The sequence below is a fragment of the Schistocerca americana genome, chromosome 1, assembly GCF_021461395.2.
Source record: "Schistocerca americana isolate TAMUIC-IGC-003095 chromosome 1, iqSchAmer2.1, whole genome shotgun sequence".
Lineage (NCBI taxonomy): Eukaryota > Metazoa > Arthropoda > Insecta > Orthoptera > Acrididae > Schistocerca > Schistocerca americana.
In genome coordinates this window covers 996,933,267-997,005,355 of record NC_060119.1, presented here as the reverse complement: position 1 = coordinate 997,005,355, position 72,089 = coordinate 996,933,267, and positions in this window count along the sequence as shown.

Genomic DNA, 72,089 nt, shown 5'->3' with positions numbered 1-72,089 from the left:
GCAGCGGAACGTGTGGACTTTACTTGCCCTGTAGGCGGCGGTAGCATCCCGACGCTCAGCTGCAGACGGCATGACGACTTTTCGCCGTTCGCGTAAATCGTGGAAATAATTCACATCTCGCGGACGGCAACACCTCGCTCTCTACTCCTCTGGGAGTCAGTACAAGACTAGTCAACATAACGTCCAACACGAGGCCTCTTGTGGTCGCCACTGGCTTCAGGACGTGAACGTTGCGTGTTGGCTGCGCCAGAAAACCAACAAAAGAAGACCCGAATGATCCTGCTGAATCCCATTTATAGACGCGAACCCAACAACAATACCGCACAGTGTCGTGATTGACAGTATTTTCTATTATCACCCGAAATTCGTATTCCTACTATTAAGAACAAGTTCCAAAGGAACTACACAGATACATTAGCCTGTCTTTAGCTGCCTGGTCGTAATCGTCAATTGCCTTCCAGTGAATGTATTCTGCCACTCATACAAACGAATCTGTTTCGGTCACATAAAAGAAAAAAAGCGCTACAGTAGCTTACGAATAACTTTACCTAATTTTAGTCTTCTCATCTATAGAACAGATAGAAAACAGTAATTAAAATATTAGCACTTACGAATTAACTTCGGTGGCTAAAATAAATGTTACGTGCTGTCGAAACTTTAATACTGAACGTTGTGATCCACAAATACGTTACGATATCAATATATTTGTTTGTGTGTAATGTAATTCTACTGAAACAGTCCATGTATCTACCGTGAGGCCGCAATATGTGGAGTCTATGGCACCAGTGTCACCTGTAAACAATGCAGTACTTGTGCTGTGTGTCGTTACAAGAGTTCATGCTTCAGAATGATTCAGACAACGCTAACGTAAGATAAGAGACTCCGTATATCCACTATAACGGAGCAGGGAATGTGAGGTGGACGGCGCAGGCGAGCCAAAATGATGTCTCGTTCTAGTCTGGAACAAGTTCTCGAGACTGGAGCAGTTTACATTCGTCACAAAAGTGACCACGGGAGGAAAACAATAGATATGTAGGATCGATAGTTGCGTACAACAACAAGCAAATTGAACACAAACGGTACGACATGTGCACTATGAGCTGAGATGCCAGAAGACCTCTCAAGGCCCATCCTCCAAATCAGGGTCCCAGAGGGCCTCGTGCCGCATGGACACGAAACCACTCTTTGTGGATTAGGCAGCAGTGGACCAAGGTTCTTTCCTGATGACACCGTATCTGTCTCCACACTGACAATACTGACATTCGTGTGTGGAGGCAACGAGGACAATCTTTACATCCTAACTGTATCCTAGACGGCCAACCTTATCAAGACGGTTCACTTATGTTTAGAGATGGAATCATGCATGGCCACAAGCCAACCCTTGTGGCAATAATGGGAGGATCACTGGTGTGAAGTATCGGGACGAGGTCCTTGCACGCATTGTGGCTCCATTTGGTGAACATATTGAAGCGGTGTTTACGCTGACAACAATGCACGCCCTCAGCGTCACAATCTTGTGAACACCTTCCTACTGGAACATATAAACAGTCCGTTTTAGTGACCTCCGTATTCTCCACATCGTATCTGCCCTGAAAATGCGTGGACCACACTAAAATGAGCGGTCTGCAATCCTCCTGTGTCATCAGAGACCTTACAGGGCATCATAGAGGCCACTGTGAAGAAATGGGACAATATGGTAAGCATTATGCCTAACCCCATATCAAAGTATCTCCAAATAACAAGAGAGTCAGTTGGTTCATAAATAATTTGTTACACAAGATTGCAGTGGGAAGAAACTATAGTGTTTGCAGTGGCATCTTTTGCAAGGTTTGGGATTGGTTTCTTTGTTTTTATCACTTGGAAATATGTTACTGTTCTTTATTTCTGTTTTCTTGTTACCTTACCTGACAGAGCAAACACTTTAGATTCTTATTATGTCCAGTATTGACAATAAAGCAACAACCAACAATCATTTTAATCATTGTAGTTATTCGCTAAAGAAATTGCACTACTGGCCATTAAAATTGCTACACCAAGAAGAAAGGCAGATGATAGACGGGTATTCATTGGACAATTATATTATACTAGAACTGACATGTGATTACATTTTCACGCAATTTGGGTGCATAGACCTTGAGAAATCAGTACCCAGAACAATCACCTCTGGCCGTAATAACGGCCTTGATACGCCTGGGCATTGAGTCAAACAGAGCTTGGATGGCGTTTACAGGTACAGCTGCCCGTGCAGCTTCAACACGATTCCACAGTTCATCAACAGTAGTGACTGCCGTATTGTGACGAGCCACTTGCTCGGCCACCATTGGCCAGACGATTTCAATTGGTGAGAGATCTGGAGAAAGGGCTGGCCAGTGCTGCAGTCGAACATTTTCTGTATCCAGAAAGGCCCGTACAGGACCTGTAACACGCGGTCGTGCATTATCCTGCTGAAATGTAGGGTTTCCTGGGGATCGAATGAATGGTAGAGCCACGGGTCGTAACACATCTGAAATGTAACGTCCACTGTTCGAAGTGCCTTCAATGCGAACAAGATGTGACCGAGACGTGTAACCAATGGCACCCCGTACAATCACGTCAGGTGATACGCCAGTATCGCGATGACGAATAGACGGTTCCAATGTACGTTCACCGCGATGTCGCCAAACACAGATGCGATCGTCATGATGCTGTAAACAGAACCTGGATTCATTCGAAAAAATGACGTTTTGCCTTTCGTGCACCCGAGGTTCGTCGTTGAGCACACCATCGCAGGCGCTCCTGTCTGTGATGCAGCGTCAAGGGTAACCGCAGCCATGGTCTCCGAGCTGATAGTCGATTCTGCTGCAAACGTCGTCGAACTGTTCGTGCAGATGGTTGTTGTCTTGCAAATGTCCCCATCTGTTGACTCAGGGATCGAGACGTGGCTGCACGATCCGCTACAGCCATACGGATAAGATGCCTGTCATCTCTACTGCTAGTGATACGAGGCCGTTGCGATCCAGTACGGCGTTCCGTATTACCCTCCTGAACCCACCGATTCCGTATTCTGCTAACAGTCATTGGATCTCGACCAACGCGGGCAGCAATGTCGCGATACGATAAACCGCAATCACGATAGGCTACAATCCGACCTTTATCAAAGTCGGAAACGTGATGGTACGCATTTCTCCTCCTTACACGAGGCATCACAACAACGTTTCACCAGGCAACGCCGGTCAACTGCTGTTAGTGTATGAGAAATCGGTGGGAAACTTTCCTCATGTCAGCACGTTGTAGGTGTCGCCACCGGCGCCCACCTTGTTTGAATGCTCTGAAAAGCTAATCATTTGCCTATCACAGCATCTTTTTCCTGTCGGTTAAATTTAGTGTCTGTAGCACGTCATCTTCGTGGTGTAGCAATTTTAATGGCCAGTAGTGTATAATTTCGTAGGCTTCCACGGCCAGTGTCAGTTTGAATAAAATCATTTTCGGTATTAGGCCACGAGGGAAACACTACCCCAGGGTACAATCTACCGATTCACTAAAGCCCACCAGTCACCTGCCAGAGTAACACAGGCAACAACCTACCACACAGCCACCGCTCGACAGCCTCCTTTACTTCGATTGCTCCAATGGGATCCCAGAAATTGAAGTCGGAAGCCACCTGACAACCGAATTAAGTCAGTACACAGGAGAACACCATCAACAGCATCCAGTAATTAGTCGCGCCGAAGACGACTGCTGCAAAGTCGGTCGGAATGTCCTCATTTATTTGTTTGTATTTTGTAATGACAAGGTCTAACACTCAGAATGATTTTACTCAAATTATCATAACTCAGCTACATTTACTGTACCTATACCTTGACAAATTCAATTAAAACCACTTTGACTCACTTGGGCGCCGCAATACAGTCAGTTTTCAGTAATAGATCACTACTGTGGCCTGAAGTCTTTACTTCGTTACGGCATTGCAATTTGTTACGTAGTTAATAAGAGGCTGTAAATCGTTTCGTTTTATGTCTATAGAACCGGAAATTTAATTCATAACATGCGTAAAGGAAGTTCATAACTAGGTAATTTTGAATCAGTAAGAAAATTTGTACTTGAGTCCATCGTTAGATAAGTGACTTATATACAAATCGTGGTAATGTCATTAGTTTCCACGAATATTGCACTGATAAGCCAAAACATTATGACCACCGCCTACCGCGAGATTAGATGTCACCTGGTGCCGTTGCGGACACGTGACGGGGTTTCTAAAGTTTGTAAGTGCAGCAGAGACTGATGAGGATCACACTAGCGAAGATTTTTTTTTTTTTTTTTGTCATCAGTCTACTGACTGGTTTGATGCGGCCCGCCACAAATTCCTTTCCTGTGCTAACCTCTTCATCTCAGAGTAGCACTTGCAACCTACGTCCTCAATCATTTGCTTGACGTATTCCAATCTCTGTCTTCCTCTACAATTTTGCCCTCTACAGGTCCCTCTAGGACCATGGAAGTCATTTCCTCATGTCTTAGCAGATGTCCTATCATCCTGTCCCTCCTCCTTATCAGTGTTTTCCACATATTCCTTTCCTCTCCGATTCTGCGGAGAACCTCCTCATACCTTACCTTATCAGTCCACCTAATTTTCAACATTCGTCTGTAGCACCACATCTCAAATGCTTCGATTCTCTTCTGTTCCGGTTTTCCCACAGTCCATGTTTCACTACCATACATTGCTGTACTCCAGACGTACATCCTCAGAAATTTCTTCCTCAAATTAAGGCCGGCATTTGATATTAGTAGACTTCTCTTGACCAGAAATGCCTTTTTTGCCATAGCGAGTCTGCTTTTGATGTCCTCCTTGCTCCGTCCGTCATTGGTTATTTTACTGCCTAGGTAGCAGAATTCCTTAACTTCATTGACTTCGTGACCATCAATCCTGATGTTAAGTTTCTCGCTGTTCTCATTTCTACTACTTCTCATTACATTCGTCATTCTCCGATTTAGCGAAGATATGGACTGCAAATTGGGATACCCACTGAGATAAGCGACTTTGTCAAAGGTCTGATTATTATTACACAAAGCCTGTAAACGAGTATCTAGAAAATGGCGAAGCTGGTTGAATGTTCACGTGCTGCTTTCGTGAGAATCTACGGAAAGAGGTAGGACAGTGAAACTACCGCTAGGCGCTAAATGGTTGGACGACTCTTCACAGAACGTGGGGTTCAGAGGCTTGTCAGCTGCATACTGCCCCTACGTATTCACATGTCGACACAACGACATTGACAGTTACGGTTGCAGTTGGCACGGGTCAATCGGGATTCGACCGTCGATCAATGAAACATGCCGGCTCTTGGCGTGAATCACATTTTTGCTACACTAGGTCGACTAGGTCGATGGTCGTCTCGATAGACGCCGTCGTCGAGGTGAATGGCGGCTCGAAACGTGCAGCGCGTCGAGGTCGTAGGCTCTTGGGAGCAGTATTATAGTATGGGAGACAGCCGCCTGCGATTTCATGAGACCTGCGATAGTAATCGAAGGCACAATGACAGCTGCGAATCGCCTGCATCCCTTCATGATTGATGTCTTCCCCGACGGCGATGTCATCTTTGGTAGTATAATCATCGGTGAGTCGGAACCAGAACCATGCTACAGAGGTTTCAGGAGCATTGTAGTGAACTGACATTGATGTCTCGGTGACCAAATTCGCCTGATGTAAATCCTATGTAGGTCGCTATAGGACACCATCATTAGGTACCCAGGTCAGCGGACCGTTACTTACGCGAATTACATGACCTGGGCATAGACATTTAATGCCACATGCCTCCACAAACCTAGCAACAAGGTGTCGGGTCCGTGATACGCAGAATCCGTCATGTATTTCGGTCCAAAGACGGACAGGCAAACTATTAAGCAGGTGGTCATAAATCTTTGGCTCATCAGTGTATATACTCTTTTAGTGTTCTTCTGGACAACTCCTTTTATTCCATGGATGAATTTCAGTTTTACAACTGGTAGCCTGTTTTCTTTTTTTTTTCTTTAAAAAACAACCTTGTTTTATATATAGTTGCATGAGTGGAACTAAAAAATGTGTTCATTTATGTTACCATTAATCATGAATACACATCCTGTAAACTGACTCGTTCCATATAACTTCGATAGTAAAAAATTTTCTAATGATACATAGAACATATAGCCAATTGAGAACGTTTTCATTAGCCGTGAGAAAATGTAGTTATAATCTCATTGCAGTAGAACAGTTTTCTACTGCACTCGTATTGATTTTCATTAATTAATAATGTTACATCTATTTCGTGATACTGGATTTCGTAGAAAGTATTTCGGCGTTTTAGTGCTCTCACTCGACATTAAGGGCCTTTTTCCGCTTTCCTCGTGCGATCCAAATATATTCTAATGAAAGGCTTTTCTACATCCACTTTTCCGCGACGCCCTTGTTATCCACATCCATGTGATGCCAACATCTGCAAACTGCAAATCAGCATCGTCGGCAACGATCTCGTCTCAGTAGAAAGTACACAGACCCGCACCGGACAATTTAAAAGAATTAAATAGTGTTTCTTATGATTTCAAAAGGTCAGTAAACTAACTATATATTTCTTCAAAATTTGATACCCAGATCGAACACTTCTGATCACTCAATCTTTTATTAAAACATACTTGCATGATGATTTTTTTTTTTTTTATTTTCTCATGCGAAATTCAAACGAAAACGCTGCTGGATGGAATCATCGATCAGTCTGGGAAGGACAAATAAATGTAGGGTCACTTTGATGGTGATCGTAGAATTAAGTAGGGATCTAGAGAACTATTAGGAAACAGTAACCGCTTGGGTGCGACTAGGTACATATCGGTGCGTTTGAGAAACAGTTGGGCACTAGCAAGGACGATTCATAAGCTAGCAGGTAAGTGATGTGATGCCATTAAGTATGTTGGGCCTCCTAAATGCAGGCTAAGTGGCCCTTCGTTTTGAGCAATGCTGTTTAAGATAGTAAACAGGGAACGCACTGTTTAAGATCTGTACAACATTCAGAAGCGTAGATGGTCGACGTATACAATAGGAGAAAAATGACTGGCTGCACGATTTTCTTTAGTTTCCAGTACTTCCGTCAAAGCAATGGCCCATGTCTCCGGAGAAGATGAAACAAATTAGTTCTTCTTTGATTCGAAGGCAATATGTGCTACGTACTTGTGTTTTCAACAAAGTAGGGTGTAAGTCATAGCAACGCCTGAGTATGTGTTACAGATGTATATACAGGGCTGTCAGAAACATTCTTAAAAGCTTGCAAGGATATTGCAGCGCAGGCTGTGCTGAGAAAGAATTGTTACGAAAAAAATTCGATACCCCGCGGCGTTTCAGAGTTGATCAGCATTGAAGTCAGCCAAACGGGAGACGTTGCGCGCGCAGATTCAAGCGACCTGCCAGACTTAGTTGTTCTTGAAGAGTAGATTATAGCGCACTATGATTGCTCCAACTTTGGCTCAGATTCGATCCTTACTAGCGTCCCATATCCAACATTTTTAACGCTTTCTTTTTCAGTTTTAGGAACCGAACACGTTTGGCGACATCTTTGGAGGGCCGTTCAATTTGCGCGCGGATGAGCCTGATTGGCTAGCTCCTCTGTTGATTAACGGAAACGGCGGAGCGTATTTAATTTTTTTTCTTAACGATTATTTCTCAGCACAACCCCTGAAACACCCTTACAAGTTTCTCAGACTGTTCCTAACCAACATGCATGCATGTTATTTGTATCACTACAACTTCGTTTGTACATTATGACACTCAGAGTTGAAAGTAAAGCGAGGACACTTCTGAGTGAAACATACCTTTACTGAACTTCAGAAGTAACTTACGTGAACCTGCACCTTAATCACAATGAACTATTCAGGCAGTCTACGCACCTGCGGTTAACGTTTTGACAGACGTTGTGCATCGGTCGATGTAATGTCCCTACATAATGTAATATTATTGTAATATTCCGGCTGCGAGTACCAGCGATGATGCGCTACAGTAATTGAGACGACAATGCTCTTTGCTGTGAAAAAAGAGCATCTATGCTTTTTGTAATTGTCTGAGATAAGGAATGCCGATTGGACATTGTGTTTTTTTGGGGTCAGATAAGTTTTCGTATAGACGTAATTTAAAGTGAAGAGGAGATACAACTCGTAATCGCTACTATCAAAAAATTTACTTAGTGAAAAAGAAGGTAAATAACATTTACGAACTTTTATTCGATGTTGGATCCCCGGACCTTCATAAAACGATTAGTGTGTTTAGCAATCGAGTGCAGAGTGATGTCTTTGTAAATTAAGAATAATGGGCGAATCTGCTACCATCACAGTCCGAACGACGCGAAATATTTCGCCGTCAGCTTGTGTGTTAAAGACGCTACCCAAGCGACCAGTTTGTTAGTAAGAAGATATCTTATTGCCATTCTTGTCCGACCTTCTCATTCTGAAAGTGTTTCCAGAAAACATTAGCGGCAACTCGTAGTACTTTAGCTGCTATGAGAGACGGAGTTTTCATCGCGAGTTGTAGCAGTTTGCTCCGACTTTGCCTGGCGTTCTCTGAGAACCTGAGAAACTGAAACCTGTGACCGACAACTCATCCTGTACCTAACCAGTTCTCTCCTTACAGCAAAAATGGTTCAAATGGCTCTGAGCACTATGGGACTTAACATCTGAGGTCATGAGTCCCCTAGAACTTAGAACTACTTAAACCTAACTAACCTAAGAACATCACACACATCCATGCCCGAGGCAGGATTTCAACCTGCGACCGTAGCGGTCGCGCGGTTCCAGACTGAAGCGCCTAGAACCACTCGGCCTTAGTAGCCGGCTCCTTACAGCAGCCACGAAGGAAACATATTTTACCTATAGTCAAAATTTTTTACAGATTTTTGTATTATACCGGTAAAATATTTTAAAATCTATGCATCTAGGCAAAACATCAAAGGAGAATACCTGTACCTGTCTTATCTGTATCAAACTTAAAGGTTAAGTTAATTAATTTTTCTTTACGACGTAGCAGATCATTATGGAGTGACGGCCAATTGACAGGACTGCTAGCAAACTTATTGAATTTGTGAGGATTTTGCATCATATCCATGTATGTATGCTATTGGTAAGAAGTGCACTATAACGTGTGTTTCTGTGTTGCATACCCTGTCCTTGTTCGAGACCACAACGGGGAGAAAGATGCTGTGCGTACGGTTCATCTCAACAGATCACCCGAAGGTCCAGGCCGTAGGCAAGCAACAGCACGTTTACCCGTCTGGTATCTAATATTGTCTTTTCTGTGGAGTCTTCCTACTTCTATTACTTATTGACGTAAGTTTAAAAAAATTCATGTGTAGATTTGTACTAATTTTATGTATGTATTCTGAAACTACGTGGGTCGTGCGAAGATTTTTTTTTTGTTTACTGATTTATCGTTAGGTCACGCGAACAGTCAAGAATGGAACGGGAGCAGAATACAATGGATAATATTCAGTCAGTTGTGGAGGTCCCTTCCACTGACATTTCAGTACCTGGAATGACCACAGCTAGGACTGAGAGGTTTAAGATTAAAGATCTTTTACTTAGTATATCCCAACCGGGGCATACGTTTACTGCAAATCAACGATCGATGTCCGCTAAAGTGCAATCTGTAGCACAAGAATCAATGTCAGCACAAGACGATATTTCCACTATAGTTCATACTGTCTCAGTAGAACAGGCAAGACTCTCTGCTAAACAAGACGGTCTCGTTAAGCAGCAGAAGGCACTAGTAACTGAACTAGCAAATATCAGGCTAACTATGCAAGATATTATTGGTATGGTTGAGACATTGCCGACCAAACAGGATTTTGACGATTTGAAAGGCGAAGTGGGTCATTTAAGCATTCAACAGAGCGATCTTGCTACGAAAATGGCAAATCTTAAGCTGTCCCAGGAAAGTTCATGAGGAAATCTCTAAAATCCAAATCGAGGGAAAAGATGTTACCGCAACCGTAGATTCTGGTGTGTCCAAATTGGAACTTGTTAAATCAGATTGTGTCGTATTTGTAGAAGAGAGGGTGACACAATGTGTTAATGAACAGCTGCAACAAACTGTGCAAAATGTTCAACTGGCTAAAGTACCGGATTCCACAAGGATACTGATTGATTGTGATGTGTTAACCCAACGATTTGGGGAAGAGTTCTCGAAGTGGAAAAACAATATAACCAAATCGATTGAAGAATGTCCCAAGTCAATAAAGGAAATAAGAGCGAGTGGCTCTGACACACATGTTACATTTTCCGACGAACGGAAGCAAAATATGATGAATTTGGCGTCAGTGTTGAGTAGCCCGACGCCTTCAACAAAAAGTGCACATGTGGTGTCTGACCCTATTTATGGCAATATACCACCCAACGATGTATACGCCCAAATGTTGATGGATGAGAAGCTCCTAAAGCACCGGCAGTTCCAAGCCTTCCGTCCGAAGAAGAAACCTGTTAACCCTTTCGTTTTCATTCGCAGTTTCAGAGGTGTTTTACCCCGTGCATGGACTGATGCGCGAAAGATTTCTTTTGTCGCTAGCTACGTTATGGTGCACGGATATTATGGAAACCTGTAGCACATACTAGGATTCTGAGCGAGCATTCTTGAGTAGGTATTGGTCTAAGGGAATTCGAGAACGACTGAAAAAAGAGATTTATAATCCAGAACTTGCGTCGGTACATTGAGAAGTACTTGAATGAAAGTAGGCATTGGGAGACTCTAGTCCCACAGGTTGATATTTTGAAGATTGTTAATGCAATGTTACCGGTCGAGATACGTGAAAAACTCATGTATGCTCCCGAAGACAATGTCGAAGACTTCTTCTCTGTCGTCGACACCATCGACCTATTAAACGAAAGAAATCATGGAAATGGGTCGTCGACTAGTGTAAACAAGAACTTCGCATATCACCAAAGATCGAGCGGCAACAATAATACTAGGGCGCAGCAGAGCTCAGGCTTCCAAGCTCAGCAAAACAAACAGCTGAACGACGGCCAAAGATTGAATGCCAATGCAGTGCAGTTCCAACCTTGCTGGGCGAAAAATAAACCTAATGAGGAAGATTCAACCCGATGCTAACCACGAATCAAAATAACCACAACCAAAATAGTCAGAATAATTAGCAATTCCACGGAAATAATCCGAACTGGCAACCACAAAATATTAACCAGGAATCTCCGAATATAGATGACTGGAGACATCGTCGTGAACGACGACGACGACAGCTGCGATGATCATGATACTTATTTGTATATTTTTCGACCTAATCGGTTCTTATATTAGAAGTTCTCGTTTGCGGCATATTTTCCTGTTGAAAACATCAGTCATGAGGAAATGCAAAGAGAACAGATCTCCTCGCATCATTTACGTCATTATAACTCCAACAGAAATGTCTGTTCGTCAACGAAAAAACAACAGATAATTGGATGTACCATATTCTGGACCCAGGAACAGGAAGACGCAAACTATGTGGCTATAAGTAATCTTTTAGCAGCTGTGATCACTGGCAAGTCTTCCGTGCAAGCAACCTTGCATTGGTTAGGAAATGTTCCAAGTACTATTGCAAATGGAGAACCCCACGGCGATGAACAGAAGACATGGAGAATACTTAGACACCTCCATTAAGAGATTGTACCTATCCTGTACAATATCAAACGTATTTTTTGTCCACACCTTTTATTTCTTACACAATTTGGCAGTGATCCCTAGAACTCGGGCTCCTCGTAGGCCTTTTATTGAAGGTCCAAGGAAATCGATAGCGGAATAAATGGAAGTATTTAGGTGGAGTTCCGTACTGCCTGCATTTGTCTTAATAATGTCTTTTTTTAACGTTGCATGTGGGCTTAATTAAATAAAATGAAATTATTTTTAGTAGCTGTAAGTCCGATTACGCTGTTTCTCGTAAACGGTTGGCCCTGACTAGTATTATTACGCAATCTGACTGCAACAAACAATGAAAGAAAATTTTCGTAAACACAGTTAATTAATTAAGTCCCCAGCAACTATAAAACCTACTAAACCAAAGCACAAGTATAACTGTTCTGTATGTGGGAGTGTGACTCAACGTACACATCTGGCACGGTTCTTCTCCAACAAGACAAGAATTTTTAAATACCAATTATACTGACGTGATAAAAGAAAATGTTCGTCAGGATAGAAGTCAGGAGCGGAGGGCGTTGTAAAATGAAAATTAATTGAGTGCAATGGACCCAGTTTATTCTTGTAATGATGGTACAGTGGTGCCTACGTAGGGCTGAGCAGCCCCAAGAGGGGTTGCCGTCTGCTCATCAGAGAGGCAGAGACTAGAGGAGCGACTACTCGGGGCCGAGGTCAGAAGCTAAGAGAGCGCGGAGCTGTTTCCAAGCCGCCCTCGCCGCTCCCGGCCGCGTCCCCACGTGATCACACGATTAGTCTCTGATTGGAGGATTGATTCCGCCAACGCGCCTTGCTAGTAGCGTGCCCCCGTCAGCGCAACCAACCCGTGGGACTTGAGTCTGACCGAGGAGCACGTGGCAGGAATGTGCCGACCATGGTCTTCCGGCCAGCACCTTCCACCACAGTATGCCCAAGCCGGCTACGGCCGAACATTATGCATTGAAAATTTATTTAAATAAAATTTTGTCGGCAATGATCCCTCTTGGGGGTCTCCTCCCTGCACATCCTTTCCCCTTCCGAAGAAGGCTCTCTGGATGAAAATGAATGAGCTTATTCTAATCGATTATTCCATTTAAAAAAATATATGATCATGAAGGGTCCCATAACATAGTGATATTAATATGTGCAAATGTTACAAAGTGGCCTGAAGGGCCTGAAGGAAGGCTCTTGAATAACAAACTTGTGAAGTTGGTGCGACGGCAGTGGGGCGGCGCCATGCTGTGAATGTGTGTCGGCGGTATCAGTGGTGGTGGGTACCCAGGCGATGATGAGGGGCGCCGGAGCACAGCACACTGAAACACTCCACCCTCGTGGGGGTGAGAGAATGCTCCCAGGCCTAACAGTCACAAGGGGGTTTTTCCCCGTAATATTACTTTGAGTTCTTAAATCTAGGATTACAATGGGAATTGCCCAAGTGGGTGAATGAGAACATTACAAAATGACAAAAATTTAAAGAGAAAACAAAATAACTTACATGAGGGTTAAAACTCGACAGTTAAATTGTGATTCCATAGACTTTACATAGAAATACAAATCCATTGCAAAATTAGTTCATTGACCCGACACCTAGACTACAACTTAATTCTAAGGGGGGGGGGGGGGGGGGGGGGTCATGCCTGATCGCATGCACCAAGGTTGGCAGGTAGTTTCAGGTGTGATATTCACCTTCAGGTTGTGGGGGTGGTACTACTTCTCGGAAGGAAGTGAAACATTTGCAAAACCCTCTTTTACAGAGTATCCAGGATACTATAATCAGAATTATTACAGTGATGATTACCGAACCAGCGCTGGGTAATACAACGGTGGTTAATCGCTTGGTTTGGTGCCAATCAGCAATATGTGAGGCCACTCGGTCAAGAGCAACTTGGTTGTGTTCCTGGGTAAGGAGATGATTGATCGATTGGAGTAGATCTGAATCATTGGTATTCGGTAAATTCTTCAGCTTCTCATGGTGATGGATTTTAAAAGAGAGTTCAGGAAGGTATAAGGTAAATGTGGGAATGGTGACATGAAAGGTGGAGTGCAATTGAGCTGATATCCTCATAGAAGCAGCGTATACGTCACATCTTGAACTATTATACACTAGGCCACTATTATTCAGTGTTATCCGGTACGATTCAGTCTCTGACATTGAACGGTGGCACACCAGGGTGGCGGTGACAGTCTGTGGAACAGCGAACAGAAAACTGTTGCCAACAGGTTGAATTATTGGTTGACGAAGTGAGACTAGAACACGAGGACATGGAGGGGTAGTAGTTTCAGCTAAAAACAGTGACATCTCGCACTCAGTAGTGTTAGTGTGTAAAATTAGCGTGGAGCATAAGTAATGTGTTGTATGGAAGCAACTGGATAATTCAGCGCGAGTGAGAGTGGCGTGAGTTTGTCGATCCCGACTAACTACTAAAAATTCTTGAGTCTGCCAAACAACATGGTGACGAAGGGTAGCCCAAGAGACTGGAAAAGTGTATATTTGATAGCACTAGTATTCGCAATTTGCGCACAGGATTGGCAACCTCATTCGCATCCGAATACCGTCCGAATTACGGGTAAGTCGGACCTCCAACGCAGCATAGTAAAAAGGGGAGGTTGCTTTCCCGCACGGCATAAAGCATTTGTTTAGGGGCCAAAATTTGCGACGACACATTGTCTAGGATGTCAAGAAGGGCTCTGAGGGTAACATATGTGGACTGAGCTTTCCTTGCAGTCCGAGTTGAATGGCCGAGTGTAACATGTGCACGTGTAACTGGGCTGTGTGTATATTAAATAAAAGAATCTGCGTGGTCTTCATAATGTCTAATGTGATAGTCAGATTACGTAATCCCGAGCGAAGATGAGTTAAAGGATTGTTCAAGTGCACCACAGTGTCGTGTTAGTCTGTCGGCTACAACTTGTATTTGTCTAGTTGTGGCTAACAGGTTATTCTCAAGATGTGTCAGGCGCACCTGTTGATGTACCAACACTTCGTGGCTAACTTGTGTGTCCGAAAGCGCTTGCTGTGTGTCCAAATCCCAGCGTTTTGCGTCCCTTTCGTCAGGAGTCCCAAAGACAGATTTTAATAACGTACCTCCAACGGGCAACCAGGCTCGTTTGAAACGAGGCAGTGGTACTGCATCCCTAATACTGTTCAATTGACTTCGAAGGGTTGAAATAATTCTAGTCACTTCCCACAAAGATCGGAGAAACTCATGTTCCTTCGTCTGCGTCAAGAAGGTTTCATATTTTGACAATTGCTGAGCTGTATCATATAAAGCACGGTCTTCCTCTTCTAATAATGTTAGGTTGACATCAGCTAACACAATAGCATAATGTGGAGTATGCACCAGATTGTGACGACGTCCAAAGAGCACGCCAGATGTGGAAGGGTAGACGTGAAATGGAGGTGCCTTAACGGCGACGACGACAACCATTGAGATTAACATGCTGCCCATTGCGGATGATAAATTGACAGCCATTTGAACGCAGGTTGCTTTCAGTTTCCAATGTTGATAACGGTCGACTGCGAGAGAAAGTATTAGTGCCCCTAGAAGTAAAAATTTCCTGGCTTACTTGATGAGTAATTCAGAGATGACGGAGGGGGTACAACGTTGTAGCAGTAATTACCTGGCAAGTAGCGACGATGGACCCGTTCAGTCACTCTTACTGATGAAGAAGGCCACGAAGTAGAATCACGGCAGGCAACCAACAGTTTGGCAGCCGTGGGGGTAGCAAGGCGGCAAGACAATGCTGTAATTCGACACCGAGTATCCGCTGATCAATCACGCGTCAGCAAATAAGACGCTGAACGCGGAGGCAGTACTACGCAGCGCAGACTAAGCGTAACTCGCTGGAAAAATTTTTCTACCTGCTATGGGACGAAGGCCAAGTGTCATCAATTAATTTGAGATTTTGTACGAAGAAAGTTTTTTTTCTTTTTTTTTTTTTGAATGAATAAAATGAGAAGGAATCCTGTGAGCGCGGTGTAAACCAGCGCAGCCTAGGCACCTCCCACGCATTGGCCACTACGCAGGGGCACCCACCCCGCTAAGGTTCGACACGGCGAGACAGGTGAAGTACTTCATAAATTTCAGAAATAATATTGAGTGGTTTTTCAGCTGTAGAAAACCCGAATGAGGGTAGGACAACTCAAGTTAACTCAATAATCAAAGGATCTTTACTTACAGAAGTGGTCAATAGAAGTCGGAAATGAATGTTAGCGAGAGCGAGTCTGTTGCTCGTGAATACAGAGGCTGGGTGTGAAGCAGTGGAGGCGGCGCAGCGCAGCTTTATCAGCGCTGAGCCGGCAGAGTGCTGAGCTCAGATAACAGCGTCAGAGAGCGCTAGTGGCTCTGCGTCCGAGACTAAGACATTGTAAGTGCAACTTAAAAGTAACAGTTTATTGCAAAGCAATAATACACAAATAGCTGATGTCACAAAGACGTTTGATTCCATTTTAACAGAACAACTTAAGTGTTCAACAGGTAAATTGACTGCGTTGTTGATTAAAAGAAACTACTACTGAACATGACGTACATATGTACGTACTTCCCTTTCCCCTTCCGAAGAGCGGAGGGCATAAACCATAAAAGCCTTGTTCATGTACTTAGTATATGACAATAGAGGTCTGGTAACATCAACAAGTTACACCAAGGTAGTGTGGATATGAACAGTGTGAGTGTGTTGTTAGTTGTTATTGGCGTATGAAGTGTTGTGTAAATGTGTGACTAACGGTAGCTGATGGCGGATACGAATTGAAGGCCAATAGGTGCTATCAGAGATACTTCCAGTCGAGAAACAATGAAACTTAAAAGGGAATACCGAATGTGACACAAAAATAGCGTATAACCATAAAGTGTACTAACATTAATCATAACTATAAATTGATAACAATAAAACATGACATTGAAGTAATAATAATTGACAAGAAATAAAATAAAGGAAATATTTCCCGAACATAAACTTCCGAATCGGATACGAAATCCGCCAGGGGAAGTTGTTTTTTTTTTTTTTAGTCGGTTGACGAAGTGCATAAGGGACTACGTCAGTAAAATCCGACAGTGTGTGTATATAACAACACTGTTCTTAAAAATGCAGTTTGCACTGTCAGATGGTGAAAAGCAACTAATCCGTTCAGCAACGGAAAAGGCTGCCATCTGGGGAACGGTATCTGAATCTTTGGCAGAATCCGATAATTTTGCAATGGAATTGCCATCTAGAAGAAGGTGGCGTTGTATAAAATGTAATAAAAGAGCGTCTGGGGCTCAGTTCATTTGTGGTTGAGTGCCAAAGGCGTAGTGTGAGCGCAAATTGTCTCACGGTAATTGATGTATGAATTGTTTTGTGGTCAACCGAGGAGCCTAGGATTCGGTGACGTGTAAGTACAAGTTCGCAGTGCGTATGAGCTACCTGCGAGTGACTCGACTATTAAGTTCAGCAGTGCATTAGTGCAATCTGCAGACTTGGATTGATGATTATATAATTTGCAGGGCAATGGGGCAACCTGCGGACAGTGCTAAGGCAACCTGTCTAATAATTGAGGGGTAGGCAGTGCATTGGAGCTATCTGCGATACCGTGGTTCAGCGGGCCTAAGGGCGTCCGTCTGACTTAATAAGAATTAGTGTAGGCACATGGGTTTCCTGCGATACATGTAATAAAAGTATCAGCGGCGTTATTAGCGACCTGCTGTACTAGGGAAATGTCGACTGTTCAAGCAATAAAAATAGCTCTGAAGCTAGAATAGCATACATGCATAAATAGCGTCACTTTTTGTGCGCGCAGTACATAACACTACATAAAATGAAAATCATGAACTATAAATCACTAGCGCTAGCATAATGACATAATTAAACACAATGACATATATTGACAGGAAAATAAAAACACAATGATGTATAATAATAATGCTGTAAGTAGTCGGAACGCTCAACATTAACATGCAACACTGGCCACTTGGGGCTGGCTGCTAGGCTGCGTGTGTGTTAGTTTTAAAACTGATGATAACAAATTGAACTGAAAGGACAACTAGGCACAGTTCCCGCAGCGCTTACATCACCGGCTAATTAGAGGCAAAGTACGTATCTCACAATGGATCATTGGCCGTTATTTTGGTGCAAGACTGCAACAAGGGAGAGCAATATCTCGGTGTAAATGGTGGTAAGACTAAAAGACCGGTACTGTCGGAAGAGGGTACCTAACATGTTGTAGGGGCCTCCTCATCGACAGACGAAGGAAAACAGGATAGAACAATGACCACGGCGGTAGAGTAAAATAAATGGGGAGGGCAAAAATAACTGCGTAGCAACCAAGGAACAATCGCCCACCGATATACGGCAGCCCGGACGATTGGTCGTTTGTGCCTCGTCAGTAGCGTGAAAAACCCGTGGCACTGCATTGGTTTGCCCATATCTGGCCTTGTCCAAGGCAGATAACGTTAAATGTCATCATAGTTCGATGTGTAAGAGGGTTAGGGCTGTAGTTTGTAGCTTATACAGTGAATCAAAGCAGTAGTGAAACTTCACTTATAGGATTGGCAGACTAAGGTATGCAGAATAATGTAAATCGTTAAGAACTTCGTGTGATTTATCCAGCTAATGTGAAACAAAACAATGAATCACATCTACTTAATATTTATGTTAAGATTTATTGGGATGTTTGAATGAATTTTGTTTGCCGTGTCTTCCGGATGCATGAAAGAAACCAGCTTGGAGCTGTTAGCGAGCGCGCAGCGCACGCGTAGGTGCGGAGTAGGCAACGGCACGTCAGCGGTTATGTGAGACGGCGTGTAGCCGCGAGAGACCGGCCGCTACTGCAGCGACAAATATCACGCGCTTAGCGTGTACCAGAAATAACGATGAATTAGAAATTGCTAATTATCTAGAATAAGAGTTTTTTTTTAAAAAAAAAAAAAGGGTGTTAGTTATATAAACTGATGGTAAGTGCATTGTAGTCTGTCATACACGGAGGATAGGGCAGTAATTTGCGGTTTGTGTTTGTAACTACTAGGACGCTCCGCGTGTTGAGACGCTGGAGGCGGCAGCGCACGTGGTGATAAGATACGTCATCGCGCGGAGCGCTGTTACTGGCTGAGAAGGAATGATGGCCGCTGGCCAGTTCTTGGCAAGGAAAAGGGACAGCGCTGAAGAGGAGGGGAGGCGACCGCTGATGTTTTGCCCCGCCAACAGCTGGTACAATCCGATACGGGCCTTCAAAGCGGGGAGAAAACTTTTTATTTCGTCCCTTTTTGATTGCCGGGTTTCGTAGTAACACTAAATCACCTGTCTGATAAGTCGGTAAAACAGCATTTTTGTTCTGCCTGTGCAACAGTTTATTAGTAGCTTTGATATTATTCCTCTTTACCTTATACCAGATCGCTTCTAGCCGGCGGGCTAAACCTTTTACTTCCTTTATTTCTACACCTTGAGGTAGTTTGTGTATTTCGAACGGCGAATTCATCGGCCGTCCAAACACAGCTTCGTAAGGGGTATACCCTGTGGATTCATGTATTCGGGTGTTCTATGCAGAAGAAATATACGGTACATATCTGTCCCAATCAGCGTGCGTTTTTGCAACATAATAGGATAACATTTTACAAATTGTACGGTGTACGCGTTCAACGCGACCGTTAGCTTTAGGATGGAAGGGAGTTGTACGCCATTTTTTGATTCTTAATAATTTACAAACTTGTACAAATAAAGCAGACATGAAATTGGTTCCTTGATCCGTTAAAATGGCATCAGGACTTCCAAAAGGCAGTATCACACGATTTACAAACTCTCTCGCCACAGTTTCAGCTGTCATGTCGGGGAGGGGAACCAAAATTAGATAACGTGAAAAGTGATCAATAACAGACAAAATGTATTTGTTACCTCGTTGCGACTGTGGAAAAGGACCTTGGAAATCTAAAGCAAGAATTTCGAAGGGTGAAGATGCCTGAGGAAGTGTTTGCAGCGGCACTCGCGGATGCCTATTTTGTGCTCGTTGTGCACACAGCAGGCAAGATCTTACATACCTGTCCACATCACGTTGTCGGTATTGCCACCAATAACGTGTCGCAATTCGAGCGTTTGTAGCGCGTTTTCCGCTGTGACATGCTTGGATGGTATCATGGCATTGCCGTATTATACGTTGCTGCAAGCATTCCGGTATTACGAAACGATTCCCATGTGGAGTTCTTCGATACAAAAGGTCGTCTATTACTTCAAATTCTGGGAAGGTGGCGTATCTTTGACATTGAACGTCCACCTGCTGTGCTTCTTTTAACTCTTCAATTGATACCTCATCTGATTCAATGACACGCACTTTTCTGCTTAACGCATCAGCATTTTGATGCAACCGACCAGGCTTGTGCCGAACTTCAAAATCATATTCTGACAGTTTCATGGCCCAGCGCATAAGTTTGCTGCTAGGGTCTTTAAGATTCAATAACCACTGCAGAGCAGAGTGATCGGTAAGAACTGTAAATTTGCGACCATAGAGGTAACATCTAAAATAATTAATTCCAAAAAGAAGGGCAAGCAATTCCTTTTCTGTAGTACTGTAATTAGTTTCTGCTTTATTCAGTTGACGAGAGGCATACCCAACGGGTTTTTCCTCACCATCTTGCACTTGGCTTAGGACACATCCTACAGCAAAATCAGATGCGTCACAAGATAAAATAAAAGGTTCAGCGAAGTCTGGGTAAACAAGTAGAGGTGAACTAGTTAAAATAGTTTTCACTGTTTGAAAGGCGGTCGAACATTCATCCGTCCAAACAAAAGGAGTATCCTTTTTCAACAATTTAGTAAGTGGTTTGGTAATAGTAGCATAATCTTTAACAAAACGGCGGTAATAATTTGCAAGGCCAAGGAAGGATTGTAATTCCTTTAAATTTGTTGGAATAGAAAAAGTGTCTACTGCTTCAGTTAATCGTGGATCTGGTTTGACTCCGCTGGAACTGATGACATGACCTAAATACTGCACTTGTGATTGAGCAAAAGAACATTTTTCTAATTTTAAGCTTAAATTAGCATTTTGCAAGCGCAACAGTACACTGCGTAGATGTTCAGCATGTTCAGCAATGGATTTTGAAAATATACTTATATCTTCAAGATACACAAGGCACATAGTAGGTTTCAACCCACGTAATAGCAGATCTGCAAATCGCTGAAAGGTTGCTGGTGCGTTGCGAAGCCCGAAAGGCATCCTCAAGAATTCATATAAGCCGCCAGGAACTACAAAAGCTGTCTTAGCTCGATCTTCAGGGGCAATTGGAATTTGATGATACCCACTGCGCATGTCTAATGTTGTGAAGTACCGGCAATTGCCCAGACGATCGAGTGTTTCATCGATCCGGGGTAATGGATAATGATCTGGAGTAGTAACTTTGTTTACTGCTCGCATGTCTACACAGAGGCGATAGGATTTTTCTCCGTCTATAGATTTCTTTGGAACGACTACAATTGGGCTAGACCACGCACTAGAAGAGGGTTGTATAATTCCTGCTTCTAGTTGCTGTTGTATAGTTTCCTCTACCACTGACTGAAGATGGTAGGGAATTCGGTACCCTTTTTGAGCTATTGGCCTAGCATTTCCGGTTGGAATCTCATGTTGGATTAGATCTGTTGCTGGTAAATATTTCCTGTCTTCAAACAACCATGAATACTCATTCAATACTTCATTTATTAGCTTTTGTTCATGCAATGGGAGATGACTAAGCTTAGCTTTAAACTTATCTGTCAGATGTGACATGATTGTCAAAAGGTGTTGAGAGGCGGCAGCAGTCTTTTTCTTTTTCAGAGAAGGGGTTCTCTTTGACAACTCATCTTCTGGGATAACCTGTAAGCTGGCTAATACTGTACCACGCGGTATGAAAGCTTGCTTGTGACTAAAATTGTCTAAACACACGGGTACGCAATTTTCTTTCTGTACTTGCTGTGCTTTGCACAGGCTACGTTTTACGTGGACCTGCATCTGGTCAAGAGTTTCATTCTGGCAGGGTGGATCTACCAAGAAATGGACCTCTTCGGATTCACGTATCCCGACAGGCACCCAAAGGATCTTTCCTGTGCCTTCTGGTATCTCCACGGGATTATCGGCTTTTAGCATCGTTACGGGAGACTCTGAAACTTGGGAAACGGATCCTTTTTTCCCAGCTCCGCTCGCCCGCAACGTGCAGTCACGTCCAAAACGGTGCACGTTGTCGCCGAATTGGACGGTATTTAACCTATAGTCAATAACTCCCTGGAAATGACGCAGAAAGTCACTTCCTAGGATGATGTCGTAATCCGTGCGCCTGTTTCGTACAACCTCCATCGTAAAGACATATTCTGTGGAGTCCAACATGAACTCAACGCAACAGCTGCCATCAGGTTTCACTATGCCGGGACCAATACCACTGATATGGTACCGCGGCGGTTGCAATGTTCTTTTATCTCTCTTCGATAAAAATGCCAAGCTGATCTGTGCGCCTGTGTCAATTAGCACGCGTATTGGTTTGCGGCCTCTAACACCATCGACAACCACGCTTGCCACCTGCGTGATTCCCTTATCAACTAGGGGGGTCACTATTTTTAACGGGGGCCGGGAGGGGTGGCACTTCCTGCCCCGCGGCCGTTTCCCGAATTCTGTGGTTGGTTTGCATTTCGCCTGGAATTTGCAGGCGGTTGTGGCCTACTATTTGGACAATGCACGCTTTGGTGGCCCATGTTCCTGCACTGATGACAATATGGCACGCGACATTGCTCTGCCACATGTCCTTGTCTGTTACAGCGCCCACACTTAGTATCGTTCGAAAAGACACGTCGGGGCTCACTTTGCCGCGCGGAGACGGCCACAAATCGGCTCGCCTCCTCTCTCAAGAGTGCTAATCGCACGGCTTCGTGTAAGGTGCGGGGGGAAGCTACCTTGATTTCGCCCCCTATTTGAGGGTTTATGCCACGAATAAACGCGTCTATCGCACGACATTCTGATTCTTCCAACAGAACTTCGTTACGAGCAGAACTGGCACTTAGTGCGTACGTGTGGCATGCGACGCTTCGAATCCTGTCCGCAAATGCTTCTAAATCTTCACCCGTTTTTTGCTTAAGGGTGGAAAGCAAGTCGCGATAGTAACTAGTACCACGTTTGTCTGTATACCTTTCAATCAACCCTGTTGCAAGGGACTGGAAGGTACGGGCATTTTTCAAGCTCTCGACCGACTGCACGTAGTTCCGCGCTTCGCCGGTGAGTTTCATTTTCATCACGTTTAAGAGAAATTCATCTGGCCAACCGCAAAGCTTTCCGATGTCCTGGATATTCTGGACAAGCGTTTGAATATCCTCGTGCGGCTTTCCAGCGAACGCCGGAATAAAAGCTACTGCTGGGAAGCTCTGCACCAAAGTAGAGGTGGCTACTGCCACAGGCGATTCTGCACTAGTGAGTGGTGGAATCACCTGCTTCGGCTGTTCTTCCACTAGCACTGGCTTAGCAACATTAGATTGCGGAGAAGCCATTTTAAGATCATCTATCTGTTGCTTAAGCTCCGCGTTAGTAAGAATTAATTGATTTAACTGGGACTGCAGCGCCAAGAGGGGATCTTCATCCGCTCCGGCTGCTCCTGCCTCCGATTGCTGCCTGGTGATCGGCATGTTACAATAGTGTGGGCATCTACACCACCGTAGCGCCGCTAGCGACTTACATTAATTGGTGGCGTGCAGACGACGGACGGCGGCGGTGTCGACGAGCGGCGGCAGGCGCGTTGATCACTCGTGGGCGCAGCAGGCGGCGGGCGACAGCATGGACAGCTGCGACGGCGAGGCGGCGCGAGGGCCGCACCCCGGACCCTGGCGCAGGCGGTGACCCGTGGCAGCTACGGACAGCGGCGGCGGCGGCGGCGAGCGTGACTGCATCGCGGACCCTCCTCGGCTCGCGTCCGGCGGCGAACTGCGTCACGCTTGTGGCGCGCTAGTGCGTGGCCACGCACATTCTGCAACGCAGGCGACCGGCTGGCACGCGCATGGCGCGCTGCAGCCTCGCCACGTTCGGTCTAGTTTCCCTTAATTGCTCAAACTCGGCCCCTTCATAGTACTCATACTCAACTGATGAGTTGATTTTACAACCGTAAGGTGGGTCGCATCCCACTTCTGACACCATTTGTTCGTCAGGATGGAAGTCAGGAGCGGAGGGCGTTGTAAAATGAAAATTAATTGAGTGCAATGGACCCAGTTTATTCTTGTAATGATGGTACAGTGGTGCCTACGTAGGGCTGAGCAGCCCCAAGAGGGGTTGCCGTCTGCTCATCAGAGAGGCAGAGGCTAGAGGAGCGACTACTCGGGGCCGAGGTCAGAAGCTAAGAGAGCGCGGAGCTGTTTCCAAGCCGCCCTCGCCGCTCCCGGCCGCGTCCCCACGTGATCACACGATTAGTCTCTGATTGGAGGATTGATTCCGCCAACGCGCCTTGCTAGTAGCGTGCCCCCGTCAGCGCAACCAACCCGTGGGACTTGAGTCTGACCGAGGAGCACGTGGCAGGAATGTGCCGACCATGGTCTTCCGGCCAGCACCTTCCACCACAGTATGCCCAAGCCGGCTACGGCCGAACATTATGCATTGAAAATTTATTTAAATAAAATTTTGTCGGCAATGATCCCTCTTGGGGGTCTCCTCCCTGCACAAAAATTAGAAATACTATAATTGCTCAAGGAAAGTAGAATTACACTGTAATACAAGAACACACGCCAGATGCTTTGTTGACTGAACCTGTAATGACGCATTATTTAGGATACTGAAATCATGAAAAAAAAGAAACGGAGTTTATTACCTCATTTATATTGATTAAAATCACTCTAATCCTTACATTATATCTCACACCGACTCTCTACTATCACATCTCAACCAGAACTCTCCAATATCACATCTCAGCAAGCACTGTGTGCAGGGAGGAGACCCCCAAGAGGGATCATTGCCGACAAAATTTTATTTAAATAAATTTTCAATGCATACTGTGGTGGAAGGTGCTGGCCGGAAGACCATGGTCGGCACATTCCTGCCACGTGCTCCTCGGTCAGACTCAAGTCCCACGGGTTGGTTGCGCTGACGGGGGTACGCTACTAGCAGAGCGCGTTGGCGGAATCAATCCTCCAATCAGAGACTAATCGTGTGATCACGTGGGGACGCGGCCGGGAGCGGCGAGGGCGGCTTGGAAACAGCTCCGCGCTCTCTTAGCTTCTGACTTCGGCCCCGAGTAGTCGCTCCTCTAGCCTCTGCCTCTCTGATGAGCAGACGGCAACCCCTCTTGGGGCTGCTCAGCCCTACGTAGGCACCACTGTACCATCATTACAAGAATAAACTGGGTCCATTCCACTCAATTAATTTTCATTTTACAACGCCCTCCGCTCCTGACTTCCATCCTGAAGAACAAATGGTGTCAGAAGTGGGATGCGACCCACCTTACGGTTGTAAAATCAACTCATCAGTTGGGTATGAGTACTATGAAGGGGCCGAGTTTGAGCAATTAAGGGAAACTAGACCGAACGTGGCGAGGCTGCAGCGCGCCATGCGCGTGCCAGCCGGTCGCCTGCGTTGCAGAATGTGCGTGGCCACGCACTAGCGCGCCACAAGCGTGACGCAGTTCGCCGCCGGACGCGAGCCGAGGAGGGTCCGCGATGCAGTCACGCTCGCCGCCGCCGCCGCCGCTGTCCGTAGCTGCCACGGGTCACCGCCTGCGCCAGGGTCCGGGGTGCGGCCCTCGCGCCCCCCCGCCGTCGCAGCTGTCCATGCTGTCGCCCGCCGCCTGCTGCGCCCACGCGTGATCAACGCGCCTGCCGCCGCTCGTCGACACCGCCGCCGTCCGTCGTCTGCACGCCACCAAATAATGTAAGTCGCTAGCGACGCTACGGTGGTGTAGATGCCCACACTATTGTAACATGCCGATCACCAGGCAGCAATCGGAGGCAGGAGCAGCCGGAGCGGATGAAGATCCCCTCTTGGCGCTGCAGTCCCAGTTAAATCAATTAATTCTGACTAACGCGGAGCTTAAGCAACAGCTAGATGATCTTAAAATGGCTTCTCCGCAATCTAATGTTGCTAAGCCAGTGCTAGTGGAAGAACAGCCGAAGCAGGTGATCCCACCACTCACTAGTGCAGAATCACCTGTGGCAGTAGCCACCTCTACTTTGGTGCAGAGCTTCCCAGCAGTAGCGTTTATTCCGGCGTTCGCTGGAAAGCCGCACGAGGATATTCAAACGCTTGTCCAGAATATCCAGGACATCGGAAAGCTTTGCGGTTGGCCAGATGAATTTCTCTTAAGCGTGATGAAAATGAAACTCGCCGGCGAAGCGCGGAACTACGTGCAGTCGGTCGAGAGCTTGAAAAATGCCCCTACCTTCCAGTCCCTTGCAACAGGGTTGATTGAAAGGTATACAGACAAACGTGGTAGTAGTTACTATCGCGACTTGCTTTCCACCCTTAAGCAAAAAACGGGTGAAGATTTAGAAGCATTTGCGGACAGGATTCGAAGCGTCGCATGCCACACGTACGCACTAAGTGCCAGTTCTGCTCGTAACGAAGTTCTGTTGGAAGAATCAGAATGTCGTGCGATAGACGTGTTTATTCGTGGCATAAACCCTCAAATAGGGGGCGAAATCAAGGTAGCTTCCCCCCCGCACCTTACACGAAGCCGTGCGATTAGCACTCTTGAGAGAGGAGGCGAGCCGATTTGTGGCCGTCTCCGCGCGGCAAAGTGAGCCCCGACGTGTCTTTTCGAACGATACTAAGTGTGGGCGCTGTAACAGACAAGGACATGTGGCAGAGCAATGTCGCGTGCCATATTGTCATCAGTGCAGGAACATGGGCCACCAAAGCGTGCATTGTCCAAATAGTAGGCCACAACCGCCTGCAAATGCAAACCAATCACAGTATTCGGGAAACGGCCGCGGGGCAGGAAGTGCCACCCCTCCCGGCCCCCGTTAAAAATAGTGACCCCCCCCCCCCTAGTTGATAAGGGAATCACGCAGGTGGCAAGCGTGGTTGTCGATGGTGTTAGAGGCCGCAAACCAATACGCGTGCTAATTGACACAGGTGCACAGATCAGCTTGGCATTTTTATCGAAGAGAGATAAAAGAACATTGCAACCGCCGCGGTACCATATCAGTGGTATTGGTCCCGGCATAATGAAACCTGATGGCAGCTGTTGCGTTGAGTTCATGTTGGACTCCACAGAATATGCTTTTACGATGGAGGTTGTACGAAACAGGCGCACGGATTACGACATCATCCTAGGAAGTGACTTTCTGCGTCATTTCCAGGGAGTTATTGACTATAGGTTAAATACCGTCCAATTCGGCGACAACGTGCACCGTTTTGGACGTGACTGCACGTTGCGGGCGAGCGGAACTGGGAAAAAAGGATCCGTTTCCCAAGTTTCAGAGTCTCCCGTAACGATGCTAAAAGCCGATAATCCCGTGGAGATACCAGAAGGCACAGGAAAGATCCTTTGGGTGCCTGTCGGGATACGTGAATCCGAAGAGGTTCATGTCTGGGTGATCCACTCTGCTAGAATGAAACTCTCGACCAGATGCAGGTCCACGTAAATCGTAGCCTGTGCAAAGCGCAGCAAGTACAGAAAGAAAATTGCGTACCCGTGTGTTTAGACAATTTTAGTCACAAGCAAGCTTTCATACCGCGTGGTACAGTATTAGCCAGCTTACAGGTTATCCCAGAAGATGAGTTGTCAAAGAGAACCCCTTCTCTGAAAAAGAAAAAGACTGCTGCCGCCTCTCAACACCTTTTGACAATCACGTCACATCTGACAGATAAGTTTAAAGCTAAGCTTAGTCACCTCCCATTGCACGAACAAAAGCTAATAAATGAAGTATTGAATGAGTATTCATGGTTGTTTGAAGACAGGAAATATTTACAAGCAACAGATCTAATCCAACATGAGATTCCAACTGGAAATGCTAGGCCAATAGCTCAAAAAGGGTAACGAATTCCCTACCATCTTCAGTCAGTGGTAGAGGAAACTATACAACAGCAACTAGAAGCAGGAATAATACAACCCTCTTCTAGTGCGTGGTCTAGCCCAATTGTAGTCGTTCCAAAGAAATCTATAGACGGAGAAAAATCCTATTGCCTCTGTGTAGATATGCGAGCAGTAAACAATGTTACTACTCCAGATCATTATCCATTACCCCGGATCGATGAAACACTCGATCGTCTGGGCAATTGCCGGTACTTCACAACATTAGACATGCGCAGTGGGTATCATCAAATTCCAATTGCCCCTGAAGATCGAGCTAAGACAGCTTTTGTAGTTCCTGGCGGCTTATATGAATTCTTAAGGATGCCTTTCGGGCTTCGCAACGCACCAGCAACCTTTCAGCGATTTGCAGATCTGCTATTACGCGGGTTGAAACCTACTATGTGCCTTGTGTATCTTGATGATATAATCATATTTTCAAAATCCATTGCTGAACATGCTGAACATCTACGCAGTGTACTGTTGCGCTTGCAAAATGCTAATTTAAGCTTAAAATTAGAAAAATGTTCTTTTGCTCAATCACAAGTGCGGTATTTAGGTCATGTCATCAGTTCCAGCAGAGTCAAGCCCGATCCACGATTAACTGAAGCAGTAGACACTTTTTCTATTCCAACAAATTTAAAGGAATGACAATCCTTCCTTGGCCTTGCAAATTATTACCGCCGTTTTGTTAAAGATTATGCTACTATTACCAAACCACTTACTAAATTGTTGAAAAAGGATACTCCTTTTGTTTGGACGGATGAATGTTCGACCGCCTTTCAAACAGTGAAAACTATTTTAACTAGTTCACCTCTACTTGTTTACCCAGACTTCGCTGAACCTTTTATTTTATCTTGTGACGCATCTGATTTTGCTGTAGGATGTGTCCTAAGCCAAGTGCAAGATGGTGAGGAAAAACCCGTTGGGTATGCCTCTCGTCAACTGAATAAAGCAGAAACTAATTACAGTACTACAGAAAAGGAATTGCTTGCCCTTCTTTTTGGAATTAATTATTTTAGATGTTACCTCTATGGTCGCAAGTTTACAGTCCTTACCGATCACTCTGCTCTGCAGTGGTTATTGAATCTTAAAGACCCTAGCAGCAAACTTATGGGCTGGGCCATGAAACTGTCAGAATATGATTTTGAAGTTCGGCACAAGCCTGGTCGGTTGCATCAAAATGCTGATGCGTTAAGTAGAAAAGTGCGTGTCATTGAATCAGATGAGGTATCAATTGAAGAGTTAAAAGAAGCACAGCAGGTGGACGTTCAATGTCAAAGATACGCCACCTTCCCAGAATTTGAAGTAATAGACGACCTTTTGTATCGAAGAACTCCACATGGGAATCGTTTGGTAATACCGGAATGCTTGCAGCAGCGTATAATACGGCAATGCCATGATACCATCCAAGCATGTCACAGCGGTAAACGCGCTACGAACGCTCGAATTGCGACACGTTATTGGTGGCAATACCGACAACGTGATGTGGACAGGTATGTAAGATCTTGCCTGCCGTTTGCACAACGAGCACAAAATAGGCATCCGCGAGTGCCGCTGCAAACACTTCCTCAGGCATCTTCACCCTTCGAAATTCTTGCTTTAGATTTCCAAGGTCCTTTTCCACAGTCGCAACGAGGTAACAAATACATTTTGTCTGTTATTGATCACTTTTCACGTTATCTAATTTTGGTTCCCCTCCCCGACATGACAGCTGAAACTGTGGCGAGAGAGTTTGTAAATCGTGTGATACTGCCTTTTGGAAGTCCTGATGCCATTTTAACGGATCAAGGAACCAATTTCATGTCTGCTTTATTTGTACAAGTTTGTAAATTATTAAGAATCAAAAAATGGCGTACAACTCCCTTCCATCCTAAAGCCAACGGTCGCGTTGAACGCGTACACCGTACAATTTGTAAAATGTTATCCTATTATGTTGCAAAAACGCACGCTGATTGGGACAGATATGTACCGTATATTTCTTCTGCATAGAACACCCGAATACATGAATCCACAGGGTATACCCCTTACGAAGCTGTGTTTGGACGGCCGATGAATTCGCCGTTCGAAATAGACAAACTACCTCAAGGTGTAGAAATAAAGGAAGTAAAAGGTTTAGCCCACCGGCTAAAAGCGATCTGGTATAAGGTAAAGATGAATAATATCAAAGCTACTAATAAACTGTTGCACCGGCAGAACAAAAATGCTGTTTTACCGACTTATCAGACAGGTGATTTAGTGTTACTACGAAACCCGGCAATCAAAAAGGGACGAACTGAAAAGTTCTCTCCCCGCTTTGAAGGCCCGTATCGGATTGTACGGTTGACCTCACCAGTCAATGCAGAACTGCAATTAACCGATCGTACGGTGATAGTGCACTTTGACCGCCTCCAACCTTACCACGGTAGGGCTGTGTCACCACAACAGGTCGCAGCCCCCGAACCGCCTGTGTCACCTCCACCTCAAGTAGAACAAAAACGAAAGAAAAAACGGAGGAGATTACCTCCACAGGGTTGTAGATACCCTTTGCGGAATCGACACCCTTATGGGTTGAGGTCGCGTGATTAATCACGCCTAGTTAGAGTTTTATGTTATGTTCTATTGCAGCTTAGTTTAAGTCATTTTCTCCAGGGACTTGGAAGCAAGACGTGCCTGGCCACCACGGAGTTCCCAGCCATTCTCAGTTGTCAATTTCCAGTCATGTCATGTATTTTTGCTCATTTTCATATGTATGATTATGTTTTATGTTTTGCAAGCAATGCCACGCATTAGACGTCACGCAACTGACTTGCTTCAAATGCAACCATTACACTTGGTGTTGGCAGAACCGCGGCTGCTAACTCCGAATAATATTCTTCAATGTCCTCTATTGCCATCTATTTGGCAAACCAGTACATGTGGAGTATTTTTACTCCGAGCTTTTCTTAATACTTGTTACGTTGACGTCTAGTGTATTGTACTATATGTCGTAGTTCTGTATTTGCTGCAGCTAATCGTAAGTAATCGGAACAGATAAACCCAGGACTTGAAATGCATACGCCTCGTACGCTTTGTTTACGGGACCAGCTGTTGGCGGGGCAAAACATCAGCCGTCGCCTCCCCTCCTCTTCAGCGCTGTCCCTTCTCCTCGCCAAGAACTGGCCAGCGGCCATCATTCCTTCTCAGCCAGTAACAGCGCTCCGCGCGATGACGTATCTTATCACCACGTGCGCTGTCGCCTCCAGCGTCGCAACACGCGGCGCGTCCTAGTAGTTACAAAAACAAACCGCAAATTACTGCCCTATCCTCCGTGTATGACAGACTACAATGCACTTACCATCAGTTTATATAACCAACAGCCTTTTTTTAAAAAAAAAAACTCTTATTCTAGATAATTAGCAATTTCTAATTCATCGTTATTTCTGGTACACGCTAAGCGCGTGATATTTGTCGCTGAAGTAGCGGCCGGTCTCTCGCGGCTACACGCCGTCTCACATAACCGCTGACGTGCCGTTGCCTACTCCGCACCTACGCGTGCGCTGCGCGCTCGCTAACAGCTCCAAGCTGGTTTCTTTCATGCATCCGGAAGACACGGCAAACAAAATTCATTCAAACATCCCAATAAATCTTAACATAAATATTAAATAGATGTGATTCATTGTTTAAATTCTTTTCCTCGTTTTGTTTCACATTAGCTGGATAAATCACACGAAGTTCTTAACGATTTACATTATTCTGCATACCTTAGTCTGCCAATCCTATAAGTGAAGTTTCACTACTGCTTTGATTCACTGTATAAGCTACAAACTACAGCCCTAACCCTCTTACACATCGAACTATGATGACATTTAACGTTATCTGCCTTGGACAAGGCCAGATATGGGCAAACCAATGCAATGCCACGGGTTTTTCACGCTACTGACGAGGCACAAACGACCAATCGTCCGGGCTGCCGTATATCGGTGGACGATTGTTCCTTGGTTGCTACGCAGTTATTTTTGCCCTCCCCATTTATTTTACTCTACCGCCGTGGTCATTGTTCTATCCTGTTTTCCTTCTTCTGTCGATGAGGAGGCCCCTACAACATGTTAGGTACCCTCTTCCGACAGTACCGGTCTTTTAGTCTTACCATCATTTACACCGAGATATTGCTCTCCCTTGTTGCAGTCTTGCCCCAAAAAATCGGCCGATGATCCATTGTGAGATACGTACTTTGCCTCTAATTAGCCGGTGATGTAAGCGCTACGGGAACTGTGCCTAGTTGTCCTTTCAGTTCAATTTGTTATCGTCAGTTTTAAAACTAACACACACGCAGCCTAGCAGCCAGCCCCAGGTGGCCAGTGTTACATGTTAACGTTGAGCGTTCCGACTACTTACAGCATTATTATTATACATCATTGTGTTTTTATTTTCCTGTCAATATACGTCATTGTGTTTAATTATGTCATTATGCTAGCGCTAGTGATTTATAGTTCATGATTTTCATTTTATGTAGTGTTATGTACTGCGCGCACAAAAAGTGACGCTATTTATGCATGTATGCTATTCTAGCTTCAGAGCTATTTTTATTGCTTGAACAGTCGACATTTCCCTAGTACAGCAGGTCGCTAATAACGCCGCTGATACTTTTATTACATGTATCGCAGGAAACCCATGTGCCTACACTAATTCTTATTAAGTCAGACGGACGCCCTTAGGCCCGCTGAACCACGGTATCGCAGATAGCTCCAATGCACTGCCTACCCCTCAATTATTAGACAGGTTGCCTTAGCACTGTCCGCAGGTTGCCCCATTGCCCTGCAAATTATATAATCATCAATCCAAGTCTGCAGATTGCACTAATGTACTGCTGAACTTAATAGTCGAGTCACTCGCAGGTAGCTCATACGCACTGCGAACTTGTACTTACACGTCACCGAATCCTAGGCTCCTCGGTTGACCACAAAACAATTCATACATCAATTACCGTGAGACAATTTGCGCTCACACTACGCCTTTGGCACTCAACCACAAATGAACTGAGCCCCAGACGCTCTTTTATTACATTTTATACAACGCCACCTTCTTCTAGATGGCAATTCCATTGCAAAATTATCGGATTCTGCCAAAGATTCAGATACCGTTCCCCAGATGGCAGCCTTTTCCGTTGCTGAACGGATTAGTTGCTTTTCACCATCTGACAGTGCAAACTTCATTTTTAAGAACAGTGTTGTTATATACACACACTGTCGGATTTTACTGACGTAGTCCCTTATGCACTTCGTCAACCGACTAAAAAAAAAAAAAAACAACTTCCCCTGGCGGATTTCGTATCCGATTCGGAAGTTTATGTTCGGGAAATATTTCCTTTATTTTATTTCTTGTCAATTATTATTACTTCAATGTCATGTTTTATTGTTATCAATTTATAGTTATGATTAATGTTAGTACACTTTATGGTTATACGCTATTTTTGTGTCACATTCGGTATTCCCTTTTAAGTTTCATTGTTTCTCGACTGGAAGTATCTCTGATAGCACCTATTGGCCTTCAATTCGTATCCGCCATCAGCTACCGTTAGTCACACATTTACACAACACTTCATACGCCAATAACAACTAACAACACACTCACACTGTTCATATCCACACTACCTTGGTGTAACTTGTTGATGTTACCAGACCTCTATTGTCATATACTAAGTACATGAACAAGGCTTTTATGGTTTATGCCCTCCGCTCTTCGGAAGGGGAAAGGGAAGTACGTACATATGTACGTCATGTTCAGTAGTAGTTTCTTTTAATCAACAACGCAGTCAATTTACCTGTTGAACACTTAAGTTGTTCTGTTAAAATGGAATCAAACGTCTTTGTGACATCAGCTATTTGTGTATTATTGCTTTGCAATAAACTGTTACTTTTAAGTTGCACTTACAATGTCTTAGTCTCGGACGCAGAGCCACTAGCGCTCTCTGACGCTGTTATCTGAGCTCAGCACTCTGCCGGCTCAGCGCTGATAAAGCTGCGCTGCGCCGCCTCCACTGCTTCACACCCAGCCTCTGTATTCACGAGCAACAGACTCGCTCTCGCTAACATTCATTTCCGACTTCTATTGACCACTTCTGTAAGTAAAGATCCTTTGATTATTGAGTTAACTTGAGTTGTCCTACCCTCATTCGGGTTTTCTACAGCTGAAAAACCACTCAATATTATTTCTGAAATTTATGAAGTACTTCACCTGTCTCGCCGTGTCGAACCTTAGCGGGGTGGGTGCCCCTGCGTAGTGGCCAATGCGTGGGAGGTGCCTAGGCTGCGCTGGTTTACACCGCGATCACAGGATTCCTTCTCATTTTATTCATTCAAAAAAAAAAAAAAAAGAAAAAAAACTTTCTTCGTACAAAATCTCAAATTAATTGATGACACTTGGCCTTCGTCCCATAGCAGGTAGAAAAATTTTTCCAGCGAGTTACGCTTAGTCTGCGCTGCGTAGTACTGCCTCCACGTGCAGCGTCTTTTTTGCTGACGCGTGATTGATCAGCGGATACTCAGTGTTGAATTACACCATTGTCTTGCCGCCTTGCTACCCCCACGGCTGCCAAACTGTTGGTTGCCTGCCGTGATTCTACTTCGTGGCCTTCTTCATCAGTAAGCGTGACTGAACGGGTCCATCGTCGCTACTTGCCAGGTAATTATTGCTACAACGCTGTACCCCATCTGTCATCTCTGAATTACTCATCAAGTAAGGCAGGAAATTTTTACTTCTAGGGTCACTAATACTTTCTCTCGCAGTCGACCGTTATCAACATTGGAAGCTGAAAGCAACCTGCGTTCAAATGGCTGTCAATTAATCATCCGCAATGGGCAGCATGTTAATCTCAATGGTTGTCGTCGTCGCCGTTAAGGCGCCTCCATTTCACGTCTACCCTTCCACATCTGGCGTGCTTTTTGGACGTCGTCACAATCTGGTGCATACTCCACATTATGCTATTGTGTTAGTTGATGTCAACTTAACATTATTAGAAGAGGAAGACCGTGCTTTATATGATACAGCTCAACAATTGTCAAAATATGAAACCTTCTTGACGCAGACGAAGGAACATAAGTTTCTCCGATCTTTGTGGGAAGTGACTAGAATTATTTTAACCCTTCGAAGTCAATTGAACAGTATTAGGGATGCAGTACCACGGCCTCGTTTCAAACGAGCCTGGTTGCCCGTTGGAGGTACGTTATTAAAATCTGTCTTTGGGACTCCTGACAGACACAAAACGCTGGGATTTGGTCACACAGCAAGCGCTTTCGGAAACACAAGTTAATCACGAAGTGTTGGTACATCAACAGGTGCACCTGACACATCTTGAGAATAACCTGTTAGCCACAACTAGACAGATACAAGTTGTAGCCGACAGACTAACACGACACTGTGGTGCACTTGAACAATCCTTTAACTCATCTTCGCTCGGGATTACGTAATCTGACTATCACATTAGACATTATGAAGACCACGCAGATTCTTTTATTTAATATACACACAGCCCAGTTACACGTGCACATGTTACACTCGGCCATTCAACTCGGACTGCAAGGAAAGCTCAGTCCACATATGTTACCCTCAGAGCCCTTCTTGACATCCTACACAATGTGTCGTCGCAAATTTTGGCCCCTAAACAAATGCTTTATGCCGTGCGGGAAAGCAACCTCCCCTTTTTACTATGCTGCGTTGGAGGTCCGACTTACCCGTAATTCGGACGGTATTCGGATGCGAATGAGGTTGCCAATCCTGTGCGCAAATTGCGAATACTAGTGCTATCAAATATACACTTTTCCAGTCTCTTGGGCTACCCTTCGTCACCATGTTGTTTGGCAGACTCAAGAATTTTTAGTAGTTAGTCGGGATCGACAAACTCACGCCACTCTCACTCGCGCTGAATTATCCAGTTGCTTCCATACAACACATTACTTATGCTCCACGCTAATTTTACACACTAACACTACTGAGTGCGTGCGAGATGTCACTGTTTTTAGCTGAAACTACTACCCCTCCATGTCCTCGTGTTCTAGTCTCACTTCGTCAACCAATAATTCAGCCTGTTGGCAACAGTTTTCTGTTCGCTGTTCCACAGACTGTCACCGCCACCCTGGTGTGCCACCGATCAATGTCAGAGACTGAATCGTACCGGATAACACTGAATAATAGTGGCCTAGTGTATAATAGTTCAAGATGTGACGTATACGCTGCTTCTATGAGGATATCAGCTCAATCTCCCAATAAACACGAAGTCGACTGCCGCCTTCCCCATTACAGTCTTCATAAGCTCGTTCCATTTCAGATCTGTTTGCTTCGTTCCAAAAAGATATTTAAACAAGATGACTGTCGATCAAGACACAAGTAATGCTGTATCGGAACTTATCGGATATGTTTCTCGTACTCATCCACATTAACAACATTTTTCTCCGTTTACAGCCAGCTCATAACACCAACTAGAAATTTTGTCTAAGTCATCTCGTATCATCCTACATCCTTCCACATCTTCTCGCAAACTACAGCATCATCAGTAAACAACCTCAGATTGCTGCCCACACTGTACGCGACACAATGTATGTGTATGCAGGTCGGACTGTTTTTCCCTCGTTTTCCTTCTGTCTCAGTACGAGATATACATCCCTTTTACCGTTTATCCAGTCGCAAGATGTTTGCTAGTTTTCATTATTTGACAAATTTATTTTTATATTATCTTTGTGGCCGACTTCTCTCCCTAACGTCACCATCGTCATTTCTTAACCTAAGGGACGAATACCATCTCTCTGTGAATCATGTATACTTTGTTCCGTTTTGATATCTTATTTTAGCTGTTTCTGTATCGTATTTTGGGGACCCCCTGAATTTTCCAAAACAGGATTGGAAAACCGCCTAAAAACCATGCTCAGACTGGCCGCTGTTAACAGTCCGACGGTTGTTAATGCCCCGCCCGAGTTCGATCCGGGCACGGTTCATCAGCCTGTCATGCACACTACCCCCTGTGCGTTCATCTAAGCCAGCAAGTTTTCATAACTTTAATTTTACTAGCATGAAAGTGTCTCAAGGCGGACAAGAATCCTCAGATGGTGCAACTGTTATCTAAGCAGAGACGAAGTAACTTTAAACAGAATGTGGAGAGAGCCGGTCGCCCTTCTAAGACGAGACATGCCACTGGCGACTGCGAGAGTCGCGTCGCTACAACGGCGTCGGCGGCACAGTCCCGGCACCCCCTAGCCCCCGCGGCCGCCACCATTACGACAACAATTGCAGCATGACCGGGCGCGGCTCGTAAATCCGGCCGGCTGTAACTCCTTTGATGATATCTGCAAGGCTCGTCCGCGAGCCGCTCAGATTTTATGGTCGGCAGCGGCGAGAGGCTGGGGGAGGGGAGGGGACTCAAACAGTGGCGTCTCGCACTCCGCCCATGCCGACTCCAGGCGTACGACGTCTGCTACTGCTGTTGTTCACAGCTCTTCGATTCCTTTTCTCTCATTCCTTATTCCGCGTCTTTCTTTCCTTCTCCGGATGCTGGCGACAGCCTGAGAGTCAAATGTAATAGGATTCAGAGCAAAAATAACGTAACTCAATATATTCTAGTTATTGCATGTATGTCATAAAGAGCAGACACTATCGCCTAAAACACTGGTGTACGTTGTTCTCACTTAACTGGATTCGCGTTTCTCAATCTACCAGAGGCCTTGCTCTACATTTTTAGTTAAATTTCTTTAATACTGAAGTGATGTGCTGATCGGATTAATAGTCCATTTCCTGTTCCCGACCTTTACATTGCTGTCGTTCTTGAAGCAGCTCTCCACGTACCTCAGTTACCTTTCCTCTTCAGCCGCATTCCCAGCTTGGCGGTAATGTATTCTGAGCTCCTTCTCTAGAAAACCTCGTTTCTTCTGTCTTCTCAGCATTAATCTACAGTCAGCCTTGCCTCGGAAGTATTTCTACTTACGTTTTTTCCTCATGTCACTATTCGAATACTGTGTCACACAGTAGTTGAGAAATAGCACCATCTTGAGACAAAGTTGTGCGACTGTCAGAGTCGCTGTTATTTGACTTTTTTTCCCTGCTCCATATTCTTTCACCATGTCTCCTAGCTTCTTTGGTACCCCATATTCACCAAGGATGCTTTACGGGCTCAGTCAGTAGATATAGTTAAACAGCTTGGAGAAACCAGTAAATGTTGAAACTATATCTTCCTCTCTCCCCCCCCCCCCCCCCCTCAATCACATTCTGAACAGTGTGGCCCAAATTTCTGTCCACTCATCATCATATGGTTTTCCAACATTTAACATTCTAATCGTCAAAACGAATAACCTGCACCCTCAACACTCACGGACCAAACATCTGATGTTGGTAAGGCTCGAAAGATCACCTCCCGTTGGCAAATAGGTGGATCAAGTTGTAAAAGATACATGTTAACTGAATGTTGAGGCTAACTAGATTGACAATGCTCAAGAAAGCTATTGTTGTAGGCGAAATGTGATATTGACGCACACTTTCCATGATTCAAAGTGTCGAGAGTAACAAGAAAGCAGTCAACATTTATTTCTCACACCTTTAAATAGATAGCAACTCCAAGAAAGAAGTTAGAACAATTACAATTAGCAATTGCACGAATAGTGATTATGACAGTAAAGCAGTGGGAATCTTGTACTGGGATACTTTTTCGCCGGTAGTTTTCAAATTATACAGGAAAAACGTACAAAAGCGACCTTCAAACTCGTTTTTCTTGCATAACTCGAAAACCGTTGCCCCCAGCGAAACAAACCCCCGTACAAAATTTAACATCAAGTTTCCTACAAAACGGTCCAGTTCACTTTTTCTGTGGGACAAATACTTGCCCGTACCAAGCGAGAGAATATAATAATCATCTGCGTGCCTTTTGAAGGTGTTGCAGGCAGCATAAAACCAATAAGTATGGGTAGCTGAATCACCCTGTATAACTACCATATATAACATGTCAGAAATTAATTTTATTACTCATAAGCACATAGAAATATAATTTTATTAATGTGATAATTTTAGCACAGTCATCTGATGCAACGAAAGTTTCCTCCTGTGTTTCCTACAAGAGACATACAACAGTTCGTCAGAGTTCATCGTTGATGCAATATCGTGTGGATATGCACCAGTGCCATTTCATTTACACTATATTCTGCCATCCTGCTGGTTCTTATAGGAAATGTGCACAAGAGCCGACACTAGATGCTGATATTTGGCAGCACCGTTGCTCTTTCATAGACCTCTACTGGAGGCACGTTGATATTATCGTCCATTTATTTTCAGATTTGTACCTCTCCCTTCAAAGCTACAAAGCAAGGGAGATCGTCTTTTTATAGATGAGAGTTTCTTTGTAGCTAAGTTGTATGGAGTTTTAATGAGATTTCATTTAACAAACGATCGAGAAATAGTATGTGAATGGTAATACTATTCTACAGACTATGTCTGACAACTTCGTCTGTTGATCTATACAAAACATAGCGTACGTCACTACATAAACAGAGTGCCACATGTAAGCATATCCGGAAGTCCTCTATCGATTAGTAATAGTGTTCATTTAGTTAGACATTAAATTAGGTTTTACCCATGGCTTCGTTCAGGTATCATTAGTATTGTTAAGCTGATTAAGTATAGCAATGTGAGTCGTCCCTCCGCTGACACGTCTCACCAAGTCAGCTCCGACACGAAAGCGTCGATTTCAATATATATTTGTCATTTGTTTGGAGGCTAGTTTAATCAGACTTGTCGTGACGTATGTTTGATGGCAGTTCGTTGAGCTTTCTAAAGGCAAGCTATTATATACAGTAAAAAGTCAGCCGACAGCAACACGCTGCCAAATTAGTGTGTGGTACATATTTTTACGTCATACTAATAATATGGATCTCGGAAATATCTACAAAGAATTCCGGGAGAACATGTCTATTAGGGTTCATCCACCATCACCATTTTTGTTGTGTCTTTCGGATTCGCTGCGCCAGGTGCAATCAAAAGATAAACATTGTGGCTATGGGTGGAGCATGTTCTCCTTCACTTTTCTGCAGATCTTTGAGATCTACCGTTTAGTACTTTCCAATATGACATAGCTCTGATCGCCTGCGCGATTGTAAAAGAGTGCATTCCCAACAGACATTTTGATATCTTGTTTCACTGTTATTGACCATTATCACTTCTGTCTATTGATTTAATTGTTTTGAGCAGCATATGTTCTTGCTCACGGTTCAAGCTATCTCCATACCAAACTTCATCAAATTCAGTTCACTAGTTCAGTCGTGAAAAGGTGACGGACAGGGCTAGTTTCACATTTATAACAATAGTATACTATAGAACACTCACTGTGCCTTTCAACAAGAAGTGCAGCGTTGTATCCTGACTGAAATATACTGGTTCTTGATAAAAATTCCAAACAGCACACACGGTACTATGTGCCAACAAAAAGTGTTTGGCGAGAAGTCAGGGCGCATAGAACAGCCAATATTCTGGCTGTAACAAACCTGGCGGTGAAGGAAAATCTAAACGCATAGCCTCAAATAAAGTTGTTAATAGTAACTGGTGGCAGTGCTATTTCTCACTAAGTAAGAAGAGAATCCAGAGAGATCAAGTGTTTACCGAAATTGTATGAATATGTGAGAATGAGTGCAAGACTAGAAATTTACAAATGTTTCATAATGCACAAGATTTTTCTTCACTTCTATTGCTACACAATGATAAAACATTAAACGACGTCACGTCGTATTGTACTTTACTCGTAGGTTCTGACGGAAAAGAAACGAGAAGCAATGAAATAATGCCATAATACAAGAAGTCACACGTTCCGTTAATCCCAGGCTTTCTGAATTTTTGTAAGCAGACATTGACATGCTGTCCGTGAGTAAAAATTGTGATTATGCCGACGTTCTGTCTCTCTTTCTCTGTATGTTTGTATCTCTCTCTCTCTCTCTCTCTCTCTCTCTCTCTCTCTCTCTCACTCTGTGTGTGTGTGTGTGTGTGTGTGTGTGTGTGTGTGTGTGTGTGTGTGTCTGTCTCTCTCTCTCTCTCTGGGAGAGGGGGATGCAAGTGCCTCCGTTGCCGCCCCCCCCCCCCCCCCCCACTTCTCCAGAAACCCCCTTGCAGTAAAATAAGCTACGATTCTGTCCGCACCCCTGTGTATCGTCGTATTGAGTTCGTTGTAAATATTGCACAATTAAGGAGATGGTGCTTGTTATCCAGTCGTACATGGTGCTTCTGTTAACACAGTGAAAGGTTTTAACTTAATAACAGTTCACTTCGAACACTGTTTTGTCCTCTCGTTAGGCACCTTTTTACGGGAGGGAAGACTTATGTATCTAAAGGCCACTATACCCAGGAAAAAATGTTTCCTCGTCGGTGTTTCAATCTGGTGACAGATTGACAGATTTTCGAATCACACGAAGGAATGCGCACTAGAAACCGCCATTAGACGTTTCCGCCATTTTCTGTTCTAGTAACCGGAATCCGGCACGATCGAGAGACACAGGCCGACTGGCCGAGATGGTCGACGGTGAGTCGCCAAACCTCACAGAAAGACAGCTATGGATAACAACGAAGAGAAAAACAACAGCCACTTGGTAGTATCCAAGTCCGAAGAGTAAACTAGATCGAGAGCCTAGACCTAGTGAGATTAGGAGCCAACAACTTAAGTACGATAAACAACATAAGAGCGCAATCGGAACATGACTGACTTCGGAGTTCCTGCATTGGCCGCTTTATAGGCCTCCATGAGTGTCGGCAGGCTGGCGCGCCAGGCATGGCCCACACAAAGCTGGCCCACACAAAGCGCTTGGCGTCGACAGCAGTACTCGCTGGTTGTAGGGGCGTTGCTACCGGCGTTGCCTGTCGTCTACGTCAATACCTTTTGGTGGGCTGTCCAAATTGTCGGACAGGGATTCCAGAACCATCGCCCCTGAAATGGGTGCATAGGGCCTGAAGCCCCCTCGCCAATGTTTAGGGAGGTGAACTGGTGGTGACCTGTCAGTGGAAGCCACTACTGGGAGAAGAAACATGGGGCACTGGGAGGTGCACTGGGGAACTGCAGAATGGTGTATGGCTGCACAGCAGATGGAGGCAGTGTTGATTTCTCGACCTCCATAACCGTGCCTACGGAAGCTGCCGATAACGTTCTGGAGCGCGAATAGTACTCACGATGTGGAGGGATGTGTGAGGGTGGGGACAATAACTCAGGGTGATCCACTGCTTAGAGGGGTAGACTGGAGATGGAGACAGAGTTGGTTCATGTTCCGACGCTCCCAACCTCTCAGCGTATCAACTGCCATAAGGTACCACCACTGTAGCTGGCATCCATGATGGTTTTGCCCCGTAGGAACGTGTCCAAACAGCCGAACCAGGAGGTTATCGTCCAGTGTGTCAGGTCTGGGGTTCCTTGCCAGGAGATGGCTGTCGACCATGAAGGAGTTTGGCTGGACAGTGGTCATGGACAGGTGTGGACCTGTAGTTCCTCAGGAACTTTGCGAGTGGCGCTGTCGTGGTGGATGCCCCTATGACCCTCAACATTTGTTGCTTAAATCTGCGCACCGTCTGCTCCACTTTGCCATTGGAGAGAGGGTGAAATGGAGGGTTCAAAAAATGGTTCAAATGGTTCAAATGGCTCTGAGCACTATGGGACTTAACCCCTGAGGTCATCAGTCCCCTAGAACTTAGAACTACTTAAACCTAATTAACCTAAGGACATCACACACATCCATGCCCGAGGCAGGATTCGAACCTGCGACCGCAGCGGTCGCGCGGTTCCAGACTGAAGCGCCTAGAACCGCTCGGCACGGAGGGTTACACAGGTGTTTGATGCCATTAGCGGTGTGGAACTATTTGAAGGCCGTAGAAGTGAATTGAGGCCCACTGTCAGTGACAATGCCGTAGGCAAGCCCTTCATTGGCGAGAATCAGCAGAAGGGCATCGAGTGTGGTCACTGTGGTGGTGGACGACATTGTGACTACGTGGTTTGAATAAGTGTCCACGACAATAAGCCTCATCGAGCCAAGGAAGGAGGAAGCAAAATCTAGATGAATACGATCCCAAGGTTGACGGGGAGTAGGGCAGGGGGCGAAAGACTGGGGTAGAGCAGCCTGGTATTGAGCACAGGCAGAACAGCACCGTACCATAGCCTTCACCTCCTTGTTCAGTTCAAGCCAGTGGACATGTTACCCGGCCAGAGCTTTCATCCGAGACGTATTACAGAGCCAATGATGGAGGAGTTTCAAGACGTCAGTGGGTAAGTCACTCGGAATCCACATCCTGCAGAAGCAATTGTAGACGACGAAAAACGACGAGACAGACGAGCCCAGGCCCGGAGTTTGGGAGCAGATACCTTCGAAAAGTAAGTGGGACACCCATGGGAGACATAGTATGCGACATTCTGCAAGATGAGGTCGCGGCGCGTGCCCGCCGGAAAGTGAGTAGCGGGACTGGGAAACCCATCCAAGGCGTGTAATCTTTCCATATCGATTTGAAGACGTGGTAGCTCCAGTTGGGCAAACGCTGGGTCTGGTGCTTACGTAGACCAGAGAGAGCAACAGTACTTGGGTGTTGTGCAGTACTTGATGGCGTCATTGTAGTAGCTAAGGAAACGATCCCAATGCTGGAGCCTCTGGACCGTTTGCTCTGGAAGCCGAGAGTGGGGCCCAAAGAGAGCTACGAGGGGCTTATGTTCTGTAACGAGTGTAAACCGGGACCCAAATAGGTGTAAATGGAATTTCTTCACGGCAAAGATGATCGCCAACGCCTCGATCTGGGATTAATTGTGTTGGGCAGGCATCGGTGTTTTGGATACACAGGCGATAGGTTGGTCAGTACCATCACCATTACGGTGTGCCAGCATTGCACCAACGCCATAGGGAGAAGCGTCCGCAGCTAAAACAAGTGGGCGTGATGGGTAAAAGCGGGCAAGGCAAGGTGCAGAACGTAACATACGCTTTAGCTGTGTTAAGGCCTGCTCACAGGCCGCCAACCACTGAAACGGATCGCCTTTCTTCCTCAGCTGGTTGAGGGGATTCATGATGTGTGCTGTCTGCAGAAAGAACTTACAATAATAATTCACTTCCCCCTAAAAAGAATGCAACTACTGGAAGTTTTGGGTACATGGGAGACAGTCAGTAGCAGAAACATAACGGCCAGTGTGCTGAATCGTGTCTTTGGTGCGCAAGTGGCCGGAAGTCCACTTGTTCCTGGAAAAACTGGCATTTGTGTATGTGGCACTTGAGTCCTGTGCCACGCAATGTACTCGTAGTAAAGAGGGGACGAAGGTTATGCAGATGGTCTTGGCTCACAGTACCCGTAACTGTTAAACTATCCAGGTAATTGGTACAAGACGGGATGGACATTTTGAATAGTTCCAGATACCTCTGGAAGATCGCTGGAGCAGAATAGATCGCAAACGACAAACGCTTGCGTGTGTATAAACCAAAAGGTGTATTGTGGTAACAAAGCGTTGCGATTCTTCATCTAGCGGAATCTCTAAGTTAGCATCAACAAGGTTTATTTTTGAAAAACATTCACCTCGAACAAGCTTTAAGAGGAGGTCTTCTTGACGTAGTATGCGGTAAGTTTCCACCAGAACTTGGGCATTGATCGTCGACTTAAAATCTCCACAAAGCCGTAGGGAACAATTTGGATTCTGGACTACCGCCAGGGGTGTGGCCAATGCACTAGTTGTGACCGGTTCTATGACCCCACCGTCGTGAAGGTAATCGAGTTCGAGCTTAACGGCCGCCCATAAAGAGACCTGAAGAGGACGTGCACGACAGAAACGTGGCGTAGCGTCTGTGCCTCAAACTCAGTAGCGCATCCAAAGCCAAGCTCAAATAGAGACACGAACGGGGCACAAAGGTCACCAAGTTCCTGGAAGTGGGCCGTGTCTCATATGAGCTGAACTTCGTCCGTGATGGAGAACCCAAAAGCATCCACGACGAAAATGTTGCCAGCGGAATGACTGTTGACAACGTTCAGCGTTAGCGGTCGTGTAACCATCTTGCAGGTGGCCATGGTGATGAATTGACCTCTGAGCTATCACCATATGCAACCAACCTGTGAGAGAGCGTTTACAACGGCGGGAAACCCAGACGAGCGTATGTCAGGAGATTGACCAGGGAAACCGTCGTTTCCCTGTCAACTTGGACACGAACGTCCTGACGAGCAGTCGTGAGATCAATGTACAACCTGGTGAAGATGACCTGAAGATCATGCACCGTCCCGTGACGCAAGTTAGTAGTGGCGTTAGACTGACCTGATGGCTTACTGCAGGCAGTTCGGAGATGTCCATCCTTGCCACAACGAGTGCAGAGCGCCCAACGATCAGGATACTGCCCGTTGGTGCATCACAAATTAGTCAGGACAAGAAAGCAGACCCCGCTGGTTTTGCCGACGCGGCTGGACTGGCTCCTGAGAGGTCATTGGCACGTCCGAAAGTGACAAATCACAACGCCGCCGTTGGTAAGATGACTGGTGAAAATTCCGACCACGAAACTGGATGAAACGCAGTGATCAGGGGGCGGGTCGTAAGACGTTCATTCGCTGCCTGCGCGATCTCGAAAAGGTGCCGCGATGTTCAGTATGTCATCCAAAGAAGAATTGTCGAGCTCAAGGCTGCAGTATTAACATCTGTATTTGGAGCCAACTGAACCACTACGTCACGAATCAGGGAATCGGCATATGATGTTTTGCACCTTGCAAATCCGTCACCCACGATCGATAGGACTGACCCGCTTGCTTGTGGTACTGATGGAACTCGAGGTGCGATGCGACCATTGGAATTACTATGAATAATAGGTCGACAGCAACGAACACATTTCCTCGAAAGTGAGTGCAATCGGGCTTGAGAGGGAAGCCAACTTATTAAGTGAGAAAAATGTCTCTGGGGAAGCCCCAGAATGGAGGAGCGACCGTTGGAGAACGTGATCAGAAACCCGAAAAGCGGCGAAGTGCTGTTTCAGCTGCTGCAAATACGTGTACCGATCGTCCCTGGTGTCGTTAAACGGAGGAAATGTGAGTGGCAGGGACTCTGTCTGGGAGGTGACTACAGTCGGGACAGGTTGTGAACCTTGTGCCTGTTAACTGTCCCACAGCAGCTGGATCTGCTGACACAAAAGTGCGTTTGCCTCTGGAACTGCTGTTGCTGTTCCACAAGCTGCACGAGTTTCGCGTCCTTAAGGTACCTGTAACAAAATGGTTCAAATGGCTCTGAGCACTATGGGACTTAACTTCTGAGGTCATCAGTCCCCTAGAACTTAGAACTACTTAAACCTAACTAATCTAAGGACATCACACACATCCATGCCCGAGGCAGGATTCGAACCTGCGACCGTAGCGGTCGCGCGGTTCCAGACTGAAGCGCCTAGAACCGCTCGGTCATCTCGGCCGGCGCACCTGTAACCTTTTACCACGTCGACAATTCTAGTAACTGGAAACCGGCATGATAGGGAGACGCAGGTCGAACGGCCGAGGGCGTCGCCAGTAAGTCGCCAAGCCCCACAGAAAGAAAGCTATGGGCAAAAACGAAGACAACACCACGCCGGCCGAGGTGGCCAAGCGGTTCTAGGCGCTTCAGTCCGGAACCGCGCGATCGCTACGGTCGCAGATTCGAATCCTGCCTCGGGCATGGTTGTGTGTGATGTCCTTAGGTTAGTTAGGTTTAAGTATTTCCAAGTTCTAGGGGACTGATGATCCCAAATGTTAAGTCCCATAGTTCTCAGAGCCATTTGAACCATTTGAAGACAACAATAGGCACGAACGGATACGGCAGTATACAAGTCCGAAGAGTAAACCAGATCGAGAGCCTAGGCGTAGCCAGATCAGGAACGAACAACGATGAGTGCAATGAAGAAGAGCGCAGTCGGAACACGACTGACTTCTTAGCCCCTGCGCTGCCGGCATTAGAGGACCCCATAAGAACCGCAGGCTGGCGCGGCAGGTGCAGCCCGCACACAACGCTATGGCGGCAACAGCAGTGCTCGCAGATTGAAGGGACGTTGCCTAGCGGCGTTGCCTGTCGTCAACGTCCGTGCCTTCCGGCGGGCTGTCCAAATTGTCGGACAGGCATACTAGACCATAGCTTTTGTTGTTGTGGGGCATGCGGTTGTTTCAAATGGCGTTTGTAAATATCCGGCATTATTGAGTGAAGTGCCACAACTGTAAGACAATGGATCGTATTCGGGAAGTCTTTTGCCGTGGCTTTCCTAAATTCCTAATGTCAGCGGCCACGATGGTTTCTGTGAAAAGGACAAGTTCTAAAAGTTCAGTTTCCACATCTAAGTACTTACTCTGAAAGCCACCGTAAGGTGAATGGCGGATGATACCAAATACCACTCTTAGTCGTTTTCTTTCCTGTCCAATAGCAGGTAGAACGATGGAAAAACGGCTGTGTAAAGGCCTCCATACGAGCCCTAATTTGTCACATCCTATCTTCGTGAACCTTAAGCGAAATGAAAATTGGCAGGAGTAGGATCTTTCTGCGGCCTGCCTCAAATCGCGGTTCTCTAGAGCGCATTTCGCACAGAAATAGAGTGGCGCGGACGAGACCTGAGCAATTGACAATGAAGTGGCGCTGCGACAGACGCTGGAGGGTAGTGCTACGAATGGATCAAAATAAGTCGTCTACATCTGAAATTGTGATTCGTAAATGTTGAGCAGTGAAGAATATATTGAGTACATTCGTTATGATTGAATATAGAGAAAGCCGGCCGATGTGGCCGTGCGGTTAAAGGCGCTGCAGTCTGGAACCGCAGGACCGCTACGGTCGCAGGTTCGAATCCTGCCTCGGGCATGGATGTTTGTGATGTCCTTAGGTTAGTTAGGTTTAACTAGTTCTAAGTTCTAGGGGACTAATGACCTCAGCAGTTGAGTCCCATAGTGCTCAGAGCCATTTTTTGAATATAGAGAAGAAATATGGCACATTCGACGTGATGAAAGAGGAGAACACGCACCGCAAAGGCCGGCCGCTGTGGCCGAGCGGTTCTAAGCGTTTCAATTCGGAACAGCGCTGCAGCTACGGTCGCAGATTCGAATCCTGCCTCGGGCATGGATGTGTGTGATGTCCTTAGGTTAGTTAGGTTTAAGTAGTTATAAGTTCTAGGGGAGTGATGAGCTCAGATGTTAAGTCCTCTAGTACTTAGACCCATTTGAACCTTTTTTTTTTAACCCCAAACGTTTACTCCATTTTTGCATAATGTCTCAAAAGTGTTTCTATATTGCCTTAGAGAAAATGAAGGACACCATTCAGGGAAAAGCAGCAATAAACTGGAATATATTGTCCAAATGGTTCAAATGTCCCCTAGAACTTGGAACTACTTAAACCTAACTAACCTAAGGACATCACACACATCCATGCCCGAGGCAGGATTCGAACCTGCGACCGTAGCAGTCGCGCGGTTCCGGACTGCGCGCCTAGAACCGCGAGACCACCGCGGCCGGCTAGTGGCAGAGAGGGGGAAGGAAGAGGGAGTGGAAAGAGATAGTGGTTTGGGGGGGGGGGGGGGAGAAGATGGTAAAACGCGTGTAACTGTCAGATATAACATATATGAAAAACTGAACATCAATCCTCTATAAATATGTTACATCATAACAAAGAAGAAACTCAAGTACCACTAGCATTAAATGGAGAGGAGAATGACATACCCTACAGTCATGTGAAAGATCGAGCCAGTTCTCTGCTACTTTACCGAAAATAGAGGTCTGAAGACATCTGAAAATTTCTGTTTTGGAGCTGCACCTGTTCATTTAAAATGTATCCATCTCTGTGAGTAAAATATTTAAAAATCTCTAATTTTTCGAGCAGGCCTCACCTGTAAGCTTTACTTTCCTTATGCAAAAGTTCTAAGTCTTCTAGTCTCCGTGGTGTGTGTTGGAGAAGAAGCAAATGTTCAGCATCTTCTCTCTAAGTCAGAGAGCGACAGTACAATTTCAGTCACAGTTGTCTCTAACACCGGACACAGCAGCCTGAATAAGAAGGAAAAAGAAACAATCACAAACCCAAGAGAAATTAATCGTCGTTGAGATTATTGTCGCTCCACACACAGAGAATTTCAGTGCTCAGATGTCTACACTGACGAAATGTTATAACTTATGGAATAAGACATTCTTTGTCAAATCACATCTACTACTAAGAAGGTATACTTCATGACGACCGCCATTAGAATAAAATTGACGGGTTAAGTTCAGCTGGAAAAATTGGATATTTATAAAATTTATTAGAGAGAATAATAAAAACATTAAATATTTTGTCAGAATTTTAAAAAATCAAATATCAGTCTAAATTACAATTTTTACAAAAAGAAGGCACAAGGTACCCCCCCCCCCCCCCTTCCACTTGGTACTTTAAGGTTTCAGTAAAACGGCATCGTAGTTAAAATTGATGCGAGAAAGAAAACTAAGCCACATGTTTTCACTGCACAGCATACCACAGCATTTTCTTTCTCGTAGTCGGTCTCAATAGAAAATCTGTACAGTTTTGTTTAAGAAAATACCTAGCCTACTTCCACCTTATTAAAGTACTGTGCAAGAATGTGAAGTAAATCGATCTAAAACTTTTCGAGATTTTTGCCAACAACGCTAGTCTATTGTGCCTCATATACACTGACAGTAAAAAACTGTAGCACCGAAAAATAATTAATGTAGAATATTGAAATCTCGGGAATACATTTGCCTGGGTAACATACTCAAGTGACTGACGTTGTAAGATCACAGGTAACTGTAAGCGCGAGGTTAGCCATTGCTAATGTGAAACACTGGTACATTAATAAACGATATAACCGCCAGAATGTTGAATGCAAGCATGCAAATGTACGTGCATTGTATTGTACAGGTGCCGGATGGCAGTTTGTGCAATGGAGCTCCATGCCTGTTGCACGGTCAATACCAGGACAGGTAATGCTGGTTGTGGATGGCGTTGGAGTTGTCCGATGATGTCCCATGTGTGCTCGATTCCAGATGTCCTCACTCTGTAGAGCATGTCGTGTTACAACAGCGGTTATGTGGGCGATCGGTATACTGTTGCAAAACACCCCCTGCAGTGCTGTTCATGAATGACAGGCCAACAGGTCGAATCACCAGACTGACGTACAAATTTGCAGTCAGGATAAGTGGAAAAAACACGAGAGTGCTCCTGCTGTCGTACGAAATCGAACCCCTGACCAGAACTCCAGGTGTGTAGACCCGTGTATCTAGCACACAGACAGGCTGATTGCAAGCTCTATACCGGCTTCCTTCTAAGCAATACAGTGCCATCACTGGCACTGAGACAGATCCAGATTTAATCAGAAAACGTTACAAACCTCCACTCTTCCCTATAATGAGCTCTCCCTTGACACCCCCAAATCGAAAGCGGTAGTGGTTTGAGATCAGTGAAATGCACGCTATAGAACGTCTGGCTCGGAGATGTCATTGACCTAGCCGATTTTAAACAGCTCGTTGTCCCTGTGGAGCCAACTGCTGTTGCAGGTGCAGTACAGTACAATGCGCCAGAGCCATTTGCAGCACGCGATGGTCTTTCCCATCGGTAGTGTCACGTGGCCGTCAAGGTTCAAATGGTTCAAATGGCTCTGAGCACTATGGGACTCAACTGCTGTGGTCATTAGTCCCCTAGAACTTAGAACTACTTAAACCTAACTAACCTAAGGACATCACACACACCCATGCCCGAGGCAGGATTCGAACCTGCGACCGTAGCAGCAGCACGGCTCCGGACTGGAGCGCCTAGAACCGCACGGCCACCGCGGCCGGCGGCCGTCAAGGGCCTGGTCTTGTTGCGACCGTATGTTCTCGTGGCCACCGTTGCTAGCGATCACGTACACTGGCTACATTCATGCCAAGACTTTCTGTAATATCGCAAAACCCCAAAAAAGGCTTGAAATGTTGTGTGCTGTGGTTGGTATTTGGTATTCGTGAGGGTATTTCTTTTGGTATAGCCGTGCTGTCTTTCGACCGTTCCATCTGCTAGGCTGCACACAAACACCATCTCAGCTTGTTCCCGATATGAATACTGGATTGTTCTACTGCGCCAATCACAGAACGTGCGATACACAAGGAACACACAGCACATGATTAGAGGAATTGTTATTAATCAGCGCCGTTCACCGTAGCTACGATACATTGCAGAACACGTGTTCATAGGACCATTTTTTCTTCCATTTCCAGTCTGGAACCCGTCCCTGCCGTTATATATATATATATATATATATATATATATATATATATCCTCTTACCGACCGAACGTTTAGTAAAGTATCGCGTAAAATTTAAGTAAACCCGTCAGAAACTTCTCGAGATCTTTCGTAACAATGCCCTGTATGTAGTATCATTGCCACAGATACTACTACAACGCCGCGCCAACTCAAGGTTGGCAGCACTCTAGCGGGCTGTGCAGCTCGACGGAACTGGATTGTGCCTCGTTCACTTCTTAGCTAGATTTCAACCTAGGCAGACGCCCTTTCATAATCGGCCCTCAGCCAGTTCTGTTGTACTGATTCTCTGAGGAGGGCCCATCAGGCTTAGTCCCTGAGAATATGTTTTATTAGTTCATGGTATTCCATGTTTCGAGATTGTTAGTTCATAGCAGCAGCGGCAGTCCTACAAACTACTGAAGATAAGTAATTTTCATTGTACTATATGTTTCTTGAATAATAATCCTTCTCTCTAACAGTGTGCCATACCGCATATTATTGCAACCTGGACTCCTCCAGCTCCAATCAACTCGGCCTCCTACTTATTTGCATTTAGTAACGAGCTGAAAACACCCACGCGTTTTGTGCCTCTAAACAGTGAGACACAATACTGTATTTGATATAAGTATAGGTATACCTACATATATGAAAAATACATAACCGACGTCCATCCAAATGTTTATTAGAGTACAAAATGTGTAAAAATTTGAAGCATTTCAGTCAATAGCTTAGGGATTTTTGCTAACAATGTTTCCCCTTATTTTTCGTGTAAAAATACACTATTTTTAAAAATAGGGTAAACCAGAATGTCAGTGTAGGTTGTTGCAGGATGCCAGTGCGAGTCATTTACGAGATATCATTGAGCCGTGTTGGCTCGTTCTATTTTTTACATCCCTGCCTATTGGCGCGGTCCGCATGTTCTAGTCGCCAGGTGGTGCCTTGGTTGCCCCTTAGTAGAGTCTTTGGTTTTAATTCCTTAGACAGCTTGTTGATGTCATTGGCGGGTCAGTCGGTCGTAGTCAGGGGAGAGAGAGAGAGAGAGATTGTGGCACTTGTGACGTACGGCTGGCTGTGCAAGGAGACTGTGGGCGCACGATTATCTAAGTGGCCGGTCGTCACTTAAGCCGTGTTTTCCGGCAATACTTGAGTCTAAGGTCGACGTAGCCGGTCTACCCTGCGTTAAGGAGGCATAGTTGCTGATACGGACGTTGGAGTGCTGTTCATTTTCTAATGCCATCTGGTGTGCTCTTGTGGATAAGGTACTCGTTACTTGATTGCAGCGTATGCTGCCGTGTTGAAGTTGCTCCAGCTGCGCTGGATTGCCTGTGTTTCTCCATCACTCTGTTCCAACAACTGAATTTACCTTTTCGTACCTGTCTGATATTATTTGAATGCCACATTTGTGTTTTAAAATTTCCTTTAATTACAGTTTGTTCAATGTCTGTTTATTGGTCAGCTGCGTCTGAAATTGTCATATGTTCTAGGCCGCTACGTGTGTTAGCGACCACTGAGGTCGAAATTGACTCTGATCTGTAATAGAAGTTGTTGCTTCCCTGACTGATGTAGCTACTATAAAATTGCCTACAGCTGTGGTAAGCAAACGCAAGCGGCCAGTGACTCTTAGCTCTTTGCGTAATTGGATTCCTTTCCTATGGAGAGATTTATCTTATCGTGAAAATTAATATTTGTTTCAAATGTGATTACGAGTATATGCAGTTGTTTGAATGCTAGCACTCAAGATTTGCTTGTTACCTTCTAAGCCAGTTAAGTTAATTTGACTGAGTGTTGTGTGTATTTTTTACATTAATTTTTATATTTTATTGCAAGATTTACCGGTTACTCATTAATATTTCTTGGTAAAACTCTGGTTGGTCGGGGCTTGTTGCCACGCTCACGTTGAGCTTTGGCCTTGGTCTTAGCATGTTCATATGTTCCATGGTTATTATGCATGATTTACATGTTTGCTTGCTTTCTCTCGGCCTTCGAAGCTGTTTGTAGCGTCTGGAGACGCTGCTCCGTGGTCTTATTTGTTACTCGCCGGACCTCCGGGCGTAGCCTATCCGCGTCGGCTGTATATGAGCGCGCGGGCGTCGTTCCGCTTCCCGTCCCACCGTAACCTCTGAGACGTTACAGCCTCCTGCTTCGCCGTTGCACCCTTTAAAGTTGAGTTGCTATCTCGTAGCAATCGGGCATTAATTTAGCCAGTCGCGCCGTTACTTTTTTTTTCATCTTATTTAGACCTGGCCTGCCGCACCTTCGCCTTTCTTGTTTTCGCTGTCTGAAGTTTGGATTTTTTAACAAATGTAAGTAGGCTGTTTAGGTTTTTATGTTGGTAAAGCCACGTAGCGCTCTGTGTGAAAATCGCCGACTGTGCTGTGTGCAGTATGTGACTAGTTGGCATTGCTGGAATATTCGCTATTGTAGTGTTGGGCAGCTGGATGTGAACAGCGCGTAGCATTGCGCAGTTGGAGGTGAGCCGCCAGCACTGGTTGATGTGGAGAGAGAGATGCCAGAGTTTTGAGAGCGGACGATCTGGGCGTGTGTCCGCCAGAAAAAGGAAATTTGTAAAGATGGATGCCATGAATTGATAGATATATATATGATGACTTTTGAACGTTATTAAGGTAAATACACTGTTTGTTCTCTATACAAATCTTTCATTTGCTAACTATGCCTATCAGTAGGTAGGGCCTTCAGTAGTTAGAATCTTTTATTTAGCTGGGAGTATTGGCGCTCGCTGTACTGCAGTAGTTCGAGTAACGAAGATTTTTGTTAAGTAAGTGATTCACGAAAGGTATAGGTTATTGTTAGTCAGGGCCATTCTTTTGTGGGGATTATTGAAAGTTAGATTGCGTTGCACTAAAAATATTGTGTGTCAGTTTAGTGATGATCAGAATCAGTAAAGAGAGAAATGTCTGAGTACGTTCAGTTTTACTCAGCTGTTTGAAAAGCAAATAATGTAAGAGATTTACCAGCACAGTCATACATAATTTTCCAAAGGGGACGTTTCACATAATAGTTTTAATGCTGATGTAATACTCAGTTGTTACATGGTGTTTTATTATTGTTCCACTCCAGTATCTTGAACATGTCAAGGAGCCTTCCCTGACTCATTGAATGTTCTCGAGTGATTCACTTTGGCCAGGGTTGCAAGAAATTTATCTTTGTTATTTATTTATATTGAACCTACTGTGTGTTGTTTATCTGGAAATTTAAACTGAGTAGTATCCATTTGGTTGAGAAATTCTCTATATTTATGGTGATGAGATGGAGTAAAAGAATTCAGAGGAAATGTGTTTTGCCATATAGCCCTCTCCGATTGATCAAATGTTTTCAGAATTGTGAGTTACCTTCGGCCAGTGCCTCTATAATTTATTTATTTATTTATATTGAATCTATTCTTCTGTTTACCTGTAAATCTGAATCGATGTACGTAAGATTCAGTGCGAATGTGTTTTGTCAGCAGTTGAATTATAAGAGTTGTCTGTGCAGTAAAATATTGTTGGACTTTTTTCAAGTAACAAATGACTTGTGATAAATTGCCTGCACCTTCCCATGCCGGTTTAGTCGTTCCTTTATCCTGTGGTGTCCAATGAGATTTCAATCATGTTTTGAGAAGTTCCCACACTGACATTTGTACAGTACACGCGGTAGCACACACTAAAGTACAACACACAAGTGCATCCACTAGTTGTGTTGTTTCTGAACAGTTGCGCGACAACTGACCATCACAAGTTGTGTTCAAAGTGACCACCGGCAAACGTAATACACGTTTCCAGCCTGGTATGGGACGACTGCTACACGCTACCGCTTTAATGGAGATGTCCAACCAGACTTCAGTAATACGTCGTTGCGTATCATCGGATGTAGTTGGTATATCGTTATGGACAGTGTCTTTCACTTTTCTCCACAGAAATCCAACGATCTGAAAAAAAATTTGTGAAAGTATGTTCTAGCACTTACTGCACTATGAGCTGGACAATCATCACGTTGGTACCACAGGTTCCTCGTACGCTGCAGAGGAACGTCTTCTAGTATGCGAGGAAGATGGTCTGTTAGGAGGCTGTGATGCTTGTGTTTGTTCAATGTTCCGTCCATGAAAAACGGGCCTAAGAGCTGATAGTTCAGTATCCCACACCACATGTTTCCACTACATCTACCCATCGAAGCCAGCGGGGTTATCAACATAGCAATTGTGCTTGTCTCGGTGGTTTACCTGGCCATGATTGGCAAATCGTCATCACTAAGTAAGATACTCATTTGGACTATCCTGCATTATGCCCATGTACACAAGTTAACGCGGTTCTTATAATCGTTTCCCGTTAGCTATTAATGGAGAGATTTGATAGGGATGGAACCTGTGTCGATGGATAATGCGTAGGACATTTGTCCCAGTCAAGGAGCTAACGTGTGGATCAGCTGCGACAGCAGCAAGAACATTAACTTTCCTCTCTTCTGTCGTCACTTATTATCTTCCCTTGCGTTGTCTAAGTGTAACACTACCAGTTTCACGCAACTGGTTGAAGAGGTTGATAAATAACTGCCGATGTGGTTGACATCTATTGGGATATCTTACCGCACACACCGTATAAGAACAAACTGCACTCTTCCTACACTTTCCATACACCATAAGCATGTCAGAGTTCTCTGCATTTGTAAATCCCGTTATCCACACACGATCTACTGCTTTTACGGTCACACACTGACTAGCAATTTGCAGTGCACTCAAGGAACACACAAGCACACTGTAAGTAAACATAACAACGTAGGCTGAATGCCACAAACAAGTGTCGGCGCGGAAACTTTTCAAAATACGATATCTCATAAACGACTAACACTGTAACCCTGCAACAAACATCACGAACATTCGAATTTACCCTACTTCTCGGTTGTTAGTGTCAATAGGCATTTTTCCACTTAAAAAGTGTGTGTTCGCAAGTTATTACAACCTGTTTACTGGCTAATAATGCAAGTCCCTGACTCCCGTTCCATTCTGTGAAAGCAGACGTCCATAGCACTTTCCATTTCCACACTATTTACAGTGCAAGTGTTAGGTGATTCACCGTAGGGTTGACTCCAGCATATATGTATATCTCTGATGCAGATCTCCATGATACTCTATCCTGTGAAAGTCTCTTCAGCTCGCAATAGCTTTTGAAACATATGTCCCTCTTAATCTGCTTACCGCATTTATCTCTTGGTCACCCTCTACGATTTTTACCCCCCACACTTCACTCCAGTACTAAAGTGGCGATCCTTTGATGTCTCAGAATGTGTCCTGTACCTATCCTTTCTTCTTATCAGGATTTACAGACCGAATTAATGAACGACATTATGGAAGACGAAGTTATCGACGCCATCGGTAAAGGAGCGTCGAACATGACTCCTGGCCCTGACGGGCTGCCTGTGGAGTTTTATAGAACTTTCCAGTATTTACTGGCTCCCAAGTTGACAGACATCTGTCGGGAGCTTATGTTCCCCGTGGTGCCCTTCGTAGAAGGAATAATTATACCGGATCACAAGCATAAAGGTGGGCCTCGAATACAAGTTTACCGCCCGCTAACACTCGTCAACTGTGACATGAAGATATTCACCAGACTATTAGCAAACCGTATACGACCGATACTGCCTCACGTCCTCTCACCAGATCAGGCCTCCCTAGTGGGTATCAGTAACATCCACACAGCACTGTGCCGATACCGTGACATACTACCCCTAGCGAGGGCACGCCGCATGTCGAGAGCGTTGGCGTCACTAGTATTTAGCCAAGCTGTCGATAGAGTGGATCACGCGTACCTAACGTCTGTTCTCCAACACATGCAGTACCCACAGCGATTCACAGACGTCGTGATGCGCCTCATCCTAGGGGCGACTTCCAAGGTTCTCGCTAGCAGGCGTCTCGCGCAATCCCTGCCGGTTTTCGGATAGGTGCGTCAAGGCTGCCCCCTGTCCATCTTACTCCACGCTCTCGCACTGGACCCGCTCCTCTGTGGCCTCACCGAACTCACCTTACGTGACGTCACATTTCGGTGTACAGCATGTATAGACGACCTAGTTTTCCTACTCCACAACTGTGACGATGTAACTAGCGGACTAGAATGGATTACCACATACGGTGTGGCTTCCGGCAGCTGTCTCAATGCCACCAAATCGGTCACCATGGCCATAGAAGACGGGTTGACTCCAGGGGCCCTATTCTGTATCGTTCATACCAATCGTTGTAGTAGGTTAGTCTCGGTCGTGACGTCATTTTCGGTTCTTTATCGAAATATCCTATTCACTAAGCTTGTGAGACCTCTTACCGAACGGTCCTCCCACCGATTTTACGACAATTGTACCGAGAGGTTTTTGGATTTCGGTGTGGCCCTGTCGAATGGTGAGCTGTGGTTTATGTACACCTATAATTTGTTATTTTAAACATATTTAGCGGTTTCAGCTTTGGATTTAGTGATTGTGTAACTAAAGAATCACCAGAGGACGCATCCGGTTGGAAAGTGAGTTTATAATAGACTATTTTCCTTTGTTAGATATATGGTTAGGTTAGGTTGTTACTGTGAATGATTACATCCAAAAAAACTTTCGGTCAATATTCTCTCAAAATACGTGTTATTTTTATGCAAATAAGAGTTTAAAGATCATTAAATATCAAGACAGCGGCTCTGCTTATGTATATTACATGAGTGTGAACTGACGTTACTAGTGACTTTATGTGCTTTTTTCCACAAATTGTTTAGTTGGTAACTATATAAACGTGTTTACAAACTTTCAAGTAACAATGGAAAGCAATTATTTGTAGCCTGATTTTGGAAACCTTCCAAACTATCACGCATTTATGACTTAAGCAGCACCGTTTGGCAACGAAGTCAGCCTACGTTCCTCTGCACAATAGTACGAGAATTGAGCACTACGTTTGTGTAGTTTCGGCGTGGCCAAGTGGTAGCCGGGACGGCAGCTCAGCGTGTTTGGTCAGAGCGCCGGTTGCCCTCTGTAATAAAAAACTGAGTGGAAGAATCAACAAACGAACTTGAACGGATGTCATGTGACGGAAAAAGAAAGTGGTTACCGCTCTGGAATGCGGTACGGCAGGATACGGGTTCGCGCGCTGATGCCTGCAAAAAAATTTTTTGGCCTCTTCATATACGCAACACGTTCTGAGAGATTGTTATTCGTGTAAGCTAAGATTTTTTTGCAATATTCGTTATTACTTACATGTAAGAGCCCACTTCCTCACTAATGATTTCGCGTCTTCTGTATGTTTAAAAAACGAAATATGGAATTGCTGTTAGTGAAACAACCGACAGTGATCTCTATATGTTTTCTTGTCAGAAATAATTCACCATTTTTTCCGAATATGTAGCGATTTCAGAGTATGCGGTTAGACGGGAATCTAAGAGCACAACTTAAATTACTCGGAATGTAACTAGCAGCAGTCATCTTCATTATCTTGCTTGTCACAAGTATTTATCTGCGATAGAATCTTCAACAACAGTAGACAGAGATGAAAGATCTCCGCCATAATATTTTTAGACTGTAGCACCATGTACGAAACTTTTTCATTCATGAGATGGATGTTATAAACTTCGACGAACTGCTGGAGCTCTCGAAAATGCATTTTTTCAGTTTGTTTTTAAGGCACAAATCGTTGACGTATCATATAGGGATCTCTAGGAGCGAGTTATAACCACATTCTGTTCATCTTCTTATTCTTTGAAACTCTCAGAATCAATTTTTCGGGTGTTTTATAGATGTATTAGTACAATGTGGTACTACACACTATTCCTAACTTATTTTCCGAAACGTAAAATCCAAAACACTATGACAGTGTGAATGAGAATAAGATGACATAATGCGGCTTTACGACAATCTGCCGAATACAGTCAAATACGCTATCGTTATTATGCATGCATGGGAAAATGCGGTCAGGGAACGAACCGACAACAGCGCTTCGTTTCTCTAGACCCGAACGGTATCGCTTCCGAAATGCATACTGAATAATGCAGGGGCTCTAATTCGAGTACTAGATCGTTCGGTGCTCTTGAGTACCGAAACGATCGGCACAATGGCCGAAAGATACAGAATAGGCACCCAGCGTGTGTCGACCCCCTACAGCTTAGTAGCACTATCCAATGTCTCGGAATAGTTTCACGCTGACATACGGCACACTGCCGCCTCTTATTACAACAAATTCTGGTCCAGATCTCCAACCTTCGTCTGCGGACCATCAACATTCTTCAAAAGACACACTTCGTTTATGTTTACCTCGCGTCGCGCGCACAGCTCGTGTCCTTCCAATTCCGTTACTGATGTCTCGACGTCTATTAGCGGCATTCGGAGCCTACGTCAGTGCAGGCATGCTCTTCAAAGTCATTTACGAGTCGTTGAGCCCTCCCTCCGGAAAGGGGAGGTCTTGCCCTAGTCCATGTCCACGACAGAGCGGTGACCCTGGTTTCAGCTCACATAACTCGGAAAGATTGACAGGTTTTCTGCTGGCGTCCTTAGCTCCGTCCTCCCTTATGCCCCCACTGGCGACGTTCCTGCTACTTCGGAAACTTTTACATTGAACACAGTTATGTCCGTATCGCAGTACCATCGACGAAACAGGCGCCGGCGCGGGGTATATATTTCTCGTCCTACAGCAGAGGCGCCGACCAAACATCGTGGAAGCCAAAAGCCCTCAGGTTAGTTGGAAGGTGGTGTGGTGGACGATCCACTCGGTTACACTGGAGGAGGAGGAGGATATTGGTGTTTAACGTCCCGTCGACAACGAGGTCATTAGAGACGGAGCACAAGCTCGGATTAGGGAAGGATAGGGAAGGAAGTCGGCCGTGGCCTTTGAAAGGAACCATCCCGGCATTTGCCTGGAGTGATCTAGGGAAATCACGGAAAACCTAAATCAGGATGGCCGGACGCGGGATTGAACCGTCGTCCTCCCGAATGCGAGTCCAGTGTGCTAACCACTGCGCCACCTCGCTCGGTGGTTACACTGGATACAGACGTCCGATTCATATGGTAGATCAGTCAATGGTAAACAGATCACGCCTCCATAAGATAAACATGACAGACTCGCCTCTAGTGCAGACTGCGGAATACCGGACACGAACGAGCACCGTCTCACATGTGGAGCGGCAGAAGACGTATGGCGCTTGGTGCGACAAATTTTGTCGTATTTTGTACGGCTGACTCCGGAACATATCACATCTCGGCTTCTACTACATCCATATGAACAGTATTTCTCGCACACCAAAATCAACTCAGTCTAGTGGGTCCGTGGGCATCGTTACAATACTTATTTCACGATGGATCTAATAATGTACTGGACTTTTGGAACTACTTACAGGAACGTCATTGCAAGATTGTACGGAACCTAAAATATGAACAGTATTTTTCTAATTACTTACGGAGTGCCCTACGCGACCCTCCACGCAGCTGGATCATCAACAGGTCGGAGAAGATACCCATTGACTGAGCTGACAAAAACATGTCCGATTATCGGTGGAACAACATACGACATGCGTGAAGACGTACCTGGATGATGAAGCGTAAGGAGAGTAGCGAAACACCCTCCTACATCGTGCGCGAAGCACATTTTTCGTTTCCCATTATAATATATTACCTCGATGTATGAAAGTACCGAGATATTAGTTTTGTTTACTCAGAGCACGATGCGGTCTTGGTACATTTATTTTCTGTGTGGTATATAGTATATACAAATTGCAACTATATTTAAAAATAAATAAATAAAAAAATAAAAAATCTCCCACAACTGATTCCCCTCACCATACCTGGGCGGGTGAAGGGCCAGGCCTCGGGTTATGACACCTGCTCAATCTGTCATCGCAGCCCTGCCTTCCAAAATTAAAAAAAGGGTAGCTTCTTTAATTAATGATAAAATCGTCCTCGGTCTCGGATCCGAAGCCCCCCACCGCTTAAAGTTTGACTAATAATCAGCATTGTCCGAAGACTTCCGGCATAAGAAGCCAACCTCATTCTGCCGACGGCCTTGTAAAATATGGCGGAGGAGCGGACAGAGGTTCAGGGCAATCTCTTGTCTTCGCGATTGGAAGCTTCCTCTAAAGGCGGAAGAATCAGCAATGGTCAATGGCATGAGGATGAAGAAGGCAATGAAAACAACTGAATTAAAGAAATTTAACGTGTATTCACAGGACATGTGCCCTTTAATTGAAAGAGTGTCATGATTATCTCTCCATTGGCAAAAGATTCCGGAATAGTCCCCCATTCTAATCTGCTGGAGGGGACTGCAAGGGGGAGGCGACCATGATAAAAGTATTGAATAATCAACGAACAGATAACGTTCTACGAGAAAGGGGGTGAATTTTCAGAAGCTTAAATGGGGTAATGAAGCTAGAATATCTGAAAAGGGAAATTCAAAGGCTCATCTAGACTTAGTAGGGTCCAGTGAAGCGAAATGGAAAGAAGGCAAGGGTTTCTAGTCATATGACAGTAGGGTAACATCAACGGCAGCAGAGAATGGTATAACTGGAGTAGAACTCGTTATGAATAGGAAGATAGGGAAAAGAGAGTGTAAAGGTAAACAGCTCAGTAATAGGGTGTTCTTGTCAGAATCGACAGCAAACCAACACTGACAATGATAGTTAAGGTTTACATGCCGACGTCGCAACACATATAGAAAGTATATGAGGACGCTGAAAACGTAATACACTACATAAAGGGAGATCGAAATCAAATGGTCATTGTGGACTGGAATGGAGTTGTAGGGGAAGGAGTATAAGAAAAGGTTACGAGAGAATATGGGATTGGAAAAGGAATGAGAGAGGAGAGAGACTAACCGAATTCTGTAATAAATTTCAACTAGCAATAGCGAACACCCTGTTCAAGAATCACAGGAGAAGGAGGTGTACTTGGAAAAGACCGGGTGATACGGAAAGATTTCAGTTAGATTACATCATGGTCAGACAGAGATTCCGAAATTAGATACTGGGTTGTGAGGCGTCCCCAGGAGCAATATAGACTAAGGTCACAGTTTAGAAGTTCAAGAGACTAATCACGAAGAATCAATACACAAAAAAATGGGATACAGAAGTACTAAGGAATGACGAGATACGCTTGAAGTTCTCAAAGGCTATAGATAGAGCAATAAGGAATAGCTCGGTAGGCAGTACAGTTGAAGAGAAATGGACATCTCTAAAAAGTGCAATCAGATAGCTGAAGAGACAAACATAGGTACGAAGGAGGTAACTGCGAAGAAACCATGGGTAACAGAGGAAATACTTCAGTTGATCGATGAAAGAAGGAAGTACAAAAGCATTCAGGGAAATTCAGGAATACAGAAATACAAGTCGCTGAGAAATGATATAAATACGAAGTGCAGCGAAGCCTAGACGAAATGGCTGCATGAAAAATGTGAAGAAATAGCAAAAGAAATGATTGACGGAAGGACTGACTCAACATACAGGAAAGTCAAAACAACCTTTGGTGAGATTAAAAGTAAGGGTGGTAACGTTAAGTCTGCAACGGGAATTTCGCTGTTAATGCAGACGAGAGAGCGAATAGGTGGAAAGAGTACACTGAAGGCCTCTACGAGGGGTAAGATTTGTCTGGTGTGGTAGAAGAAGAAACAGGAGTCGATTTAGAAGAAATAGGAGATCCAGTATTATAAACAAATTTAAGATATCTTTGGAGGTCTTAAGATCAAATAAGGAAGAAGGAACAGATAACATTCCATCAGAATTTCCAAAACTATTGGGGGAAGCGGCAACAAAACGACTATTCACCTTGGCGTGCAGAATGTATGAGCCTGGCGACACACCATCTCATTTTCGGTAAAACGTCATTCACACAGTTTCGAAGACTGCAAGAGCTGACAAGTGAGAGAATCTTTGCAAAAGCAGTTCATGCATCCAAGGTGTTGACAAGAATAATATGCAGAAGAATGGAAAAGAAAACTGCGGATGTGTTACATGACGATCTGTTTGGCTTTAGAAAATTAATGACACCAGAGAGGCATTTCTGACGATGCGGTTGATAGTGGAAGCAAGACTAAAGAAAAATCAAGAGACGTTCATAGGATTTGTCGACCTGGAAAAAGCTTTCTACAATGTAAAATGGAGCAAAATGTTCGAAATTCTGAATAAAGGAGGGGTAAGCTATAGGGAGAGGCGGGTAATATACAATATATACGAAGCCAAAAGCGAATAATAAGAGTGGACGACCAAGAACGAAGCGCTACCATTAAAAAGGTTGTAAGACAGGGATGGAGTCTTTACCGCCTGCTGTTCAATCTGTACTTCGAAGAAGCAATTATGGAAATAAAAGAAATGTTCAGGAGTGGAATTAAAATTGAAGGTGAAAGAGTATCAGTGATACGATTCGCTGATGACATTGCTATACTGAGTGAAAGTGAAGACAAATTACACGATATGCTGAATGTACTAAACAATCTAAAGAGTACAGCATTTGAATTGAGAGTAAATCGAAGAAAGGCGAAAGTAATGAGAAGTAGTGGAAATGAGGACAGCAAGAAACTTAACATCAGGACTGATGGTCACAAAGTACTTGAAGTTAAGGAATTCTGCTACCTAGGCAACAAAATAACCAACGTAAGCAGACTAGGCCCTAGTATAAAGGCATTTCTGGCCAAGAGAAGTCTACTAGTATCGAACATAGGCCTTAATTTGAGGAATCAATTTCTGAGAATATACGTCTGGAGCACAGCATTGTGTGGTACTGAAACATGGACTGTAGTAAAACCGGAACAGAACAGCGTCGAAGCATTTCATATGTGGTGCTACAGGCGAAAGTTGGAAATTAGATGGTCTGATAAGGTAAGGGGTGACGAGGTTCTGCGCATAATCGAAGAGGGAAGGTATATGTGCAAAACACCGACAGGGAGAAGGGACAGGATAACAGGACATCTGTTAAGGCATCAGGGACTGACTTCCATGGTACTGGAGGGAGCTGTAGAAGGCACAAACTGAAGAGGAGGACAGTGATTGGAATACATCGAGCAAATAATTGAGGAAGACTGAAGACACCCCCCCTTCCCCCCGGGACATTATGCAGGGAATACACAATTCCTAAACTGCGCGGTATTACTGAGATATCAGTTATGGGTATGTTGGACGAAATTAATGTTACATCACAGGTCACCTCACTCGCTATTCTTCACGAAAGTCATCGACATTAGTAGTAATTGTGAGAGACAGAATCCACATATACCTTATTCACGTATATACCTGGATGAATACAAGACTAATTGTAATACGACTGCACATAAGGTTTTCCGTCTTCTTAACTTTTCCTATTTCACAGGTCAGCGGCAGAAACATATCGATTTATCGCTCTTACCTGATCATGACAAGCAACATTACTATTGGATAAAGGACATATCATACCCAATTCCATCCCAGTTAAATACATATCACGGCACTTAGATTCCTGAACGTGTTTTATACGAGTGATAAATGATCAGAGCATCAGCAAGTTTGCCCTATACAACCCCCAGCACATGCAGATACCCCTACAGAGGAAAGTAAATTCATAAATTTTAATTGTTTTTTCCGTGCGTATAATACTCTTCATACACCGACTTTGAACGCCTCTCTCCTGTGGCATACTGTAAGGGTGATCCCACTACCCCATGCACTGTCATCACGGGTAGACACATATAATTAATTACACATATAATTTGCAGCCACTTATCAAGTTAAGTGCGCATACATATCAACTTCCAATTATTTGGGGAAGATACTGGAAGATAGCTGCTCTCTCAGATCTCCCAAAGAAAGTTGGTGTATCATTGCTATGCATTTTTATGACCGATATTTCCCCAGTGCAGCACATAATTCGTGCAGTTAAGTTACAAACCCCTCCGACACATACCCACTTTTTCCACAGTTTATGTGGGTTTTTTGGTCCGTTCTTCATTGAGCCCTTGCGTAAATTTGGTTTGTGCGATGATCATATTACTGTTATAGCTGAGAGCACTGAAACATATTAGGCTTCATTTCATTATCAATTCAAGATTATGCAGGCAGCACCGCAGAAACTTGCTTAAACCATGCTTGTAGAGGATATGCACCCCTCTCGAGCTGTGCATCTTGATGACGCTACATTTTCACTCAGAAAGGACCCTTCACTTACCGATATTTAGATTTGGATTTACTCAACACAGCAGCATTATTAAGATTAAGATCTCTAATTTAGGGGTGTATGCAGGTCATTGTATGAATGCCGATGTGTGTTTACTTGGAGACATCTTCGAGCAGTTCCAGAATTTATGCATGGGAACTTATGAGTTGTATAGTGCCTTCTATTACATAACACCAAGTTGTTCATGGGACACAGTACTGAAAAAGATAAATGCCGTGTTACAAGTAGTAACATATGTTGACATGTTACTGTTTTTGAATGAGGGGTTTTCAGAGTAGTTAACCAAAGCCCACACAGTTATACAGAGATAAATAATCAGCAAATGATCGCATCATCAAACGAAACATGTTTTGATTCAAGTTACATCCCATGTCTGGATGTTAACAATTTGTACAGAAATTCCATACAACAATCTATACGTATTGAAGGGTTTCGATGGCTACCAAATAATGAAATCGTCAGATGACGTGATTTCTCATCTGTGGCAGCTGATTATTAGATAGGATATGTCTTGGAGGTAAACGTGAAGTATCATTATGTCTGCAACAGGTTACCACTACATCCACAGCATCACGTTCTGCAGAATGTTTCTCAACTGGAGCTTGTTGGAAATTCTGGAAAGAAAAACCAGCTACAATATACATTACAGAAACTTTATGCATTGTCTAAAGCTGGGGAGGAAACTGAGTAAACTCCATTGCGCTATTAAAACCGATCAGTGCTTTTGCTGAAGGAGTACTTTGATTCAAATATTAGAAGAGAGCTTTGGCAACTTTTTCGTAGGAAAATGCTTTCTACACACTAATTAATAATGCAGTGTAAAAATTAACCACACAAAAGTTCGAAAGTACTGTGATATTTATTTAGTCTGTTCTTGGAGTGGGCATTGTGGCTGAAGGTAATTGATTGCCAAGCCAAATTTTAAATGTGCTACAACTCTCGATATGAAATTTAGCTTCTCTAGAGGTTGGGAAGCTTCCAATACAGTTCACGAAACCTGATTGTGCAGGTATGTATATGTTGATTTATCTAAACTACACATGTTCCATTACGAGTTTCCTAATTTCATTTTAAGACCCTAAGTCGCTTTGTATGGATGCTTACAGCTTCATTTATTGGCTGCAGTGTTGTGATCCATGTGAAGTGATAAGGTGCCATCCCAATTAATTCAACATGTCTGGATATGCAGCTAGAAATCCCTATGGCATAAAGCCTGCAAACAATGAGGTTGTCGGTCTAATGAAAGACTGAGCAAATAGCTAACAGATCGAGGAGTTGATACATCTACATTCCAAAATGTACGCATAAAGTACAGACAAAGATACAACCCTAAGATGGGGTAACGGTGTTTAGCATGACTGACGATTACTTAAAGTGTCTGTATGGTGGCGCTGGCGATGTTTCTCCTCCACCATCTCCACCTATTGTGCGTTGTCAGTTTTGAATTAAGAAAACATGATGCATACTCTATTAATAGGATGATCGGACTCTTGATTACCAAGCCAAATTTTAAATGTGCTAATATTGAATTTAATTGATGAAAGGAGAAAATATAAAAATGCAGTAAATGAAGCAGCAAAAAGGAATACAAACGTCTCAAAAATGAGATCGACAGGAAGTGCAAAATGGCTAAGCAGGGATGGCTAGAGGACAAATGTAAGGATGTAGTGGCTTGTCTCACTAGGGGTAAGATAGATAGTGCCTACAGGAAAATTAAAGAGACCTTTGGAGAGAAGAGAACCACTTGTATGAATATCAAGAGCTCAGATGGCAACCCAGTTCTAAGCAAAGAAGGGAAGGCAGAAAGGTGGAAGGAGTATATAGAGGGTTTATACAAGGGCGATGTACTTGAGGACAATATTATGGAAATGGAAGAGGATGTAGATCAAGATGAAATGGGAGATAAGATACTGCGTGAAGAGTTCGACAGAGCACTGAAAGACCTGAGTCGAAACAAGGCCCCGGGAGTAGACAACATTCCATTAGAACTACTGATGGCCTTGGGAGAGCCAGTCATGACAAAACTCTACCATCTGGTGAGCAAGATGTATGAGACAGGCGAAATACACACAGACTTCAAGAAGAATATAATAATTCCAATCCCAAACAAAGCAGGTGTTGACAGATGTGAAAATTACCGAACTATCAGTTTAATAAGTCACAGCTGCAAAATACTAACGCGAATTCTTTACAGACGAATGGAAAAACTGGTTGAAGTGGACCTCGGGGAAGATCAGTTTGGATTCCGTAGAAATGTTGGAACACGTGAGGCAATACTAACCTTACGACTTATCTTAGAAGAAATATTAAGAAAAGGCAAAACTACGTTTCTAGCATTTGTAGACTTAGAAAAAGCTTTTGACAACGTTAACTGGAATACTCTCTTTCAAATTCTGAAGGTGGCAGGGGTAAAATACAGGGAGCGAAAGGCTATTTACAATTTGTACAGAAACCAGATGGCAGTTATAAGAGTCGAGGGGCATGATAGGGAAGCAGTGGTTGGGAAAGGAGTGAGACAGGGTTGTAGCCTCTCCTCGATGTTATTCAATCTGTATATTGAGCAAGCACTAAAGGAAACAAAAGAAAAATTCGGAGTAGGTATTAAAATTTATGGAGAAGAAGTAAAAACTTTGAGGTTCGCCGATGACATTGTAATTCTGTCAGAGATAGCAAAGGACTTGGAAGAGCAGTTGAACGGAATGGACAGTGTCTTGAAAGGAGGATACAAGATGAACATCAACAAAAGCAAAACGAGGATAATGGAATGTAGTCAAATTAAATCGGGTGATGCTGAGGGGATTAGATTAGGAAATGAGACACTTAAAGTAGTAAAGGAGTTTTGCTATTTAGGGAGTAAAATAAGTGATGATGGTCGAAGTAGAGAGGATATAAAATGTAGATTGGCAATGGCAAGGAAATCGTTTCTGAAGAAGAGAAATTTGTTAACATCGAGTATAGATTTAAGTGTCAGGAAGTCGTTTCTGAAAGTATTCGTATGGAGTGTAGCCATGTGTGGAAGTGAAACATGGACGATAACCAGTTTGGACAAGAAGAGAATAGAAGCTTTCGAAATGTGGTGCTACAGAAGAATTCTGAAGATAAGGTGGGTAGATCACGTAACTAATGAGGAGGTATTGAATAGGATTGGGGAGAAGAGAAGTTTGTGGCACAACTTGACTAGAAGAAGGGATCGGTTGGTAGGACATGTTTTGAGGCATCAAGGGATCACAAATTTAGCATTGGAGGGCAGCGTGGAGGGTAAAAATCGTAGAGGGAGACCAAGAGATCAATACACTAAGCAGATTCAGAAGGATGTAGGTTGCAGTAGGTACTGGGAGATGAAGAAGCTTGCACAGGATAGAGTAGCATGGAGAGCTGCATCAAACCTGTCTCAGGACTGAAGACCACAACAACAGCCATCTTCGATATGAAATTTTGCTACTCTGGTGTATGTGTTCATTTGTAAGTATGGAACTGAAGTGTAACATACCTGCACTATTCACTGATTGAGTGAAAATATTTATTTTGTGTGTGTGTGTGTGTGTGTGTGTGTGTGTGTGTGTGTGTGTGTGTGTGTGTGTGGGTGTGTATCTAACATACTAAGTATACATTAGCCAGAGTCATATTAGTTTATGTTTCTAGTTGCTGGTCATAAAAGTCATATATTTTTTCTCTATGTAAATAAATACTGTTATTACATATTAGCGTGGGAACTGCTTCTTTAAATAATATATTGTAAGTAATTTTTTAGTATCAAAAATGTATGCAAAAGTAAATAATTATTAAATCCTTTTATTATTTTCCCCTTAATCTGACAGTACTGATAGACTCTGCTTGTATAGTATTCAAACCAATAGGAGGAATGACATGCTTTGGTATTGCATCTGTAAATTCACGTTGAATAGATTTAATTCGTATAGAGGTGATAGCAGCAGAATTTGGTACCGCGTGCGTATAACCATTTATACATTGTTCCAAATCCTCATATACGCTATATTCACATACATAACACACAATATCATCAAATAGTGTTTTGAAATACAGCTGCCATCGACTTAGTCCGTCTTTATAACACATATTGCACCATACAGCCACTGCAGGCTAACCACACTTGAACGATGTAAATATGTACACTGAGAAAGGTTTTCCGATCTCAACTTCAGTGTAAGAGTTCTACACAGGTTGGTGATGGATGCGTTGTTCCTATAGACGTTGATGTTTGGAGGAAGATGCAGTGGATTATACTGTGTTGTCACAACCCTTCGATGTGCTTCATCTTCCTACATCTATGTTTCCACTCCAACTCAGTAAACTGAACTTTAGTATTATGCTCCACATTCTCAAATTCTGTTAATACTTCCCAGTTACAAGCTGGTACTACGCCAACCTTTACTCATTTCAACGCATATGGTGCTAACATGTATGTATTGTTAAACTACAGCACTCTGCAGTGAACTAGCAATATGATCTAACAGTCTTTGTATTCATATGCACAAGCCCTCCATGGCAGTGGAGCGTTACTTATGTGATGTAACAGTTGTGAATGACATTACAGCTACAGAACTATTCGGCAATTGGCTGGATTTATGGGAGAGAGCTGTATTGAAATAGTTAAATGCTAAGGGCATCGGACATAAAAAAGTCTTAAGAAGAGTGCGCATGCTGGGATGAAACCAAGATCCATACCCTTATTGGGCTTTTAGGGCAATTGGCTGGATGTGATAACGGGGGTTGTACTTCCCGTATTGCGCTATTTCAGATGCAAAATTTCAATGAAAATGGTTGAAAATTAAGAAAATAACATGCCACAGTTCGAACCGAGAACCTTCCACTTAAACATATCTTGGGAATTAGAAACTCTGGTAAGGTCATATGACCTGGGATACTTGAGCTATTCATGACCTTGGATTGCATCATAGTTGTCTGTTTTACACCTACAACAATTTGCATAAAAGTGAAAGTAGATTAGGGTAATTAGTATATGGCCTCGAATTGATCCAGAAAGATCAGTTACCCCCTACTTTCCTGGATGGCAGGAAGGAAATCGACGGGCGTCTAACGTGCAAAATACAAGGAACATGTATGTTTAACGGTCAATGTGCTGAATTTTATGAGGTGCGCAAGTAACTCGTATCGTCTATATCTCCTGAACTACGACGCCAACTTTGTTACTTTTTGTAAATGGGAAGATATGATATTTCGGTGGCAACGGAAGGAGACTCGAAGGAAGACTTTTTCCGAGATTCTATTTTGTTTCTCTGCCAGATGTTAATAGTCCTTGATATTAAAATAAGGCTACGCTATATTATAATTTTGAAATCTGCAATGCTTTAAAGATTCAAGTTAATAGTTAAAGAGTAAATGACAAAAATTAACATGTATCGAGTAATTTAGTTGAATTCTCTCACTGCCAATATGTGTTAAAGATTTTTAGAGAATATTTTACTAACGACTATTGCGCAATATAGTAATATAATTAACAGAAAGCTTGTTTCTGAGTTACATTTCTATAGGTTTAATAACATATTGAAATATACAACAAACAACTTTCCTTGTGGAAAAGGTTTTCAGAGGCGGTATTAGCTGCCACCTAAAATACCGTAGTTACCTTATCTTAAATGTTACGGCACTCGTCAACAAGATTATGTTTCTGTAATTATTAGTGTACCATCTTTGACGACAGCAGGAATTGTGGCTGCATTCGATAAAGGTTACGTCAGAATTCAACATGTTGTGAGCAAATTGTGTATGACCATGAAGAGTTCATTGTGGCTCACATGTTAAATTACTTCTTTAGGCTATGTTTTCCTGGAGTCAGATGTAAAGTGCTACTTCGCTTCATATGTTTCAGTTTATGAGAGTATGTGTAGGTATCGCGAGATACTGAATGTTGCAGTCATCACATGGATGCCTGCGCGCCGGATAATTTTTAGGCCTATACAGTTTAGATGCAGCGGGCCCTGCAGTAACAATTGGCGGCGACAGTGGCGCTGCTGGCTGCAGTCGGCTGCAACTACGCCAATTACGCGGTGCTGGCGCGGGCGGACTGCCGTAAACAAACACTGTGGCTCATTAACTGCAACAGGCGGGCCCCACCGCTGCCGCGCTGTGCTACTCATTTTTACATATCGCTAAATTTTTTATCGCCAACTCTTTGGACAAAAATTAAAAAAGCGAAATGAGTGGAGAAAAATATGTTTTCTGTTTACGGCAGTTGCAGTATATGTTAGAAAACTATCATATGTTTCATTAGTTTAACGCAGATAATTACTAATGAGCAGTCCACAGCAACGTTAATTGTGACACCGTCTCTAGAATTTTTGCACTGCACTCCAGCGTTGTTTTATCGATAAGGTGTTAAGTTTTAAATTTTCATCCACACTGATACCACAAAAAGCGAATTTCTCAGCAAGCAGGAAGTTTATAGCTATCAAATAACGGTTGACGACATAGATGCATTTCGCAACAAGCCTAGATTGTAATGTGGATAGAATTAATGGAAAGAAGAGTAGGGTAAGAGAAATCCTCAGGACATTGAAGAAGTAACCAAAATTATGATACTGACTTAACGCAATAGTGTATGAATGAACGGCATTTTACTCGAAAATACGAAACTAGGGAAGAGAATAAATGTAAGAAATATATATATATATATATATATATATATATATATATATATATATCGAACTTGTATATTAAACATGTTGATTACATGAAGCATATGTTTATATACACAATCAATGGTTGAACTATGGACAACATGAGCCGTATACCTCCTTCCTGGTGGAACGACTGGATCTGATCAACTGTCGGGCCCCCTCCGTCCAGTAGGTGCTGCTCATGCATGGTTGTTTACATCTTTGGGTGGGTTTAGTGATATCTCTGAACAGTCAAAGGAAATGTGTCTTTCATACAATATCCACAGTCAACATATATCTTCAGGAGTTCTGGGCACCGGGGTGATGCAAAACTATTTTTGATGTGTCTCAAAACTTACGGTGTATCCGGGTCCCTTTCGCATACACACCCTTCTATGATTCATAAACCAGGGTTTAGCGATGATTAAATTACGCTCTGTGCAAAATTCTACCCGACGGCTTCCTCTTTCATTCCTTCCCTCGAGTATATATTCACCTACTATTTTACCTTCTTTTCCTTTTCCTACCATCGAATTCCAGTCTCCCACCCCAA